Source organism: Peromyscus eremicus, chromosome 14 (assembly GCF_949786415.1).
Source record: "Peromyscus eremicus chromosome 14, PerEre_H2_v1, whole genome shotgun sequence".
NCBI classification, from domain to species: Eukaryota; Metazoa; Chordata; class Mammalia; order Rodentia; family Cricetidae; genus Peromyscus; species Peromyscus eremicus.
In genome coordinates, this window is record NC_081430.1 from 62,170,129 (window position 1) to 62,242,217 (window position 72,089).

General features: G+C 41.3%; 1 pseudogene and 4 gene segments (V, D, J or C); all 5 read right to left on the minus strand.

The window, feature by feature from the left end:
- Nucleotides 1–1,995: 1,995 nt before the first annotated feature.
- Nucleotides 1,996–2,576, minus strand: LOC131923954 (immunoglobulin heavy variable 1-3-like). The segment is given in 2 exon segments: nt 1,996–2,381; nt 2,465–2,576. Coding segments are annotated over 2 exon segments (432 nt in total).
- A 12,674-nt stretch (nt 2,577–15,250) lies between these two features.
- On the minus strand, nt 15,251–15,820 carry LOC131923955 (immunoglobulin heavy variable 3-74-like; annotated as a pseudogene).
- Nucleotides 15,821–23,265: 7,445 nt separating this feature from the next.
- Nucleotides 23,266–23,741, minus strand: LOC131923956 (Ig heavy chain V region 441-like). The segment is given in 2 exon segments: nt 23,266–23,591; nt 23,696–23,741. Coding segments are annotated over 2 exon segments (372 nt in total).
- Nucleotides 23,742–28,087: 4,346 nt separating this feature from the next.
- On the minus strand, nt 28,088–28,600 carry LOC131923905 (immunoglobulin heavy variable 3-72-like). The segment is given in 2 exon segments: nt 28,088–28,422; nt 28,525–28,600. Coding segments are annotated over 2 exon segments (408 nt in total).
- A 26,122-nt stretch (nt 28,601–54,722) lies between these two features.
- On the minus strand, nt 54,723–55,181 carry LOC131923903 (immunoglobulin heavy variable 3-23-like). The segment is given in 2 exon segments: nt 54,723–55,036; nt 55,136–55,181. Coding segments are annotated over 2 exon segments (360 nt in total).
- Nucleotides 55,182–72,089: the final 16,908 nt, after the last annotated feature.

A 72,089-nucleotide genomic window follows, 5' to 3' on the forward strand; every position in this document is an offset into this window, starting at 1 on the left:
CACCCTTGATGGCCTCTCTGCACCTGCTCCTCAGGTTTTGCACAAATAATTATTTGGTTTTCCTTTCTGCTGTCCCATGGTAATAAAATATTTAGCAGTTTTATTGATCATATGAATGTGATGTCATTTGAAAATCATAATATCCAATATTGGACTATGTCCCTCTGTGTTTACTTTGACAGGACATGATCTCCAACTGATTAATCTCATTCTCATGTAGAGATTGCTCTGAAATCTTTGTAGACTGTTTTATGCCCTCTCAACAATCCCGTACAGGTCAGAAAGGTTGTCCTAGGAATTTTCTGTTACTGTGATCCATCAGGGCAGCAAAAAAAATGGAGTTCTGTGGGGGATGGAGGCTTTGGCTCTCCTTGAGAAGTCCAGCCTGTCCCCACAGAAGTCAGCTCTATGAACCTTGCATGGGTTCAGTCAGTTCACATCTAACAACAACCCAACATTCATACCAAGTTCAATATTTCTGTTGATGGTTCTCCAGAATTCACAGATAAGGGAGCCCCTCTTTCCTTTCTGTTCTGGCTCTGTGGTTTATAGTTGGAAAAGAAAATTCACGATGGTGTTGACACTTTATGTTGCAAAGGGGACAGCAGGAGGACACAAGGCCTTGGAGGACGAGGAATTTCTTTTCACCTTTACCTGTTGTAGGAGACACATCCTGAGTCTCATGTGATCTGCTGGGAAAATCTCAGAGGATAACGAAGGATGATGAACTGTGAGAATAAATTCCAGGAGGAAAATAAACATACTGATAGGAAGACAGGCATCCCAACTCTCAACCTGAGGATGCTCACGTATGTTCTCAGAGGAGCCAGTCAGATAGGAAACAAATTGGATTTTCTAGTCACAGGGTCTTGTTTATACAACTTGTTCACTTGATCTGAGTTAAAAAATGTTTAAACCAGAGAATCTCACTTTGTCATTGTTCTTGTTCTTGTTGTTTTAATAAAAATAGTCAGATTGTAGCCAAGCTATCAATGACAGTATTATTTCTGTTCCTGATATTCAGCATTTGTACAGTTAAGGTGTATGTGCACTCTCCTAATTAAAAGAAAACAAAAACAGAAGAGGATTCTTAGACAGAAATGATTGGATTCAGACATGTCAAAGTTAAAATAGAGCAAAGAATCAAGAGAAGTCTTAAGTGGTCCTTGCTGCCTCTAAAAACAGAAAAATTGTGTGTGGAGCAGGGAGGGGATTGGGTACCATGCACTTATGTCCAGTCAATGTCAATCAATGTCAATCTAGAACTTGTGTCAAAGGCAATCCAATTGCAGTAAACAGGAGAATGAGTACACAGGGCTCCTGATGACATGAACAGGCCTCTTATATTTCCAGTTTGAAATCCTACTGCTCCAGCCCCAATATTATCTGAGCAGGAGCCCAAAGTAGCAAACTCCACACCCTGAGTACTCCAGTGTGACATTCAGCTCCATCCATAACACTACAATAATAAGAAATTTGATTACTACTACCCAAAGCAATTCAATTAGAATTACCTATAAATAAGTATAGAAAATTAGCTTTATTAAGAAAGGTACAGTGACTCCCCACAAATCTACGGGGACAACTTCCAACAAAGTTATTTGGTGTGGTGTTGGGTACATCAAACTGAGTTTTGGAAGGGGTTTTTGTTTGCCCTGATATTGTTTATTGTATTTTACTGTCCAAATTCATATAATAGTTTATTCCCGGCTACACCAGCAAAAGTTCCAGTCTCTTAGATTTCGAAGATATTTATTTTATAATGTATTGACATGACTTTTCTTTATTTTTGTTTCATTAAAGAAGCATGTCAAAGGAGGTGATCACTGATAAAGATCCAGTCAAGGTATGGTGTATTGCAGGGGACATCTTGAATCGACATCACTTAATTCTCAGAAAAGTTGACAAAGGCACTACAGGACTGTGAGGAAAAGGCAGGCAAAGGAACACTGAGATTGATTGTTTCTGAGTAAGTCTGCAGCCTAATTTTCTCTGTCATCTCAGTCCCAGGGCAGTTTCCTGCTCCCCCAGGGTTTCTGATACACTCAGGATGTGGGTTGCAACACTGTGTCCTTGTCTTGCACAGTAATAGACTGCAGAGTCCTCAGAGGTCAGGCTCCTGAGCTCCATGTAGGCTGTGCTGGAGGATTTGTCTACAGTCAGTTTGGCCTTGCCCTGGAACTTCTGATTGTACTTAGTATCACCAATTCCACCACCAATCCATCCAATCCACTCCAGGCCCTGTCCAGGCCTCTGCTTCACCCAGTGCATATAGTAGCTGGTGAAGGTGTAGCCTGAAGCCTTGCAGGAGAGCTTCACTGAGGCTTCAGGCCTCCGCAACTCAGCCCCAGACTGCTGCAGCTGGACCTGGGAGTGGACACCTGTGGAAAGAAAGGCAGAGTGGATGTCTCTGTCATAGAAGTGTATGGTCCCTCCTCAAGTCTTGAATTTGGGAGCCCCTTACATGTAGCTGCTGCCACCAGAAAGAGGATGATCCACCTCTGATCCATAGTGAGGACCTTGTGTGCTCAGTGACTGTGGAGTTGACACTGATTATATGCTGCTGTTTGATGTGGACATCCCCGTTTTACCAGTATAGACTCACATGATTTAAATATTCATGAGGCAGGGTGCTTCTTAGATAAGGACCTAGTCCATTTAGAGAAGAAAGAGGTAGAGGAATCCTAGTTCAGACAGCAGGATGCTGAGGTCTCAATTCTCATCCTGTCTGAGGAAGTATCCCTCCCTGAGAACTATGATTCTGTGGATATAACATTAAGGCCTATTCACTCAATTTAAAATTCGAATCCCAACCTGAGATATTTGGTCCTCTTGATGACAAAATTGGTTCACAGGTCATGGTAATAATTAAGCCGGAAGTTTCAAAAACTCCTAAAATAGGAGTACTTGCAATTTCTTTCATATGCAAGCGATTGATATTTGCTTTTCCAGCAGGTTAGCTGTGTGTGTGTGTGTTATCCTTTTCTTTTTTTGTCTATTTTTTTTGTTGTCTCTATAATGTTTGTGTAGTTGAGTGGTAAGGATATAGGAAGGATCAGGAAGGATTTGAGCAGTGAAACCATGATCTGAAAACATTATCTGAAAAAAAATTAAATATCCAAAATAAATAAATCTTAATAAAACAAATAAGAAAATAGAAATGTGTGCAATATTTAACAAAGATTTTTTTTACTGTGTTTGAAAATTGGAGGCTTACAAAGGAACTGCAAAAGGTGCTGTTGTGGTAATAGACTTTTATTTTTTATCATTTATGAATAGTTTTTTTCATTTTTCTTTATTAAAAAATTTTCTACTCACTCCACATACACCCACAGATCCACTCTCTTCCCACCCCCCAGCCTTCTCTCCCAAGCCACCCTGCATCCCCACATCCCCCAAATCAAGGTCTCCAGAGTCAGCAGAGCCCAGCACACTGAGCCTAGGCAGGTCCAAGCCCCTTTCCACTGCATCAAGGCTGTGCAAGGCGTCACACCACAGGCACTGGATTCCCAGAAGCCTGCTCATGCACCAGGGACAGATTCTGATCCCCCTGCCTGGATGCCCCCCAAACAGTTCGAGCCAAACAACTGTCTTCTGTATCCAGAGGGCCTAGTCCAGTCCCATGGGGGCTCCACAGCCACCAATTCACAGTTCATGGGCTTCCACTAGTGTGGCCAGTCATCTCTGCACATCCTCCCATCATGGTCTCCACGTCCCCTGCCCGCAGAATCCCTCCTCTCTCTCATCAATTGGATTCCCGGAGCTCAGCCTGGTGCCTGGCCGTGGATCTCTGCATCTGCCTCCATCAGTCACTGGACAAAGGCCCAATGATGACAGCTAGGTTATTCGCTAGACCAGAGTAGACCAGTCCAGGGATGGTATGGCCAGACTGCAACCCATACCTCCAGAGAGGCTAGCTAACAGGGAAAGACCCTAGGAGGGACACATGGTAATACACTTTTAAAAGGAGTCCACAGAGGCTGATGAGTCCCCTAAGCTCCTCATCTCATTTCTCTCCTGCTGATTTTTGGCTCCATTGTGCCCCCCGCTGATCCTGAGATCCCCTACAAGTTGGTGTGTCATGACTTACACTCAAGTTTCACTGTCTATTGTGAGCAGTAATACATCCATGCTACTTCAGTCCTCGCAGAGCTCAGCTGAAGAGGAAAATGGCTCTTGTTTTTCTGGAGATACTGAACATATGTGTCAGAGATTGATTTGAGGTTATGCCTCTATTGTTACTAATACTCCTCTCAATACCAGGGTGCTGTGGGATGGTCTGTATGTCAAGTGTGTTGCTGATTGGTCAGTAAATAAATCACTGATTGGCCATTGGCTAGGCAGGAAGTATAGGCGGGACAAGGAAAAGAATTCTGGGAAGTGGAAGGCTGAGAGGGAGACACTGCCAGCCGCCATCAGGACAAGGAAGATGTAAAGTACCGGTAAGCCACAAGCCACGTGGCAAAGTAAAGATTAATAGAAATGGGCTAAATATAAGCGTAAGAGCTAGACAATAACAGGCCTGAGCTAATGACCAAGCAGTTTAAATAATGTAAAAGTCTGTGTGTTTATTTTATAAGTGGGCTCTGGGACTGGCGGGACTTGGTGGCGGGAGCTGGAGAGAAATTCTCAAGCAACACTAGGGTCTTCCCTGGTGGCGGTTGGATCCAGCTCTTTCACTACCCACTGTTATTACAGAGTAGCTACAAAGAATTATGGTATGCTAAATCACTATCTAGGAAAATCTAGGAAATATCTAGGAAAAGTAAACATCTTGTTTTTGCTAGATCAATTGCATTTTGGAGGGAATCATGGAGCTGGTCTGGTCTAGCTACCTTGAGAAGCACACATGATAGCTTTTCAGGTTTGAGTTCGTGGCTCCTGAGGCTCTGTGTGCTTTTCAGTTCCTGAGAAACTGAGGCACTCCCTCAGGCAGTGGACTTTCAGTATACCTTTGTTTCTCTGTGTTCCCTAGAAGTCTACAAGCATATAAAAGCATGGCAGGATAATTGGTCTTTTAAACCCTGTATAACTTGCAAATGTCACTGTATCCTGGCAACTACCATTGTATTGATCTGGGCAACTGACATTTTATTCTTTTTGATAAGAGTATAAAAGTCTGATTGCTCACAATAAACTTGTCTCAGCATCAATCTTGCTGTGGCTCCTCCATCCTGGCCTGGTTAAGTTTCTGTTCTCACCTACCATAATAAAGTAACCCTGATTCAGTAAGTAAACACTGGTGCTTACAAGGTTGTATCAACTAGATTCATAACTTTGTTAAAGATTTGTTTCTCAAATCAGAACAAGCTCATTTCACATTCATTAATCATTGTTCATATATTTATCTTTTTTTTTTTCAGTATACCTGGGAGACACTGAGAAATAATCCAGAGACTCCTGGTGTCCAGAGTATGCCCAACCTGCAGGTTCACTGTGGTCATCATAGGTCACTCACAGCTATGTGGGCTGACCCTCACCCTGTTGTTAGGTACAGACAGTGGATCCCTTGGTTTTTGCCTTAACACTGTGCTGTTCAATGAGTTGTGTTTGTCTTGATCTCACTAATCTAGTACTCTATCATCATTTAGTTCTCCAAAATTTCTTCACACATAGCTGAGTTCACTATAATAATATCTAGAGAAGGCTCAGACCTGAACCAGTAGATTCTCTTTTCCTTTTACAGATGCCTGAAATTGGTGATCCTTAACACTGAAACAACACCAACCATCACTTCTCCCACTGATGCTTCTTTAACTCATGGGTAAAATAATCAAGCTTTCCTACCTTGAGCAGCAACAGAGAGTTCCATTGTTCTGTTGTAAGTATGGAGTCAGTGTTAATAAGAAAATACCACCAAATCAGAAAACTGTGATGATGGATGGAACTGTTGCCAGTGGGAGGGGCAATAAAACAGAGACTGTAGATGACATAAGCTGGCATGTGCACAATGATCACTCAGACTTTTCCCCAAATTGAGGGTATAAGAAACACTGCAAAAAGAACCTTACATAGGATATTGGGTTGCAAATTAATCTTTACAGGATGCAAATCTCAAAAGCGTATTGTGTGAAAAATGATAATCATCTGTACACTATTACAGACATTCAAATATTGGAAGCCTGAAATTGTAGACAGCTTGTTTTCCCATCTATCTGTGGAAAATAATATTAATTCATGAAGATCTGGCTCCTCCTCCACATGTAAGACTATAATGAGAATGATTTTCAGATGATTTACATTTCCCTGAGATTTCCAACTGAACTAATAATCATCACCAACTCTTAGAATTACAGATATTGGCTGAAAAACATATTAAAGATTATTCTTATGTTTATTACATTGGAAATAATGGTATGTTTATTAGAAAGCAAACAAATAGTAACTGTCATAGAATATGGCATAGCAAAAGGTTTGCTTTAACAGGAAGGGGAAAGCACATGTTCTAACATTTAAAAAGTCATAACTCTTATAGTTGGAGCCTAGAAGACATGCTGTGTGTGTTTCAGTGAGTGGAGCCAGAGAAGTGACCCAAGCCCTCTGTAGAAGTCCATAAGGTCAAGAGTGTATCCTAGACATTAGGCAGTTGAGTCAAGCCTGTAAGCAATAAATCTCTATGGCCTCTTCATCTTCTCCTACCTCCAGGTGCCTAACATGTTTGTGCTCCTGTTCTGACTTCCTTTGATAATGAACTGTGATGTTCAAGTATAAGATGAATGAACCCTCTCCTTTCCAACTTGGTTTTTGGTCATGGCATTTCATCACAGCGCTAATAATCCTAACTAAGATACCCTTCTTTTCATTGAAGTTGTTAGAGCTACTGAACTTGTTTCATTGAACATGTTAGTCAGAGTCCACCAACACACAGAAATGCCTGTTACATTTCTGACAAGGCTATTGTGTGGTGATATTGTGTCCCCCAATATATTGTGCACCTTAATAAATTTATCTAGGGTCAGAGAACAGAACAGCTGCTAGATAGACAGAGAGGCCAGAAAACGGTGGCACACACACCTTTAATCCTAGCATTCTGGAGGAAGAGATCCATCCAGATCTCTGTGAGTTCAAAGCCACACTGGAAACAGCCAGGCATGGTGACACACTCCTTTAATCCCAGGAAGTGATGGCAGGAAGCAGAAAGGTATATAAGGCATGAAAACCAGGAACTAGGTCTGTTAAGCTTTTAGGCTTTTAGCAGCAGTTCAGCTGAGATTCATTCTGGATGAGGACTCAGAGGCTTCCAGTTTGAGGAAACAGGACCAGCTGAGGAATTGGCAAGGTGAGGTTAGCTGTGGCCTGTTCTGTTTCTCTGATCTTTCAGAGTTCACTCCAATACCTGGCTCTAGGTTTGTTTTTATTAATAAGACCTTTTAAATTTCATGTTACACTGTTGTTTTAAGATTTCTAATTTCTGATGAAAGCATTGATGATCCCTATTCTCCAAATATATATTTTTTCTTTAATTATAAACAGGAAAAATAAAGTATTTCAAAGATAATCTATACAGTGAAAATACAGACCAAGAAGAGATTTTTAGTGTCCATAATGAGTTTAGTTCAAGATGACATCATCAAAGAAAACCAGTATCAAACAATATAAGCAAGTTTGTGAGGAAGCACATGGGTTGGTCCTTAGCTTCTTATGATCTGGGATGTCTATTAGTTCTGAGCAGTGTCAGGATTTCTTAATTGGCTTTCTTGGTCCTGAGTGCCTCTGCAGGGAGGCAATTGTTTAGTCCAGGTTCTGAAGGACTCCCAGAAAATACATGGTGTGCCACCCTATTTGTGATACTTTGAGAGTTTCAAGGATATGTTTCAGACATTATGTCTTATTTTACAGATAGTAAAACGTAAGGTGGGAAAAACTGTCAAATGGATCACTAACAAATGGAATCAAATGTGTCCTAATCTTAAGACTGTAAACATGCTGCCTATTCTGATCGGCTGACCCTTGGTTAAACTCTTTTGTGAAATGTGAAGTTCTGCTTTGGTGTTTTTGTGAATGTTTGTCCTGGTTGACTTTTGGTTGAATCCAGGATTTCTGTATCCCTATAAATTGTCTGTGTGTCCCAATATTGCCTTACCTCTTCTATTCCAGTAGGGGGTGAGTAGGCCTTGGCACCATGATAAAGAGTTTTACTTTACATTATTAACGCCTCTAAGAGTTCTTTGATCTAAAGTTGGAGAATACAACATCTGCAGGTCCCGCCGAGATTGTGAGTGGCCTTGTGGAACAAGAACAATCAGAGGACCTTCTCTGGAGGACATCACTCAGTCCTGGTCTTCCTGCCCACTCCAGATGCTCAGTCTCACCAGAGTTGCAAGGTAAGAGAGTCTCTGTCTGTTTTGTCTGGGTACTCATTCTGTTCTGGGCCCAACAAACACTGGAGGAGAAAGGTGCATTCACCTTCTATTTCTTCTATATTTCTTCTAGATGGCCTTTGAAAAAGACATCCCTGATGCCATCTGGTTACTGAGTTCAGGAGCTGTGGAAGAATTGGGAATCCTAACTCAGTAATGTTTTGTTTTGTCTGTTTGTGTCTGTTTTGTTCTCAGTGTGGCCATTGTTCTAACTCATGTCACGAACCAATCTTCTTCTAAGTCTTGATCCCTACTCAACTATATGATGGACAACATCTCTGATGTCAGGAAATGAGCTGCAGGGTTTGGCTTCCAATTAAAACCCTCAAAGCTTTGCATCCTGTGTGAGCTCCCATGAATTTCCTTCTCAGGAATCAACTGGCCCTCAGAGGGATCTTTCAACTTTAACTCTGCTTATTCTTTCCACAGAGTCTGTAACAGTGATCATCTGAATCAGCTCCCTTATATTGTTACATGAGTAGACCTCCTTAATACTTCTCCTTCTTGGGTTAAGAAATGTCACCCCTATAACTTTAAGAAACCATCTTCTCCAAACCCAGATTCTTCCCTTCAATCTTCTCATTTCAGGAGCCAAGCATCTAAATCTCATTATTCAGACCCCTGAAGATGAAGAAGAACCTTGCACATATTCTGGCACTCTGATTCTCTCTCTCACTTCAGACTCACTGCTCAGGCCTCCAGCTAGGACGTTGTGCCCAGCATGTCCACCTCCTAACACTTCACTCCATACCCAAGCTGGCACTCACTGTAGGGAAGAATCCTCCCCCAATACTTTGTTGAGCTACCCCTGATCCTCCTGCTCTCCTGCCCCTCTATGAAGTCACTCCCTCCTTACAGAATAAAGCAAAGGAGTAGTAGGAAGCAGGAAGAGAACAAGGGTACTGGGGACAATCTCTTTTTATGCATCTTTTTCAACCACTGACCTTTATAGTTGGAAAATTCAGAATCCCCCATTCTCTGAGGATCCACAGAATCTAATAAATACCTTTAGTACTATCTTTGTAACCCACAACCACACATGGGAGGACTGCCATCAACTCTTACAGGTTATCTTTATTTCTGAGGAATAAGCCTATATCCTCTAGGAAGATGCATGTTCCATCCTAGGTCAAGATAAGTTGCTTTCTCAAAATACTGCCATAATTGAAGCTGTTTTCCATTCTGCTCCACTCCAGTGGGACCACAGCACAGATGATGATCAAGACCACCTGACCAGATATTGATAGACTCTGCTATAGGGACTGTGAGCACCTTCTAGAAAGCCCACAGAACTTTCTAAAGTAATTTAGACTGTTCAAAGGTCTGAGGGACCTCTAGCTGCTTTTCTGGGGAGGCTGTACCAAGCCTACTGCCTCTATTCACCTATTGATCTAGAGGCACCTGAGAATCAAAGGATCCTAATCACTGCCTTCATTTCTCAGTCATCTCCAGATATAACAAGGGATTTACAAAAACTAGAGGCATTGGAAGGAAAGTTAGAATTAGTAGAGATATCTCAGAATGTGTTTTTAGGAAGGGAAACCCCAGCCCATGCCCAAGGGAGCAAATGGAAAGATAATGATAACAATTATAGGAGGAAATGTCAACAACCCTTACTACTGAAGGAAGGGTATAAATCCATCTCTGGGGCTAAAGAAAGACCAAGATTAGAGAAGAACCAATCTAGCTATTGTAGGGAAAATGAACATTTGAAGAGTTTCTGTCCTCATCAGAATGAAAGAGAAGTGGCCTAGCCTTGGCTGTTGCTGAGGCATGATGAAGCCATGATGACAAAGCCATGAATTTTCCCTGGATCCCTGGGAGCTGATGCTGACTCTTAAAGTTGAAGGGAAAGAAACCATTTTTTTTTGGTAGACACCAGGGCTACTATCTTAGTTCTAAAGGAGTATTTTGTGATGTATAACTGACAATAAGACCTGCATCCAGGGGATAACAGGGAAGATCCAAGGATTTCCCTCAAACTCAGGCCTGGACATGGACCTAACCAATAGAACTGTAACCCATTCCTTTCTTCTGATACCCTACTGTCCATATCCTCTTGTGTGAATAGACTTCTTACATAAGTTAAAATCCAAAGATCACCTTTCCTGGGGACTCAATAAACCTAACTGTTCAATGCCTGCAATTTTGATAACCTCTCTCTCAGAAGAATATCAAATTTGGAGAATCCCAGAAGTTAAGCCACTAACTTAGTCTCCACATTGCTAGAGCAATAGAAAGTTGAGATCACAACAATTTGGGCTGAGACTCACCCACCAGTGCTGGGAAAAACAACAAGTGATTCAGTTAATCAGCTCTGCTTTATCTTTAAGAGTAAGGCAGTATCCTATAAGCCTCTAGGCCAGACAGAGGATTACCAAACACTTCAATCTCCTTCAAGATGCAGGTTTGCTTTTTCCCTGTTTTTCTTGATGAAACATGTCCCTGTTATTGTTCCCGAAGCCTAGTTCTTCTGACCAAGACCTGAAGGAAGTTAACAAATGAGTTGAGTTCCCTCATCCTACAATGCCTAATCCATACTGTCTTCTCAGGGCATTGGGACCAGATCTGAAGGTCTATTGTGTCTTTTATCTAAAAGACTCCTGTGGTAATTTGAATGTGATCGACCTCCATAAGCTCATAAGGAGTGACACTATTAGGAGGTGTGGCTTTGTTGGAGTATGTATGGCCTTGGAGGAAATGTGTCACTGTGGGGGGTGGGCTTTGAGGTTTCCTATGCTTGAGATACCACCCAGTGTAAGAGCTCTTTCTCCTGTTGTGTGCAAGATGTAGGACTCTCAGCTTCTTCTCCAGCACTATGTCTGCCTACATGCTGCCCATGCTCCCCACCGTGATGGTAATGGACTATATCTCTGAAACAGTTAGTGAGCCACTCCAATGAAATATTTTCCTTTATAATAGTTGCCATGGTCATGGTGTCTTTATACAGAAATAGAAATCCTATCTAATATAATGCTTTTTTCTCATTGCCTATGCCGAGGTGAATGAACCTATCTTTGCCTTTGAATGGTCTATCCCAGGTGGGTCCTACAATGGACAATTGACCTGGAAATTGCTGCCACAAGGATTCTTGAACTCACCCACTTTATTTGATAAAGCCCCAAGAAAGACCTGCTTGGCTTTCAGGAGGAGGATACTGAGGCAATATTATTGCTCTATGTTGATAATCCACTTCTTGCAACAGATACCTTGGAAGAATATACACAAATCTCAAAGGCATTGCTGGAGGAGCTCAACCTAGGGGTATAAAGCCTCTGCCAAGAAGGCTGCAATCTATTTGGACACTGATACCTACCTCAGGTATAAAATACATGATGGTAAGTGCTTGCTTGGGACTGAACAAATCCAAGCCCTCCTAAGTATCCTTCCACCTACTACCAGGAGGAAAATCTGGGAGTTCCTGGGCACTGCCGGATATTATAGATGCTGAATCGTGGGGTTTGCAGTCATTGCTAAACTACTCTATGCAGCTGTTAAAGGTGAGGACTCTGAATTTACCTGAGGGGCGAAGGAGTACTCAGTTGATAGATCTGGGCAGAGAGAGGAAGTGATAAGGCAGGGTGGAGAGAGGAGCTCGCTCTCTTGAGGCTGAGGATTTTGTAGAGGTAAGAATGTGGCTGGCTTGTCCTGTTTCTGTGCTCATTCAGCTTTCATCCCAATATCTGGCTCTGGGTTTTTTTTAATTAATAATATTGTTTAGCAATTTGTGTTATACTCAGCATTTAGACAACTCAACGGAGCCCTGTCTGAGGCTCCCACTCTGACTCTGCCAGATGTCTCCAAGCTCTTCCAGTTGTTCATTCATGAGTTAAAATGGATTGCCAAGGGAGTTCTGACCAAAAATTTAGGGCCCTGGAGGAGACTAGTGGCATATTTATCTAAAAGACTGAACACAGTTGCTTCAGCATGGCCTACTTGCTTAAGGCCCATACCTTCCACTGCAATCTCAGTCAAAGCAGCTTCAAAATTGACTCTGGGCCATGACATCCATCTTATCAGGTAACACTTGATGAAGCCTTTGCTTCTCTTATCACCCAACCAATTGCTCCTCTCATCGTCTGACCAGTTGGTGTCAAATACAATGATCACCCAGTATCAAGTATTATTGCTGGACCTTCCAACAAAAGCCCTGAACCTGGCTACTTTCCTTCCCAATAAGAGTTTGGGATCAGTCAAACACTACTGCCTTGACACCATGGGTACCCTTACTGGGATGTGGGAGGACATCAATGATTGTCCTCTTACAAATGCAGATGCTAGATTATTTACAGATGGGAGTAGTTATATTGAAGATGGAGTTAGATATGCTGGAGTTGTGATGGTAACACCAAATCGGGTAATATGGGCACAAGCTTTGGGACACTTGTCATTGGCCCCAAAATGTGAACTCATAGTTCTACCACAAGCCCTCCAATGGGCAAAAGGAAAAATTATCAAAATTCTACTGACAGCTTCTATGCCTTTGCTGTGGGCTGATGGAGGAATGTCTTTTTGTATGCTGTGAAAATATGTTGCTCTGATTGGTTGATAAATAAAGCTGTTTGGCCAATGGTGAGGCAGAATAGGGTTAGGTGGGACATTCTAACTAGAGAGAAGGAAGCTGAAAGGCAGAACGAAGAGGGCGCTGCCAGTGGCACACATGAGAAGCGAGATGTAAAGATACCAGTAAGCCACAAGCCACGTGGCAAAGTATAGATTTATAGAAATGGGTTAATTTAAGATGTAAGATCTAGCTAGTGAGAAGCCTGAGCCAATAGGCCATACAGTTTGTAATTAATATAAGCCTCTATGTGTTCATTTGGGTCTGAGCGGCTGCGGGACCACAAGGACACAGGAGCTGGGTGGACACAGGAAAAAATTCAGTTACAGCGGGCCACGTTCTTGGGGTGCTACATAGAGGATTTTTAAGATTAAACAGAAAGGATATTAAATTAAAGAGGAGTTCCTGGCCCTACTAGAGGTGCTGTGGCTACCCAATGCATTAGCAATTCTTTGTTGCCAAAGACACCAAAGAGATGGTTCCTTTCAAACTAAAGATAATGACGTTGATGATTACACTGCCCATAAGGTAGCATAAGAAGGCATAGAGCTACTAAAAGTACTGCATGAACTAAGATTCCATTTTGTCCCTTTGAAACCCATTTATAGACTAAAGGAGTTATAGTTAACAATAGGACTAAAAGCAAAGAAAGATGATCATGAATGGTTCTGGATGGAGGATGTGAGAACTGTCCTATCCCAGCAAGCAAAACTTGGAAGTCATGTGATTCTGGCTTTAGAGTCAAATATATATGTATATATATATATATATATATATATATATATATATATATATATATATATATATATGGACTATGAAATCTTCAGCTGTTATTAAAGAAAGCCAGCGGGACGAGGCATGTTTCAGGGGTTTCCCTGAATAGAGGCCTAGAGAAGCTGTTGTGTGAAGCTGTGGAGGTGAAGCCTGGATTGCCTTGGAGACGCCAAGATATTGGAGATGCCAGACCTATGGGATGATACCTTCCAAGGAAGTTGATAACAGGGAGTGGAACCAGTCCAAGAGAAGAAAGAAGTATGTTGTTGTCAACAAAGCTGAAAAGAGATGGAGATATGAAGAGCATCTTGACATCAGACATGGAGATGAAGAGTTTGCCATGCTCATTTTTGGTCTTGCTTTGGTCCAGTATTTCCTCACTATGGTCAGTTCCATACCCTTTAGAATGGTAATGTATATCATGTGCCATTATATGTTGGAATTATGTGATCTCCTTTTTTTATTATGATTATATAGGGGTTTAGAGTTACATTGCATGAATCTAAGAAGAGATTTTGAAGTTAATATTTTTAAATTTCTTTGAAACTGTTATAGACTATGGGAACTTTAAAAGTTTGACTAAACTAACTAATATAGATGGTATATTTGAATATTTGGTCCTCACTTGGTGGAACGGTCTGAAAAGGATTAGGAGGTGTGGCCTTGTTGGGGAAGGTGTGTCACTGGGGGAAGGCTTTGAAGATTCTAAAGGTATTTCAGAGACCTCTGCTTCTCACCTGTTGATCAAGCTGTGAGCCCTCCGATTCTGTTCCATTCACCAATATCACAGCAATAGAAAAGTAACTAAGACAGATATCCTTAGTATTTTGCACAGTGAGGAGAACATGTCAGAGACTGAAGTTGGAATTTCTGAGGCTCTTAGAGAACTGAGCTGACTCTGTCAGTGATAATATGTAAACCAATAGATCCAGTGTGATCCATGATGGCAAAGTGTGTGTGTGTGTGTGTGTGTGTGTGTGTGTGTGTGTGTGTGTGTGTTTCCTGGTGAGTTTATCTCATTTAATCTAATTTCTCACGAAGTTTTTCTAATGGGATCAGTTTATACAATTTTCAATGAGGAACAAATAAAAGTCATGAAATAATAATCTGAATTAGCTAAAAGCAGAGCTGGGCAGATCTGAACCTGAAGTGCACAGTCTTTAGGGAGAAGAGGGGAGAGAAGGGTCCAGACCTGCTAGAAGTTATTATATAACAACCTTGGCTCCAACTTTCTCCTGGTTTTCCCTTAAACATACATACCATAAACATTCTAATCAAGAAATCTGGCCAGGGCTCTGCCTAGACTATTAGAAGACTCAGAAATGTTCATGAAATTCCTTATCATGTGATTCCAGTGACCAAATCAGGGTCCTATACATCCTTGAAAGGTGTCATTTCACATTTTGTTAATGGGAGACTGTAATTCCTATTTTAAAACAATACAAGAAAGACATAATGTTTTGAAGATGTTAGATTGTTTTAGAACATACATTTAGAAAGAATTTCTATGGGACTGTAAGAAAAAATGCAGCCTAGACACCAGAGAGGATCATGTCTACATAATCTCCTTGGCTGAATCTGTTTTCTGTGTGCTGTGCGCCCCCTGGTGGCCCTGAGAAGCCTCACAGTGAGGTTTATGTCTGAGTTCACCTTGAGGTCCCCTCACTGTGCCTTTTGTACAGTAATAAGTAGCAGTGTCCTCAGATCTCACACTGTTCATTTGCAGGTGCAGAGTTTGTTTGGCATTGTCTCTGGAGATAGTTAATCGATCCTTCAAGGATGGTGCATAGTCTGTGGTACCACCATTTGGTGAAATTCGTCCAATCCACTCCAGCCCCTTCCCTGGAGCCTGTCAGACCCAGTATATCCAGTAGTCACTGAAAGTGAATCCAGAGGCTGCACATGAGAGCCTCAGGGCTGCCCCAGGCTGCAGCAGGCCACCCCCTGTCTCCACAAGCTGCACCTCATATTGAACACCTGTAAAAACAGAGAATCCTGTTAGTAAATTGCTGCAAGTGCTCACTATCTTTCCTGCTCATGCCCACTCACACACTGTATCTATTCTTCTCCATGAATTACCTTCTAAAAGAGCAACAATGAAAACCCAAATCACTCCCAAACCCATGGCGAGAGTTCTGTGGTCAGTGCTGGTCACTGAATGGGAAGACCTGGGAATCCAGGACTGATCTTTGCTTGAGCTTCAGCGTTGGTACTGTGCTGGTTTTCTTGAGAAGAGAGAGGCCTTATTTGCATGTCTTACTGCTATATAACAAACTCTGTAGTTGGATCTTAGAGATGATATATTCTAGTTTGTAAATGTACTGGGGGAATCTCGCAAAAAAGATAATGGTCGGAAAATTTTGTATTTTAAGTCATTTTTTCTTGGTACACACTAAGTATCAAGGAAATTCAACCCTAATCTCCATATCCTGCATTATAGAGTGCAGCAGAGATTGCTTTGTTACATGCTCTGGAGGTCCTCTCTTTTGCTGTATGGGCTTCAGCCCTAATGGACCTGTCAATCCCCAATGCAGCTGCCTCCTAAGGTTGGAAACTCCCTTTCTGTATTGAGATCATGCCACATGCCTGCATTCCATTTTTCAGCTAGGAAACTGGAAATCTTGTCCATACAAGTGTGTGCCCAAGAGTGTGAAATTATTCTGTTATTATCCAATTCAGTTCTTGTTTCACTGCACAATTCCCTCTTTGTTCAGTAGAAATGGGGAGTGACTGGTACTAGAACTTCAGTGTGTATCTCAGCATTTGACTTCTACACGTCCTTCACATATGTGAGCACAGGCCTTCCGGAAGGATGGCCTCACTCCCAACACTCTTTCCCTTGACCTTTTTTACTCAATCTACTTAATACACTATCTCAGGCAGTTACCTCTTCTGATCTTACCTGGAATGCCTAATCTGGTTTTTACTTTATAGAGGTTATGACTGTTGGTATTAAGGGTGGACTTCTGTCTGACTTCTCACTCAACACAGTTCACCATGAATGACACCAGGTTGCACTATTTCCATTCTTCACTGCTTCTTTGGTGACTGTAGAGAGCTGAGGGAAGCTGCACTCTAAAGATGGAGCTGGCTCCCGCCCCCCGCCCTCCTGGTGGCGAGTGCTCTTTGTTTCAAGCAACACTTTATTTGGCTTGGTTTCAAATTTTGGCTTGCTAAGGCATACGTGTACCTATCCAGGAATCCCATGTGGCGCATGGGGGCTGGTGGACTGAGACCTATATAAGGCTGGGGCGGGCTCTCCCCAGGGGAAGAAGAACAAAGAAACAGATTAAGGGTCCTGAATAAACACAGCTTGAAGAAGAGCTCTGCGTCGTGTCTTTCTTGCTGGTCGAGTTAAACGCGACAGGTGACTTACAGGCTGACAGGACAATTGAACAAAAGGGTTTTATCTGTTAATTTAGTGATTTAAATTGAAAGGGCTCCAGTTTCCAGCACTGCAGATAAACCAGCTGAGCTATGGGATGTCACTGGAGAACAGTTTGTTCTTCACTCTTAAGCAACATGAGCTCATCTAATTCTTCACAGGACAGAAACTTAGGAGTAATGGTGATATTGGGAAGTTCCAACTTACAAAATTCAGAAACTCAGATCAAGTTTGAAATGATGCAGCATAAAGTGCCTGAACCTGTTAGAAGCAAATTGTGCTGCAAGAAAGATTTAAAGGGAAGAATCAGGAAGATTTTATCCACAGAAGGCGGCATTGCTCACCATTAGCACATGGTTCCCTGCAATGAAGAGCAGCAAACTTAAAATGTAATTTAAAAAATGGAAAAAAGAGAGAAGAGACATGAGATCATAGAGGCAACATGGGAAGTCAGAGTTGCTGCATTGCGACTCCAAAATCTAAATGAGAATAATGGGTATATGAACATTTCAGCAATAAACATCTGGAAAGGAATCAACTTGATGACCTGATGCTAAGCATCTAACCTCACTTCTAAAAATCCAAGAAAAAACAAAGCAGATGTCTCTCTCTGTCTCTCTGTCTCTGTATCTCTGTCTGTGTCTCTCTCTCTCTCACACACACACATACACATACACATCTATACACAGGTAGCCCTTTTTCCCTTAAAATTGAGGAGATTCTCAGCCCTGAAGGTCCCCTTGGGTAGACATATGATGTTCTCTTGACACAAAACAGGAAAATTTTCACAGTAATTGACAGTGAGATCGAACAGACCAGCAGGTGACAAGAGCATATCACGAATCTTCAGAATGTGGGATAAAGTTCATTGTCCTTGAGCAATCCTCTTTCAGAGACTCAGATACTCAGGGATTTAGCACCAGAACCTACATTTCTCAGAACATGGTGAAGGAAGGTGATCGTGGCATGCTGGATCTGATCAGAATCTCAAGAAAAACCTAGAGACAAGGAGGTACTTTAATGTCTTCATATTTGTAATTGTTTTAAAGTATAGCTACTGTCAGTAAACTAAAATTACTGAACAGGTAAAAATACATTCTACACAAATCTGCCAACATGATTTCTGTCCTGAAATCTATATAAAAATGAATCTTCCCTGTCTCGAAAAACCAAAAAAAAAAAAAATGAATCTTGTGGTAACAAGTATATGTAATCCCAGCATGCCTTCACAAATAGTTGTTGTGTGATATTTTGATCATGTTCTGACAAATAAAGCTTGCTTGGAGTTAGAGGATGGACTTAGCCATTAACTAACTAAAATTAACCACAGAGGTTTTGGATGACTGAGGACAGAGAAGACAGAAAGTACTAAGTCTGCACAGAGAGGGATCTAGGTCCTTTTGGAGGAAGGAATGGAGCAGGTAGGAGAGGACTGCCTGGATGCTGCCATGCTCCTCACCATGATGATAATGGACTGAATCTAGGAAACAGTGAGTCCCTCAAATGAAATGTTTTCCTTTGTAATTGTTGCTGTGGACACGATGTTTTTCACAGCAATAGAAATTCTAAGACAATGACTTTTCTCATTGCTTATACCCAAGGTGAACCAAAATATCTTTGGCTTTGAATGGTCTGATCCAGGTGGGTCCAACAATGGAAAATTGACCTGGAAATGGCTGCCACAAGGATTTCAGAACTCCTCAACTTTGATAAAGCCCCAAGGAGAGGCCTGCTCCTCTTTCAGGAGGAGAACAGAGAAGTGAAATTATTGCAATATGTTGACGATCTACTTCTCACAGCAGATACTTTAGAAGAATGTAGACAAGCCTCAAAGGCTTTACTGGAGGAGCTTAACCTAGGAGTATAAAGCCTCTGCCAAGAAGGCTCAAATCTTTATTGTCGCTGTCATCTACCTAAGGTATAAAATACATGATGGCCAATGCTTGCTTGGTTCTGAACATAAGCAAACATTCCTAATTATTTTTCTACCTACTAGCAGAAGGCAAGTCCAGCAGTTCCTGGGTATGGCCAGATGCTGCAGATTCTGTATTACAGGGAATTTCCTGTTGGCCAGAGGAAGACTTAATTTTAGAACAAGGGAATCCGTGGCTGATATGTAAAATTAAATTAAATTATAAAATTAAAAAAATATCTTTGTCCGATGCTCCTGCACTGGCTCTCCCAGATGTCTCGAAGCCCTTCAAATTGTTCATTCATGAATCAAATGGGGTTTCCAAGGAATTCCTAACCATTCTAAGCCAGATTTTAGGGCCCTGGAATAGACCAGTGACATATTTATCTAAGAGACTTGACCCAGTTGCTTCAGGATCGCCTACTTGCCTAAGGGCCATAGCTGCCACTGCAATCCCAGTCAAAGTCACTTCAAAATTGACTTTGGGTCAAGAAATCCATGCTATCAGGCAACACCTAATGAAGTCTTTGCTCCTCTTATCACTGGACCAGTGTGTGTCAAATATGAGGATCACCCAGTATCAAATATTTTTGCTGGACCCTCCCAAGAGTAACATTCCAGAAGATAGAAGCCCTGAACCTGGCTACCTTTCTACCCAATGAGAGCTTGGGATCAGTCAAGTACTACTCCCTTGAGACTGTGCATACACTTACTGGGATTAGGTAGGACTTAAAGGATTGTCCTCTCCCAAAGGTAGGTTCTGAATTACAGATGGGAGTAGTTATATTGATGATGGAGTTAGATATGCTGGAGTTGTGGTGGTAACACCAAATCACATAATATAGGCACAAGCCTTGGACATGGTCATTGGCTCAAAAATCTGAACTCATAGCTCTAACACAAGCCATTGAATTGGCAACAGGAAAAATTATAGACACTTATACTAACAGCTGTTATGTCTTTGCTATGGCCCACATGCTTGGGGTATTATATTGAGAGAGAGGACTTTTAACATCAAAGAGAAAGGATATTAAAATAAAGAAGAGATCCTGGCCATACTACAGGCACCATGGCTGCCCAATGCATTATGTAGCTATAGTTCTTTATTGCCAAAGGCACCAAAGGGATGGTTCCTTTCAAACTAAAAGTAATGACTGCTGATTACACTGCCATAAGGTGTCAGAAGAAGGGAGAGTGTAATAAAACTCCTGCCTATATTACGATCCCATTTTCTTCCTTTGAAACCTTTTTGTTGTTGTTGTTGTTTTGAGACAGGGTTTTTCTGTGTAGATTTGTGCCTTTCCTGGAACTCACTTTGGAGACCAGGCTGGCCTCAAACTAACAGAGATCCACCTGCCTCTGCCTCCCAAGTGCTGGGATAAAAGGCATGCACCGCCGCCGCCACCGCCACCACCACCACCACCCGGCTTCTATTGAAACCTTTTTGTACATAACAGAAGACAAAGTTAATAAGAGGTTTAAAAACAAAGAAAGACAAACATGGGTGGTCTGGATGGAGGATGGGAGAACTCTCCTACCCCAGCAAACAGCAGAACTTGGAAGCCTTGTGAATCTGGCTTTAGAGTCAAGGATAAAAGAAAAGCACTATAGTATCTTCCTCTGTGACTAAAGTAAGACACTGGGATCAGGCATGTGTCAGGGGTGTCCCTGAATAGAGGCTTAGAGAGGCCATTGTGCGAAGCTGTGAAGGTGAAGCCTGGATTGCCTTGGATACCCCAAGATATTGAAGATGACAAAGCCATAGGATGATACCTGACAAGGATAATTGAAAACAGGGAGTGGAACCAGTTCAAGAGAAAGAAGTATGTTGCAGTCAACAAAGCTGAAAGGAGTTGGAGATCTGAAGAGCATCTTAGCATCACATATAACAATGCAGAGCTTGAAGTTTGACCTGATGCTTTTTTGTCTTGCTTTGGTCCAGTATTTCCTATGCTCACTTCTCTACCTTTTGGAATGGTAATGCATATCATGTTCTATTATATGCTGGAAGTAAGAGATCTGCTCTTTTTAGTTTGATTATACAAGGGATTAGAATTAAGAGACTTCATGAATCTCAGAAGAGATTTTGAAAGTTAATACTTTTAAATTACTTTGAGACTGTATGACTACCAGGACTTTTGAAGCTGGGTGAACTAAGTAAGACAGCTCATATATTTGAATACTTGGTCCTCACTTGGTGGAACTATTTGGAAACGCTTAGGAGGTTTGGCCTTGTTGGAGAAAGAGTGTCACTGTGGAAAGGCTTTGATGATTCTAAGACTCATGGTATTTCAGAGACCTCTGTTTCTCTCCTGTGGATCAAGCTGTGAACCCCCAGTTTCTGTTCCAGTCACCACCAAGACTTTACTAGGCAATCGTCTGCTCTAAGGCTCTCTAGGTGTAATCCCAATGAAATATGTTCGTTTTAAGATGCCTAGATTATGATGTTTTGTCACAGCAATAGAAAAATTTGGAAAACTTGGTGGAGACTGAAGTTGGAATTTCTGTGTCTCTTAGAGAAATGAGCTAGCTGTCAGTGATAATATGCAACCTGATAGACCTGATAGATCTGCTGTGATGAATGACAGCAAGTGTGTGTACATGTGTGTGTGTGTGTGTATGTGTGTGTGCGTGTGTGCATGTGCATGTGCGTGTACATGTGTGTGTGTGTGTGTGTGTGTGTGTGTGTGTGTGTGTGTGAGAGAGAGAGAGAGAGAGAGAGAGAGAGAGAGAGAGAGAGAGAGAGAGCTTTTAAGTGAGTATATCTCACTTAGTCTAATTTCTCATTAAGTTTTACTGATGGGATCAGTTTATACAATTTTCAATGATGAACAGAGATGAAGGTTATGCAGTAATATCCTGAATTAGCTAAAAGCAGAGCTTGGAATATCTGTGCCTGAAGTGCACAGTCTTTTGGTGAGGATATGGTAATGTATTGTGTACCCTAATAAACTTGCCTGAGGATCAGAGAACAGAGCCTGCCACTAGATTAGACATACAGTTCAGGCAGTGTTGGCACACACGTTTAATCCATCACTCAAGTGTGGTGGTATTGTGTTCCCCAAAATATTGTGCACCCTAATAAACTTATCTGGGGTCACAGAACAGAACAGCCACAATATTAAACATAGAGGATAGGCAGTGGTAGCACATGACTTTAATCCTAGCATTCTGAAGGCAGATATCCATCTGGATCTCTGTAAGTTCAAGGCCACCCTGGAAACAGCCAGGCATGGCGACTCACACCTTTAATCCCAGGGAGTGATGGCAGAAAGCAGAAAAGTATATAAGGCATGAAGAACAGAAACTAGAAGATTTTGGCCTGGTTAAGCTTTTAGGCTTTGAGCAGCACAGTTCAGCTGAGAGGCATCCAGTCTGAGGAAACAGGATCACCTGAGGAATTGGCGAGGTGAGGAAGCTGTGGCTTGTTCTGTCTCTCTGATCTTCCAGCGTTCACCCCAATACCCAGCCTGGATTTGTTTTTATTAATAAGACCTGTTAAGGTTCCTGCAACACTTAAGAGGCAGAGATCTGTCTGAATTCCTGTGAGTTCGAGGCCACACTGGTCTACATGAGATTGATCCATTATAGGAGAGAAACCAAACTATACAGTGGTGGCACACACAACTTTAATCCCAGCACTTCAGATAATATGGCAGGGTACAGAAAGGTATATAAGGTGTGAGGAAACAGAAACTCTCTCTCTTTAGGCTGAGGACTTTGTAGCGGTAAGAACTAGTGGCTGGCTCTTCTGATTTTTTGATCCTCAGGCAAGTTTAGTAGGGTACACACTATATCACCGCATGAAGAGTTTCCAGACCTGCTTGAATTTACGGTCTAAAGATCTTGGCTCTACCTTCCTCTTGGTTTCTCCGTAATCATACATCTTGTAAACAATCTAATCAAGAGATCTGACCAAGGCTCTGCCTAGAATATAAAAAGACTGAGGAATGTCCATGAACTTCCTTATCACGAGGTTCCAGTGACCAAGGCAGGGTAATTTATGTCCCTGTCAGTTTGCGTTTTGTTAACGGGGACTGCACCTCATATTTTTAAAATAGTACAAGAAGAACATCTAGTGTTTTGAGGATGGTGGATCATTTCAGAACATTTAGAGAGAATGCTCATGAAACTGTAAAATAACAAAATGCAGACCAGACACCTAAGAGGATCATGTCTGCGTTATCTCCTGGGCCGAATCTGTGTTCTGGGTGCTGTGCGCCCCCTGGTGGCCCCGAGTGGCCTCACAGTGAGGTTTATGTCTGGGTTTATACTAAAGTCCATTCATTGTGCCTGTAGCACAGTAATAAGTGGCGGTGTCCTCAGATCTCACACTGCTCATTTGCAGGTACAGAGTGTTCTTGGCGTTGTCTCTGGAGATGGTGAATCGGTCCTTCACGGATGGTGCATAGTTGATGGTACTGCTATCTTTATTAATTTCTCCAACCCACTCCAGCCCTTTTCCTGGAGCTTGGCGGACCCATTCCATCCAGTTATTACTAAAAGTAAATCCAGAGGCTGAACAGGAGAGTCTCAGGGACCCCCCAGGCTGCACCAGGTGACCCCCAGACTCCACAAGCTGCACCTCACACTGGACACCTGCAAACACAGAAAATCCTGTCAGTAAATTGCCATACAAGCTCAGTATCTGTGTCAATCATTTCCACTAACACACTCAGTATCTATTCTTCTCTATAAATTACCTTCTAAAAGAGCAACAAGGAAAACCCAAATTAGCCCGAAACCCATGGTATGATCTGTGTTCAGTGTTGATCACTGAATGAGGAGACCTGGGATAGTGCTGATTTCCTTTGCCTGAGCATCAGGGTCAGTGCTTTGCTTGTTTTGTGGACAGGAGAGAGGCCTTATTTGCATGTCTTCTTGCTATATAACAAGCTCTTAGAACTTAGAGATGGCATGTTCTAATTTATTTGTAAAGGTGCTGCTGGAGTCTGGCAATAAAGAGAATGGTTGAAAAATGTTGCATCATAATAAGTTATTTTTCTTTGTTACATACTGTCATTTCTTTCATTTTATATTTGCAAACAAAATATGCCTTTTAGTATTAATTTCAACCCTAATCTCCATATCGTGCATTACAGAAGGCAGTAGGCATTGTTTTGGTACATATTCTGGGAGCTCTTCTTTCTCACTGTGAGGGCTTCTGCCCTGATGGACATAACAATCGCCAAGTGCAGCTTCCTCCTAAGCTTGGAAACTTCCTTTCTGTGTTGAGATCATGATATGCCTGCATTCCAGAGTTCAGCTAGGAAACTAGAGAAGCCTTGTCCGTGTGTGTGTGTGTGTGTGTGTGTGTGTGTGTGTGTGTGTGTGTGTACCCAGGAGTGTGAAATTCCTGTTGTTGTTTAATTTAGTCCTCCTTTCACTGCATGTTTATCTCTGTGTCCAGTAGAAATAGGGAGTGGCTGATACTTGAATTTCAGTGTCCAGCTCAGCATTTGAGATCAGCATTTCCTCCACATAGGCCTTCCAGCATAGGCCCCCAGAAGGCCCCCCAGAAGGACAGCCTCACTCTCAACATACCTCCCCGTCACTTTTCTTACTCTGTCTCTTTCATGCTCTATTCCAGGCAGTTACTTCTCCTGATCTTACCTGGAGTCCCTAAGCTTGTTTTCACTTTCTAGAGATCATGAGGATGGACAGTAAGGATGGACTTCGATCTGACTTCTTACTCAACACGATTCATCCTGAATGACACCAGAGTGCTTTTTATCCAGCCATCCCTGCTTCTATGGTGACTGACATGCTAACAGGGCAATGAATAAAACATTTTTTTATCTGTTAAATTGGTTATTCAAATCAAATTGGCTCCAGTTTCCAGCATTGTAGATAAACTAGCTGAGCTTTGGGATGTCATTAGAGAACAGTGTTGGTCTCATTCTTTAGCAACATGAGCAAAGCAGACTAGAATGTGAGTCAGCTCATGGAATTCTGCACAGGACAGAAGCTGAGGATTAATGGTATTACTGGGAAGCTCCAACTTAACAAGATTCAGATACTCAGATTATTGTATAAATGTTGTAGCATAAAGTGGCTGAACCTGTTGGAAGCAAATTCTGCTGCAAGAGAGAGTCAAAGGGAAGAATCTGGAAGATTTCATCCACAGAAGGCAGCATTGCTCACCGTTAGTCCAAGGTCCCCTGCAATAAAGAGCAGCAAACTTAAAATGTAATTTTGAAAAAAGAGAGAAGAGAGGCAACATGGGAAGTCAGAGTTTCTGCCTTGGGACCCCAAAATGTAAATGAGAAAAACAGGAGTATATGAACATTTCAGCAATAAACATCTGAAAAAGAATTAACTTGATGATAAGTACCTAACCACACTTCTAGGAATCTAAGACAAACCCAAGCAAGTCTCTCTCTCTCTCTCTCTCTCTCTCTCTCTCTCTCTCTCTCTCTCTCTCTCTCTCTCTCTCTGCTGCCCTGGCCTTGGGTTTTCCCTCACTCAATTACCAGGACTATGAGCTTAAAAGTTTCAAATGTACACCCAGATAAAATTTTACCCTAAACTCCTTATTTTACTTTTTCTCCCTGTTCTACCTGTCCCACGAGATTTCAAATAAACTGCAGACTGTGCCCTCAACTAGTCAGTTCCAGGTGTTCCCTCAAAATCTGCATCCTGGGTCAACTTCAAAGTGACTATCTCCAGGTGGTCCTGCCTTACAAATTGCTCCAGCTGGTTCCTATATGTCCCTAGACGTTTCCTTACAGCCTGGTCAGGTAATAAAAAAGCCTGCTGGGCTGGGCCATCATTCCAGCCTCTTTTGGCCCTACCCAACAATAATGCCTCAATGTCAACAGGAAGTAGTCATAGAGAAGATTGCACATAAATGATTGCTCCTTATCATTTATTTATTATCAACAAAAAGGCTGGGATGTTAAGTTTCAAACCTGTGACGAATGGCTGACATGCCTATTTAAAATATTAAAGCAGAAACTGGCCACCAGGTTCTTCCTACATCCCTCAGTCCACACCTGTTACAGGGCTCTCCTGGCTGGCACTCAAAGCCTGGGCTTCTCTCCCCCAGCTGCTCTTCTGTATATAATCCAACTGTTTTATTATTTTATCATACTTTATTTTGTTTATTTAAATGGTTTTTTTTTTCATTTTACATACCAACAACAGTTCCCCCTACCTCCCCTCTTCTTGTTTACCCCACCTTCCCTCATCCTCCATCCACTCCTCAGAGAGGGTAAGACCTCCCATGGGGAGTCAACAAAGTCTGGCATATCAAGTCCAGACAGGACCAAGCCCCTCTCCCCTATATCTAGCCTGAGCAAGTTATCCCTCCATAGGGGTGCTCTAGTGATAAGTTGTGGTCCTGCTGCCAGGGGCCCCACCAACTGCCCAAGCCACAGAACTGTCACCCACATTCAGAGGGCCTCGTTCGGTCCCATGCAGGTTCCCCAGTGGTCAGTCCTTGTGTCAGCTGTCTGTAGGCTTTCCCATCATGGTCTTGACCCCTTTGCTCATATACTCCCTCTTCCCTCTCTTTGATTGGACTCTAGGAACTCTACTCAGTGCTTGGCTGTAGATCTCTGCATCTGCTTCCATCAGTTACTGGATGACGGTTCTATGATGACAATTAAGGTAGTCATCAATCTGATTAGAGGGGAAGGCCAGTTCAGGGACCCTCTCCACTATTGGTTGGAGTCTTAGCTGGGGTCATCCTTGTGGATTTCTGAGGATTTCCCTAGCACCAGGTTTCTCCTTAACCACATAATGGCCCCCTCTATACAGATACCTCTTTCCTTTCTCTCCTTCTCTGTCCCTTCCCCAACTCAACCATCCTGTTCCCTCATGTTCCCTTGCCACCTCCTCTTACCAACTCTTCCTAACCCACACACTCCCGATTTACTCAGGAGAACTTATCCATTTCTCCTTTCTCAGGGGTCCCATGCATGCCTTTCTTAGGACCCTCCTTGTGACCTAGCTTCTCTGTGTTTGTGGACTGTAGCCTGGTTATCTTTTGCTTTATGTTTAATATCCTTTTATGAATGAGTATCTACTATGTTTGTCTTTCTGGATCTGGGTTATCTCACTCAGGAATTTTTTTTTCTGGTTCCATCCATTTGCCTGCAAATTTCATGATGTCATTATATTTTACAGTTGAGTGATTCTCCGCTTTGTAAATGTACCACATTAATCCAACCATTTTAGTTACCTGGTCCTTTTCATCTCTCTTTTGGGCCTCTTGGCTGCTTCATCTTTTTCCACCCTCTCCTCTCTCCTTCTCCCTCCCCCTAATCCTCAAGTGAGTCCATTTTGGACTCTCCCAGAAGCTCCTGACTCTGGCTATGCTCTCCCACATATTTATAATAAACTTTCTCCTCCACCTTAACTGGGACCAGTCATGTCCCTTTAATTTTTGTTTCTTCTTTTTTTTTTATTCACTAACAACCTTCCCCAAGTCCCCACAGAGTTAGAGCCTAGGCCTCAGCTGAGTTAAAGTAAGTGGCTCACGTCTGTTTAGAACAAAGCCTGGAAGTTAGATGAACGAAGTGGAATGGGAGGTGTGATGATGAAAGTTATAAGTAACTGAATCAGCTAGAAATACAATCGGGTCATATCTGTGCATAGTTCTCGGGGAAAGCAGAAAGACGTGAGACCTGTTAGGGATGTGGGTCACTGAGTGTGGACTCACCTCCCTCATGATACCACTAATTCCAAACACTCTCATAATCGAAATACCAGTGAGGCTTTGCCCTGAATCTCTTGAGGGAAAAATCATCAAAAACACTGCAGCTCTTCCTTAGTATTTGGTCCTTTGATCTCACCAGAGTAATTTCTGCTATTAGAGTTGATTTTATTTTACATCATAATACATGTTAGACTGTGTAGTGTATATATTTTATATTGAGGTAAAACAGGAATCTGTTATCATAGAATTCACATTTCATATAAATGGAGAACATTCTAAGGAGTCAGGATATGGGGTGACAGCTGTGACCACAAAAACCAGAATTCAATTATATCTGAACCTGTTTGTTCCTGCAAGGTCCCTTTTCTTCATGTGCTCTCTGCTCCCCCTGCTGGTTCTGAGCACTGCTGCAGGGAGGTTTGTGTCAGGGTTCTCACTGAAGGTCTCTCACTGTGTCTATAGTACAGTAATAAATGGCGGTGTCTTCGACTTTTAAGCTGTTCATTTGCAGGTAGAGGCTGCTTTTGGAATCGTCTCTTGAGATGGTGAATCTGCCTTTCACAGACTCCGCATAGAATGTTGCATAGTTATCTGGTTTGTGTTTAATTACACCAACCCACTCCAAGCCCTTCCCTGGAGCCTGGCGGAACCAGTCCATCCAGTAGTTACTAAAAGTGAATCCAGAAGCTGCACAGGAGAGTTTTAGGGAACTTCCAGGCTGCACCAAGCCTCCCCCAGACTCCACCAGCTGCACCTCACACTGGACACCTGCAAACAGAGAATCACGTCAGTAAACCCTCACAAATGTCCACTGTTCCTCTCACTCACATCCACTCACACACACAGTGTCTCTCCTTATCTATAAATTACCATTTAAAAGGGCAATAAGTAAAACCCAGATCAGTCCCAACTCCATGTTGGATGTTCTGTGTTCAGTAATCATCACTGAATTGGAGGACCTGTGAGTACAGAGCTGGGTGCCTCTGTTAGAGCTTGAGGGTCAGGGTTGCTTTTCATGAGCAGAGGGGAACATAATTTGCATATCTTCCTGCTATATCATGAGCTCAGGGGCAGGAGCCTTAGTGAAGACAAATCATGATGCAGATGTCTGAGATGAAATAAAGAACAGAATGGCATGTATAGCATCGAAGTATCATTTATTGTCCTGGGACACAGCTTAGTTGACAGAGTATTATTTTGCATTCCTGAAGCTCTATGTTCATTCCCAATATTGAATAATATGCAAGGAGAATCAATGATTTGAGTTATGCTTGGTCTATATGTAACTGTTTGTAAAAAGAATAGAGATGAAAGAAGGAATGAAAAAAAGAGAAAATTTGCTTAGTATGAATTTATGTTTTAACATAGAAATGTAAGTTTTCAGCCTTACTGTCTTATGCTCTGTATTTGTAAACTCTTCTCCTGTCTTTGCTTAAATTATTAAATAATTTCATAGGAAATTCAGATAAGGAAAACTAAAATATAATCATTTAAGAACTGTTGTACAAGGCTCAGTGAATAATGACTCTATAGCTTAAATTCAATTAGCAAAATGTGGCCAACACCATAGCTCAGTAGTAGTGTATATCAGACATAAAGTTCTCTGATTGATCCCTCCCAGATAAGAGAACTACTATACTATCTGAGATTATTTGAACAATGATAAAAACACATTCTGAAGACCTGTATTTACCATTTAGCTCCTCAAGGGCTGATCTAGCCCACCTAGAATATAGACCTGCTCTTCCCCATCACAAAGTACACCCAGTGAGCCTGTTTTCTCCCATGACATATCCTTCTGCTCTCTGGACCCTCAAGGACTTGCCTTTGTCTCACTACCAACTGAGCTCAACATTACACACAGACACACACTACAGAGACACAAAGAGAGGGGGGAAAGAGAGAAAAAATAGAGAGAAAATGACTGGAAAAGTATTAATCAAAGTGGAAGAAGTCAAGAATTTGAAAAGTGAGTGAGAGTGGATATGGGAAGAATTTGAGTGGAGATATTGATGGGTACAGTACTCTGGTTAAGAAATTCTCAAAAAAATAAAAATAAAAAATTTAAAACAACAAGGAAATCTCCTCTCACATGCAACTTCTTGGTGAGTGGTTCTCATCCAGTGCTATCACTGAGTGAGAAAACCTTAGAATCTATAGCTGGGCTCCTCAGCAAGAGCTGCAGGGTTAGAGATGGACTGGTTTTCATGAGCAAAGGGAGGCCTTGTATGCATTTCCTGCTATTGTATAATGAGTTTTCTGGTGTAAATATTAGACATATGAGTGTCTAGAACAAATGAAAGAGATAAAATTGAATAATGGGGAAAGAATTGAAAAACTACCTATTATTATGTATTTCTTTTATTAAAATTTATTTTTTATTTTTTATTATGTATTTCTGAAATAATTCAAGTATTATTTTATTGTTTTTTGCCACAGATGCCAGTATAATACAATTTTGATAATTTTAGAAGAATTAGCAAAGTTTTATAAATGTTGAATATAGATATTAAGTTGAAAAAATTGATTTCAAGTTTGTAGCTTATTGTTGATTCATGCAAAGTGACTGGTGTGTGATACCCAGAATTGAAAGCAATGATATGTAAATTCTATTCACTATTATTTTTCTGTAAATATCTTCTAAAAATTTGAACATTTATGTTTGTATTAATTATTAGTCTGGTGAGGACTGTGTTTCTTGTAGTATTCCTATACAGCAAGTCACTAGTTTTATACATTTTGAAAGTAATAAAGGAACCAAGTCTGTGAATAGCAAAAGGTGGAGAGAAATCTAGAGCCTCCACTCTAGGGACCTGCTCTGATGTCCTTCCATCTCTCCAGTCCTGCCCCCGCCAGGACATGACACTATATTGATGGCGGTGAGTTGGGTCCTAGTTTTCCAGTAGAGGAATTCATTCTATTATGAGATAAACTGTCTTCAGGGTGATTGGGAGGGCCTTTGAACTGGGTCATTTCTGTGACTGCACCATCCCCAGGAGAGTGACATAGATTTTAGGAACTAACAGAACTTCTCCATGTCAGATCATGTATCCTTTTAAGGTAGGCTTCTAACTGTCATAGGAAATTGTCTCCTGAGCCTTGTATGTGGTTAAATGAGAGGAAGAATCTCTAAATAGAGTCAAAAAACACCCTTGCTGGCCTCTGTGCACCTGTTCCTCAGGATCTGCATAACTAATTTATTTTGGTTTTACTTTTGTTGTCTAATGGCAAAAATATTTAGCAATATTATTCATCATATGAACATGATATCATTTGGAAACAATATCAGACTCTGACCCTTTGTGTTTACTTTGACAGAATGTGGTATCCAATTGAATAATCTAACTCCCATGTAGGGATTGCTCTGAAATGTCTGTAGACAGTTTTATACTCTCTCAACATTTCTGTACAGGTCAGGAAGGTTGTCCCAGGTATCTTGTGTTCCTGTGATGCATCAGGGCAGGCATAAAATGAAATTCTGTGAAAGATGGAAGCTTTCATTCTCTTTGTGAAATACAGGCTGCCCCAAATGAAGTCAGCACTATGAACCTTGCGTGGGTCCAGTCAGTTCAAATCTAACAACTACCCAACATTCATATCATTTTTAGTCTTTCTGTTGATGGTTCCCCTGAATTCGCAGATAACAGAACCACTCTTCCCTTTCTATTCTGACTCTATGGTTTATATTTGAACAAGAGAGTTCATGATGGTGTTGACACTTTATGTTTCATAGAGGACAGTGGGAGGACACCAGGCCTTGGAGCACAAGAAATTTCTGTCCACCCTTACCTGGTGCAGGAGACATTTCCTGCTTCCCTAGTGATCTTTTGGAAAGGCTCAGAGGATAAGTAAGGATAATGATGAACAGTGACAATAAATCCCAGGAGGAAAATAAATGTACTGACAGGAAAATAAACATCCCAATCAGCTCTCAACCTGAGGGTGCTCTTGTATGTGAGAGGAGCCATGTCAGATGGGAAACTGTCAGAGCTGGAGAAATCTGCTTTGCAGTGCATATAGGTAACAGACTGTGAGACAGAGATCTCTCAGGAGGCCATCAGTAAGTATATTCCCATAAACCTTGGTGACATCATATATGCATGACTCTCAACTAATGCAGTAGAACAATGGGTCAGCAAGCCTGCTGTCTATACAGAGAGCTGTGGATGGTCTTGGCTAGGAGACAGAATATAACTTGGACCTGGTAACTCTCAGTAAAATATGGAGTACAATAAAGACAGAGACACTGACCAAAATATAGGTAATATGCTCTATGTGCACTTATTGAGATGGAAACATGAAGGGAAACTTCGGGATTTCATGTGAAAAGATGTTTCTCTTCCATGTCTGCACACATGAAATTATTCAAAGCTAATCTTGAACAACAATAAAAGCATATGATAATGTGAAATAGAGATCTGGAAAAGTTAGTGAAATCCAAATTAGGAATACTTATATTGTTAGATGTTATAAAGTGACCCTTCGGGCTTAAAGACCTCACAATGAGAAGGACATCATTCCTGGCCAACTACCCAGTGTTAGTTCAGTCATAGATCGTGGAGGAGAACTTATAATTACCACCTATAATTTATTTATAGTTATAATTACAAATAAATAAATAATTATTATAATTTAAATAAATTACAGGTGGCTCATAATAGAAATCCCATATGCACTTGTTCATCACTGTGCTGTTAATTATGCATCAGTTATAAAGCCTGGCATGCTGTCAGTCAACTGATGGATAGTGAAAGAGAATTGGATCAATATGCATGATGAAAATTATATACTATAAAGTACAATAAAATCTTAGCAGTTCTCCAATAGTGTTTCAATTGGGGAATTTACATTTTAAAAAGTGGATCTCTGAAGGACAGTATTACAGTTACACATTTTGATATGTACTTTTAGACCATGTAAGCATTATCTATCCCTAGTACTCTTCTTCTTGTCCTCTCTCTTCCACCCTGTACTGTAATAATAACAAACACTGTACTAATCACAAAATTCCTATGAGGCTCTTCCTTTAGTCACTTGAATGATTAGTCTGCCCATGATCCTTGTGTTTCTTCACATCTTACCCCAGTGACCATGAAAGACACATTTCTTTCCTAATATGTGTGAGTAAGTTATTTTATGCTCTTTTATCTTGTGGTAAACATTCAAATTAAAACAAGTATCACAATCAAACCAGTACACTTCATGTTCAGTGACAACACAGATCTTACAGACTGAAAACTCTGAAGTGGATCTCTGGGGAACATCGAATTGGGAATCCTGCCCTTACAACAGAGAGGAAATTGAGGATGACTGTACCATCTTTTGGCAAACCTTGTCCTCTGTAAGTGTTGATATCTCCCTGTAGATCTTGGGCATACATCAGGAAGGTTTGTTTTGGACTCACACTGAAGTCTTCTCACTGTGTCTTCCATCACAGCAGGTGGTCATATCTCACCATTATCTAGTCTCTCTGGGGATATGAGACTTCCTCAGTGTTTGTGGATTGAGTTTCACTATAAAGAGTTGACATATCTTTGGTCCCTTCCTCAAGTAAAGATTGTTTCTTGATTTTTTTTTAATTTATTTTTTTTACTAAGAAAATTTTTTCATTTATTTTACACACCAATCAAAGATCCCCTTCTTCCCTCCTCCTGCCTTGCCCAGCCTCCCCCTCCCAACCCAAGCCCACTCCCACTCACAAGAAGGCAAGGCCTCCTGCCTCAAGGCTGCATGAGGTTCCATCATAGGGAGTGGGCTCCAAAAGTCCACTCATGAACCAGGGATGAATTCTGATCCTACCACCAGGGGGCCCCCAAGCAGATCAAACTACACTATTGTCTTGCCATGCAAAGGGCCTAGTCCAGTCCCATGTAGGCTCCACAGCCATTGATCTAACTTTCATGTGTTCCCTCTAGTTTGGTTTGGTCATCTCTGCAGTTTCCCCCATCATGATCCTAATGCACTTGCTCATAAAATCCCTCTTCTTTCTCTTTGACTGGACTCCTTGAGCTCTGTCTAGTGATGTGGCTGTGGATCTCTGCATCTGCTTCCATCAGTCATTGGAGAAAAGTACTGTGATGAGGAGGGGTGGGCAATGGAGGGTAGGGGATAAGGAATGAGAACATAAGGGAATGGGATGGTTGAGCTGGAACAGGGAGGAAGGGCGAAAGCAATGAAAGAGATACCATGATAGAGAGTGATATCATGGTGGTAGAGAGAAACCCAGTACTAGGGAAGTTGCCAGGAATCCCCAAGGATGACCCCAGCCTGGACTACTAGCTAAAGCCAGAGATCAGACTGATGAATACCCTGTTTCTTAATTTTTCAATTGAGGAATTTATTATACTATGAGAGGAAAAGTCTTTTTGGAGAACTAAATAGTTATGTAGACTGTGGCATTTCTGTTTCTGCGGAATTCTCAAGAGAGGGACTTAGGTTTCAGAAAATATCTAAAGTGATCCATAGTTACTTTTGCTTTGGGTCCTCCAGGGAAAACATTACAACTCATTAGGGTGTAGCTAGAGTTTTCCTGCCTGGCCCACAGTCAGGACAAAGCTCTGTCACCGGCCAGTCCCACAGCCGCTCAGACCCAACCAAGTAAACACAGAGACTTATATTGCTTACAAACTGTATGGCCATGGCAGGCTTCTTGCTAACTGTTCTTAAATTAACCCATTTCTATAAATCTATACCTTGCCACGTTGCTCGTGGCTTACCGGCATCTTTACATGCTGCTTGTCGGGGCAGCGGCTGGCAGTGTCTCTCTGCCTTCCTGTTCTTTCTTTTCTCCTCTCTGTTAGTTCCGCCTATACTTCCTGCCTGCTCACTGGCCAATCAGTGTTTTATTTATTGACCAGAGCAATTTGACATACAGACTATCCCACAGCATTAGGGTATGGTTTCTCTTAGGGTTTCATTTGGTTAACTGGGTTAAATGTAGTTTATTGAGAGAAAGGAATCCTGATGGAGTCTGGAAACTCTTGCTGGGCCCTCTCTGCATCTACTCCTCAAGTATCTGCCAGGGTGTGCTGTGAGCCCCACCTGGTGACCCATGGGTACCTCCTGCAGCAGAGTTGCTCTTGTAGGGGACTTTGCTTCTAATATGTCACTCCAGAGTCAGTCTGCCTGCTGAATGGTACAAATAAAGGACACACACCTTGAATTTCCTCTATATAGCCAGCCTCCTTTGAGATATAGTCTCCTGAGCACATGATGATGGGACTAGTAGAGTGGTTTTCTCTTCATAGAAATTACTGGAGTTGGTACAAACTTGCATGTACTCTGATCATGTTACTCAATAATGGTTCTCTCAGGTATGTACTAGACTGACCTGAGAATATGTTTACAAAAATGGACATGCATGTTTTCTGTAGTTTCAATCTCATTTCTTAGGAATGGGATACACTAAAATATTATATCATTTTAGTGTTATCTAGGAGAAATCAATATGTGGGGAAACTAAATTATCACACTTTCCTGTAAATGAACCTAAATATTACAAGATCACACATTCAAAAATTGCATAATTAATATTCTCCTCTATTCACTGCAATGTCATTGAGAAAATGGGAAAATTTAACACCATGTCCTTGCAACTCTCATAACTCTTTCCATTCCTAAGACTCTTGCCATGAAATAAACAATAAAAGCAGCATGAAGGAAATGTTTAGATTAAGTTGCAAGAAGATTGAGAACTGTGGGAATTTACAATATATAGTGATAATGTGATTCTTCAATACACATTAAAAATTCTTGTCATTAATGGCCATAGTATGATGTCACTGGTTATGGATCCTGATAAATGAAACATTTCACCATGGTAGCAGTGACCCTTGAACTGTGGGCAGCAAGAGTGCTTCCAGTCTACCCAGTCATTCCTGTGCCCTGGTTATTTACACAGGACAAGTATTTTCCTTGCTGTCTGTTGGAGGGAATGGCAGTGGTACTGAGGACAACTGGGTTTTTCTGAGAGATCACGTGAGAGACATGTTCTCTACTCATCTCCTAAAACTGGATCTTTGTCCTGAGAACTACTATTAAACCATTTCCATTGATCTGGATACCTAACAAGATATATATTAATAAGTTTATTTCTGAAAGGTTTCAGTGAACCCACAGTTCATTGTTAACCCCCAGACCTGGTTTCTGGTCACTTTGTTCTATCTAAATCGTCTATACCATGTATATTTGAATGCTATATTCTAGAGTTGAAGCAACAGAATGCCCTCTTCTGAATTCCGAGGGTGTATGTAAACATGCAATGCATTGGCTGTGGGATATGATTATGTGTTAGTGTAGGTAGATATTCCGTGTTTTTACCTCATTTCTATTGCTGTGAAAAAGCAGTAACAGAAAGAAATCTAGGGAAGAATGTTTATTTTATGATTCCATGAAACTGTGCATGAATGTGAACGTCAAGGCAGAAACAAGAAGGACCTAGTCGGAGACACAGTCACAAGGTGAGAGAGAATGAATATATGAATGCTTATTTGTGCTCAGCCCTTCTCTACCCTTACACAGTCAATGTCCCCAAGCTCAGTACATGATGCTGCCTTTTTGTGGTGGGCCTTCTAACATCAATAAATATAATCAAGAAAGTCCTTCACAGGACAGCTTGATATATTCAAGTCCTAGTTTTCACTCAAGATAATAATTAGAGCTGTTACATTCTGTAACAAGCTTTTGATTTCTGGGAGAATGTTAGAGTCATGAAGCCTATAAATAAGGATAATTGAACAATTGTGAATCTCTGAAACGATTCTTACGAACATAAATTATACCTATGGTTCTAATTTACATTATAATTCAATAGCAATCTTGGCTCTCTCATGGGAATTGCACCTTGATTTAATATGTAGTGAAACACTTCTGATCACTATCACTGATTCAATTTTGATAGAAACATATGCTAGCATTAACTCTAACATATATGTGTTTGGTACAGCTTTATTAACTGGGAACTCTGAATTCTGCATCTTGCATGTTAAGTGACTGGGAAAATTACTCATGAATGGAGAGTGAATTTATTGATTTTTGTTCTTTTCCTTAATGACGTAACCTCAGTTTTGCAGAAAGTCATCAGTTTAACTGTCTCTGCCATTTCAGACCCAGAGAAGCTTCCTGCTCCTTCAGGTTTTCTGGCACATCCAGAATATGCATTGCCGCACTGTGCCTTGCACATTAATAGACACCTGAATCCTCAAATGTCAGGCTGCTGAGTTCCATGTAGGCTGTGGTGGAGTATGTGTTCCTGGTCATGGAGATGCATCCTTGGAACTTCTGTGCCTAGCTTGTGTTCCATTGAGAGAATTGATAGCCCCCATCTACTCATGCCCCATCCTTGCCTCTGCTTCAAGCAGCTCATATAATACGCAGTGAGAAACTATAGCCAAAAGTTTCACAGGACACCTTCACTGAGGAACCAGACCTCACCGTCTCAGCCTAGAGTGATACAATTAGATCTTACAATGGACAACGATGAAGGGAAGCAACCTGGATGGTACTGTCACCTGAGTCTCTAGCCTATCCTCAGATTTGGGACTGAGTAGTCCCAGTTACTGCTGCTACCAGGAAGAAGTTCCAGCTCCAGCACACAGTGAGGATATCTGTTCTCAGGAACTGTGGAGATGAGGATAGTCCTGGTTTGCTGGGTGTTATGGATAATGCTGTATTAGCCCACACAAATTCAAGTTATTTGCATATTCATGAGATGGCACAGTGTTCTTATCAAGACCTGATCCAGAGTAAAAGACTCTGAGTCAAACAGCAGAGCACTGAGTTCCAAGTCCTAACACTATCTAAGGAAATGCATCTCAGATCCTTTCCCTGAGCTTTGTGAAGACTGGCTTCTTCTCATTGAGATTCAGGTCTCTACCACCAGGCTGTTCAGCATGAAGCACATTGAATGGTCCACGACCTACATGACTCTCCTCATGGTAAGAAGTGTTTTTGATTCTGAAAATGTTTGTTGAGTACATAGAGTCCATCCTGGCTACATTAGGCTTGAGCAGAGATCACTAGAGACTATTGTGCAACTCACATCAGTGACCAGTAGGACCCATGGGACACCTCTGATATTAGCTGGACATACCTGAGACATTTCTCAAGTATGAGTCTCAGGGTTGTGAACTGCTGATTATTCAATGAAAGTACCATTGTTATTGCCATGGACACTTAGTAAATGATCCATGCTTGTGTTTCTTACCCAGAGACAACTAAAGCCAAAAGAAGGTCTTGATAAATTCAGTTTCCCAACCCCCAAAATTTGTTTCTAGTAAATTTTTTATTCCCCTTGAAGAGGAACTCTTCAGTATCATAGACTTATATGTCTTATCCACTATTTCTCAACCTTGTCCATGGATACTGATCTACTGTTCCATATACTCTGATGTAACAACACTCAACCTCACATCTATCACAATTAGTACAATTAAGACCAGGGCTAAATATCTCAATGGTAGCACCAGGGTCTCTATCAGAATTCTGTCCCTTGTGACTAATCAATGGATTCTTGCCTTCTCACCTCATATATCTAAGTTGCCCAAATCTATTAGAAATCCAAAATTCTGGCTATAATGGATAATAATGGCTGCCAGCTTGACACACCTTGGAATATAGAACTTCAACTGAAGAACTGTCTCCATTGTATTGGCTTTTACACATTGTGGGGGCACTTTCTTAAGTGATATTTAGGGTCAGGGATCCAGCTTATTGTGGGTGTTCCCATCCCAATGAAGGCGGTCTTGAGCTATGTAAGAAAGCTGTCTGAGTAAGATGGTAATCAGTGTTCATTTATGGTCTCTATTTCAGTCCTTGTCTTCAGACTCCTGCCTTAGGTTTTGGCTTCCCTCGATGATGGACTATAACTCGTAAGATAAAATATACATTTTTCCCTCAAGATGTATTTGGCCATGATATTTGTCACAATAACAGAAGCTAAACTGGATCAATAACCAAATATAATGGTTAACCAAATATCAATGGCTCTGCAGTCTTCCTAGTGTACAGAAAGGAAGGAAAGAAGAAAGGAAGGAAAAAAGGAAGGAAAGAAGGAAGGAAGGAAGGAAGGAAGGAAGGAAGGAAGGAAGGAAGATAATTCAGACAGAAAAGAATCCCCCTGTTCTGCCTGCTGTAGAGTATAAGAAGGAGGAAGGAACGGAAGAGGAAGGAAGTGAAAGAGAGAGAAAAAAAGGAAGGAAGGAAGATGATTTATACCCTGGGAAGAAGCCCTGTCTAGTGTGTAGTCAAATTGACACAATCTAGAAACATCTAAGAGAAAAGAAATTTCAATTAAAAATGTCTCCTTAAGATCATTCTGTAGATAATAAAATACAATCTTATAATGTATTTTATTGATTAATGATGGATCTGTGGGAGTCCAGTCAATTGTGGGTGGAGCAATCTCTGGGTATGTTGTTATGGAGTTTGTAAGAAAACAGGCTGAGCAAGCCATAGGAACCAAACCCTTTAGCTCCATTTCTGCAGGGTTTCCAGTTTAACACCTACTTCAAGATTCTGCCTTTTCTTCCTTCAGTGATGGCACATGACCTGAAAGTTGTAAGTAGAAATAAAATATTTTCTCTCCAAGTTGCTTTAGTTATGTTATTTTATGATAGCAATATAAACCTAACTAAAAGTACCCCTCCCGCTTAGCATCCACACCTGGTAATCTGACTTCAGTTGTGCCTAGTGAGTCCCAAGGTCTCTGCAGTCCAGTCTGGTGATCAGAGATGCTCTTGTCTGGACTCTAAGGGAATTTGGTCACAATTGTCTAGGAAATTATAACATGGTTGTGCCCTGGTCTTGGAGAGCAGCACACAAGCTTCTTACTGAAACCTTGTCTTAGACAGTGACTTGCTTGGGCTAACCTGAAGTTCAATGCAGAGGCTCATCAAGCGAGGGCAGTAGGAAATCCAGAGATCAACAACCCTGTTACCTGTCTACCTTCTAACACTTTAGCCTCATGCTGAAGCTCTGGCAACTTGGCCAGAATCTTTTGGGATCATTTGGACAATGGTCACTGTAGAGAGCATATGATAGCAAGACTTCACTCTAATGCACAACAATCTTTCGTATAATACACACACACATACACACAGACATAACTAAAACTGGGTTAAAGGTGTTAGAGGAATTTATCTGCCTTATCTATTATTAGCTCTGTCTAGTACTTGCATTGTCCCAACTGGTCTCAAATTTATATCGTAATTTGATTTTTATGAGACTAGTGTAGAAATCACACAAGCAGGGACCTAGGCAGTGACTCAAAGTGGGTATCAGTGTTCTTTCAACCCCTGAAAAACCTATAGTTGCTCTGAATAGGATCCTGGTTACCCTACAGTATATCTCCTCCTTCTGGGTCTTGCTGCACCCCTGGAGTCAACTTATACCATAGTGTACCATGGAATCAACACTGTACCAGGGAGTGTTACACTTGCTCCATATATCAGCTGCCAATATTCTCAGATTTCACAAGTGAACTGAGGACCCAGCCTCAGGGATTTTCAGTAAAAGAAGTAGGTACTCATTTAGGATTGAGAAACAGGCTGGCAGCATACTTTATGAAACTGTGCATGTAGAACCTCAGCCCAGACCTTCTTTAGGAATGCATATTTATCTCTGGGTTGTTCTGTACCTCCTCTGTGATTTGTGCTTGAACATAGGACTAATTGTTCTTTGTTAACTTTAAAGAGTATGCAATAGTGAAAATTCTGGGAAAGACCCACAGCCAAGGTACCTGAATATACTTTCTTATCAGGTCAATGAAGTTGTCTATTGTGTGAAGCATAAGAATGACACATGATATTCCCAGAACAGCGTGGGCATTACGTGGCCTCAGGAGGACTCCCCCAACTGTAACAGGCCTGGGTTCATCTCCTCAGAGCTTGGCACATACAGTAGGCTTTACCAGCATCTTCTATATTGGCTGTGTCCTCCTCTGTCCCATACCTATGCTGGGATGTAAAGATGCTAAAATAAGGACACACAAAAACAAGACTCCAGGCTCCAGATACAAAAGGATGACTTTGGTGTGTATTTAAGGATAAGGAAAGAAATGTTAAGTCTTTACTTACTGCTTGTGGTACCATGAAGACCCCTTCTGCCTAAATGAGAGCATCATAATGCTCAGATGATGCAGAGGATGCCACCCACAGCCTCATCGGGTGGCAGGACAGCAATGCCTAGGTAATTTATTTGTTCTCTATGAGGACACCAAGGTTTGTTTGGCTTCTTGTACCTTGGACAACAAATTGTGCTCTCCTGGTGGCTCCAGGAAGCTGCTCATCTTACTGTACTCCCTGCCTGCATAATGGACCTTAGACTCATGGCAGACATAGAAGCAGATTCAAAACTTTTTTAAGCCCAAATGAGCATACCAGTGCCCTGAATGAAATGCACACAAGTGTACCACACGGTCCATTTGCCTACTCCTAAGGCCTGCCAAGAGGTAGCCCCTGACCATGGCACCAGGAGAGAAGCAGCAAAGATGATGGGGCCCATGAAAGTGGAGTAAAGTGAGTGTCCAGTGCAAGAAGTCAGAAGATGAAAAGGCACTCGTCTCCAAAACTTTTCCTCATCTGTTGTCTATTGCTGTCCTATGATTTGGTCCACATATAAGCATGTTCAGATTCAATCCACTCTGTCACATTAGTGTGGTTCAAATACTGTGGATCATTTGGTGTTATCTTTATGGAATCTCTCTCATCTTGTGTCCCTGTGACCTTCATATGGAATGTCTTACCCTGTATCTCATTATCTAGAGTTCTTTCCATCCACCCTGGGTTATAGTTTATACTTTTAATATCATGCAGAATATTATTCTCCTTATGAAACCACAAAATCTACTGCTCCTCCAAAAGTTTTTCAGATGCAGAATAATGCAGAGTGGTATTAGTTTTTAAATATTATATAATCTAAAAGGGGGCTTTGGATTACTGTATTTCACTACTTTGAGAGCTGGACCCTGGTAGTAAGCCCTAGGTGGAGTGATTGGTCAAATAAGAGAACAGACCTTGAGGGCTAGCTTCAGGAATGCAATATAACTGATTTTGCAAGGCAGAGGGAATTGGGGAGAAGGACAAGGCCTGCCAGAGCCACATGTTCCATATTTGAGTGGCCTAGTGTCCCTTCATGTTTTTTTTAAATGTTGAGATAAAGATTAGAATGTAGATTTGCTGCATATCCTCTGGATAGATACCAAAAATAGGATGGCTGGATCATAGATTAATGCTAATTTTGGTTTGTTAGAAGCCCCTTAAGGATTTTTGTGCTAATTTTCCTGAGATGTGGTTAAAAATGTCTATTTAGCTGGGAGGTGTTGGCACATGCCTTTAATCTCAGCACTTGGGAGGCAGAGGCAGGTAGATCTCTGTGAGTTGACACCAGCCTGGTCTACAGAGATAGTTGCAGGACAGCCAAGACTCCAGTGAGGAACCCTGTCTTAAAAAGCCAAAATAAAAAAAAAAAGTCTATTTGCCCCACATAAGGAATCAATATAAGATTAATGCAATGACTTCATCCTACTCAGAGTTTTTGAGCTAATGAGTTCATTGAACCATTTTAAAAAGAAGAAAAGGGACCCAGAAACAGATGTATCACCAGAACAACCTTCCCTATATCATGACAACTTCATGAAAAGTGCACAAATGGTGTTTCCTCAGTTCGTACTCTACATTCTCAGCCTTTCCTGGGACAAGGATATCTATATCCTGACAGACAGGATAATGTGCATGTGGCTGGAATATGAGTGGGAGTCCTGACAATCCACCCACATCCTTCTCTGAGGACTGGTAACAGGTTCCACCTTGGGAGGGTTTTATGCAATAATCACTGCTACTCTGATTTCAAAATGGTAACCCTGAAAGAAAGCATTCCACAACAGTGCTTTACTGAAAATTGCTGTGGGATGGTCTGTATATCAAGTGTGTTGCTGATTGGTCAATAAATAAATCACTGATTGGCCAGTGGCTAGGCAGGAAGTATAGGTGGGACAAGGAGGAGAATAAAGCTGGGAAGTGGAAGGCTGAGTCAGAGACACTGCCAGCCGCCACGATGACAAACAGCATGTGAAGATGCCGGTAAGCCATGAGACACATGGCAAGGTATAGATTAATAGAAATGGATTAATTTAAGCTGTAAGAAAAGTTAGCAAGAAGCCTGCCACGGCCATACAGTTTGTAACCAATATAAGTCTCTGTTTACTTGGTCGGGTCTGAGCAGCTGTGGGACTGGCAGGTGAGAGAGATTTGTCCTGACTGTGGGCCAGGCAGGAAAACTCTAGCTACAGAAAATATCCCTCTGAGTTTACTTCCTCCCTGACAGAACTCAAAGCTTGACTCTTCTCAGGGTCCTTGCCCATGGTTCTTCCTTTTCCTGGTTTCGGTGATGGTGAGTGCAACAGGTGTACCATGAACTCTCATTGTGACTTTCACATTTCTTCAGTGAAGTGAACCTCAACATCTTATATCCATTCCTATGTCATTTGCATGGCATCTTTGAAACTATCCAGTCTTGTATTCAGCTTATTTAGAAAGGTTCATTTTTGTTTTTATTTGTGTGTGTGTGTTTATGAATATTTCATATGTATGTGTGTGCATGCCTGTTGAAATCAAAAGAGGGTACTGAATTGCGAGTTTCCGGTGACTGTGAGTCACATATGTGGATACTGAGAACCAATCTCCTAAAGTGTCTCATGTGCTTTAATTTACTGAATCATATTTCTCAATTTTTCAGCTTGCTTTAACAGGATTATCTAATTTTTTTTGTTATTGACCACTGTGGAGATTAATACCCTGGATAGTTACCTATTATCTGAAATTTGGTTTATGAACATTCATATTTGTTGTTTACTTTATCCACCATTGATTTACTTTCTTTTTTTTCGTTTTTTTATTAAGAAATTTTCTACTCACCCTACCTACCAACCACAGATATTGATTTACTTTCTAAAGGCCTTTTTTAGGTTATGTTCAATACACCTTAGTGTTTTCCTCTTGTTTGGAGGTAGGACTCTAAATATTCCTGTCCATCTTGCTTTCTCACAAGCTTTCTTTGGTATCTTATTATAGTTTTCTAATTCCATAGCATTTACATTATTAATTGACTCACATACTGCTTGATAGAAGCATTAATTTCAATTATTTGTCTGTTTTCATGTGGTATCCAGTTTCCCCAAATTATTACATCATGTTAGGTAAATATGCAAGCTTAAATCTCAAAAATGTGGTCATTTAAGCAACAGCTGAATAATGAAAACATCTGGTGACATGCCAGCAAAGAAGAGGCAATTTTTACAGGGTGCTGCTACCTCCAGATAAAGAATTGTAGCCAAGTAATGGGTGCTTGTAGAGCAGGAATCAATTTTCTTAGAGAATGTGGCCTTCACAACTTCTCCTGTCCTAAGTGGTTATCCTTAATTGCATACACCTGAGAGCAGCACTAAATGGACTCAGCAGGTTTATTTTATGTGTGTCTGTGCTTAATAATAATCATTAGCAAGGAAAAGGCCCATGAATTTGAGAGGATATTGGACTTACAAGGAAAGAGTTGGTAGACAGAGAACAAGAAATAAGAACAAGCCAGGCAGTGGTGGCTCATGCCTTTAATCCCAGCACTCAGGTGGCAGAGCCAGGCTGATCTCTGTGAGTTTGAGGCCAGCCTGGTCTACAGAGCCACATCCAGGACAGGCACCAAAACTGCACAGAGAAACTCTGTCCCCCCCCAAAAAAAAAACTGAGAAAGAGAGGGGAGGGGGAGAACAATTTGCATACTGTACATATTAAAGAATTCTCAAAAAATTGAAAACAATTAAAAATACATACATTTGTTGTTTTCCATTTTCAATTTGACTATGTGCCTGCTTTTTGTGTTACTACAATGTTTATTACCTGTATCCTAATTTTCATGGGCTGTGTTTTCCTGTTATATATAAATCATACTTCAGTGACTGACTATGAGAAAAATTCTGCTCTATTGAAATGTATGCCTCTGTCCTTCTACCAATACTACACTGCCCAGGATACTATGCCAAAAGTTACTGTAATCTTCTCTGTATATAAATAAGAAGAGAAATAATTGAGTACATTAGATGAAAATCCATTTGAAGATGGTTATAGGAATTGATTTTGGTGTTCTCTGAGCACCCCCTGATGGTCAAAAGATGCCTTTAGGGTAATCTGAGTATTCTTTCACTTCAGCATGGCACAACCCATGTTTTTAACACAACAGAACAAAACTGGGTCCTGTATGATCAGATAGGCCAACCACAGATTGATTCACTTCATTCTTGTTTTGAGTTTAATTGATGACATATCAAAAGTAGCTGTTGAAGTGAAACCAGAAGCTACACAGAGAGGATCGGTAATCTCCCAAAATGCTCCAAACTGCCTTTAGACTTCACCAGTTGCACAACACATTGGGAAAGGCTAGTACCCAGGGCAGAATTCAGTTTTCTGAGAGCAGTTAGGTAGTGATCATGTTATTAAAACAATGTGACATTTTACTTATGACTGATGACACATTCCTGTTTCCCACCTTACTCAGGCAATTGAGGTTTGAAAACAATGAATCCAAGTTAACTTAGGAAAGTAATTCATAGCTTTAATGAAGCCTGAGTAGAAAGTTTTTGAAGCCTACAAAAGACATAATATGTCCTGGACCTTCACCTTACCTCACCACAGACTCTCTGAATCATACAATCTATGTCAGTTCTTATCAGAGTGAGCACATCCATGCATCTTTGTAGGGTTCATTTTGGAAATTCAATAATGATTCAATATACTGTAATCAGATTAACATTTGAGCGTTTCCTCATTTCCAACATAGATTTCTATGTGTTGTGAATTTTCTGGTCTTGTTTCTGGTTACCTTAAAGTATAACTTAGATTATTTTAACTCTCAGTTATCCTAATGTACTAAAGAATAATAGCAATATTTCCTCTGTTCTGTGTTCTTTTCCTCATACTTGACATGTTTCTGTCCTCAGTCTGCCTTATCAGGGTAACAACTCCTTCAGTCCATTCTTCTGCAGGTATGACATACTAATTTCTCTAAAAGACTAAGGGAATGTAGCAACTTTGTCTTTGTGTCTGGCTTATTTCAGTGAACACTGTGAAATTCAGTCTCATGGTGTCTGCATATGTTAGAATTGTTTTTTTTCTTCTCAATGATTGATGGTATTGCACTCTTTATGTATGCCATCCTTTTTCTTCATGACATCTGTGTCAATTCTATATTTCTATCTATGTACACATGTTAAATATTGAATACTTCACATGTTCATAAGGATTAAATGGGATGTCTTTACCAATCACCTCCTTTCATGGCTCAGAGATTTTCACAAAGAGGAGGTAGAAAGATTGTAAGTGCTAGATGTTTTGGATGACTCCGAGCAAACCATATTTTCCAAACACAATTGAACTAATATGTGTATGAACTCACAGTTACTGTGACATAAGATTTGCACAAGTTCAAATCAAACAAAATCCTGCACTAAGAAGAGGAAGTTGACATAAATTTTCACGCCTAATCAAGAAACTATTTACAATTGCTGCCTGCTGGGACAGGGAAATTACTTTTCTCTAAAGGTGGATAACTGAGTATATCAACTATACTACTCAGCAGGCCCTATACTCAGCAGTATTTAGCCAAACACAAAACGGACTCTGTAGTTTGGGGGCACATTTTGTTTTATTTTGGTTTGGTTTTGTTTCACTATGTTTTATCTTTTTGTCGTTGTTTTTGTGTGTTTGTTTTCAGTTTTTCAAGTTTTTTGGTATTTTTTTCTGATAGAAAGAGAGATGGAAAGAGAGAGGGAGAGAGTAGAAGAGAGAGCATGAAATTAGGTCAGGAGGAAGGTGCAAATGTAACAAAGACTATTGTGGTCCTGTCCATTGATAGTCTTTTCCCAGTGTCCGTGGGAGAATCTACAACAAGCTGATGATCTAATCTTAGATGATATCAAATAAATCTACATACATGAAACTATTTAGTCCATTTGCTTTGTTCTTCTGAGTCAGTTCTCTCTGTATACAGATTTTTTTCTGCTTTCATACTTAGCTCCTTTCTTGGCTGATTTTTCTCTATACTTTTCTGCTGTTCTCTTTTAGTTCTATCTTAATTCTCCCATCAAGTTCTTCCCCATTTAGTTTTTTTCTCATCTAGTTCTTCCCCATCTAGCTCTTTCTCATCTTCCATCTTGTTCTTCTAGTTCCTTTACAAGTCTCTGAGGTTTTCAGTTATAGACCCATACAAAGCAGCAATTCTCCTGCTAAGACAAGGTGACCAGGCTTGAATTGTTTCAGGGTCAAACAGAGAGGTGATAAGATCCACCACAAAAGCAATAATTGTCAGCTATTGTTTACAACACAAAAAGGAAGTGACTAAAGGGGAATATAATCAACTGAGGGCTAAATATATCTAAAAATATCTAAGAAAGGGAGTATATGAGCTCAAACTATATTCTTAGACGTGGTTAGTTAAAATGTTAAGAGGCTACCAGTCACATGTGAAAATAAACTGCCTTTTTTTCCCCCATTGGCCCCAAATCTATGTTGGCTGTGCCATTTTCTGGCAGGATGGAGGAAGTGCACATGGTAGCTAGGCAACCTGAGTCACAGCTTGACGTACCTGGTAAGTAGAAACCCTTTAGTTCTGAGTTAATTGTTAAAGAGATATCTAGAGTTAGACATAAGACTTGGAAAGGGGATGGTTAAGCTTAATTAGCACATCTACCTGGCTTTCTGTAACAGATAGTCTGGATGCTTATAGATCTGTGATCTGTTCTTAGAAAGTCTGGGAAGTATCTCAGATAAGATATTTTCATCTGGAGATCATCCTGGCTGGATGTTGCTAATGATGATAATAACAGAAAGGCCTGAAGTTAGGGGTCTGGCTGTGTGACTGCTGTTAGCACAGTTGGGAGATGTATCCAAAGACCTTAATTGTGTAGGGGAAATTATTCCCAATGAATGATCAAACACACTATTCTAGGAATGGAAAAGCTACAATAGCAAGCAAGAAATTAATTGCAGCAAATGGCTAATATTCAAAAGCCAGTATCACCAATACTCCTTAAGTCTTGGCTTTGTCCTCTGGAAAGGCCCTTGGCTTCTTCCAGGTATAGCTTTGTCATAGTCAGATGAATTCCTACTATATATTTCTGTGTTCTGCAGCAGGAATGGAGAATTTGGCGGAGGCAAATGAACATGTTCAGAATATCTTGCATAAAAATAGATAGTAAATTAGTTAATTTTGAGAAAGTAATGGTAGTAAAACATGTTCAAAGTATGCAATATTTGTGTATGAAAATGTCATAATGAAAGACATTGATTGTACCAATAATACATACAAATATCTATAAAAATAGAAAGTGATAATTCATAAATTTGGATGAAAAATTCTCCAGACTGTTCTAGAAAAAAGTTCATAAATTAATCAACTATATTTTTCACCACAGTCATCTGAGAGCCACCTTAGATTGACAGATATGATTAAACATGAAAATCAACAACGTGATGGGATAAAAAGCTAAAATATGCCGGGCGGTGGTGGCGCACGCCTTTAATCCCGGTACTCGGGAGGCAGAGCCAGGCAGATCTCTATGAGTTCGAGGCCAGCCTGGTCTACAGAGTGAGATCCATGACAGGCACCAAAACTACACAGAGAAACCCTGTCTCGAAAAAACCAAACCAAACCAAAACAAAAAGGTAAAATATAAGTTGATATATATGTTCAAGAATGTAGAACATGTAAAATAAAATACTTCCATTATAAAAACTATGAATGCAAAAGGATGAAAGAAAAGATCCTTAAAATACACTAAGGGAGATAGTTGGCAGTAGTAGTTGTGCAAGTGTCGGATCCTAAGTTATGTACCCAGAACTCACACAAGGATTCACGCGGTGCTGTGTATGTGAGACCCCCATGCTCTTATGTTGAGAAGGCAGGTGAAGGTAGGAGAATCTTCAGATATACACCAGCCAAGTAACCTGACATATCCTGTGATGGACAACAAGTGACCTTGTATCAAAGAAGGTGGAAGGTTGTCTGGCCTCAACATGTGCAGTATAGACTGGTTCCTACATTTCTGCCCTTCTCTCCCTCTGTCTCTCTGTCTCTCCATGTCTCTCTCTGTCTCTGTCTCTCTGTCTCTCTGTCTCTGTCTCTCTCTCTCTCTCTCACACACACACAAACAACCATACACATAGACACTAACTCACACACACACAAATAAATATGGTTAAAATAACTCCAAGTAGAAATGACAACAGGCTACAAAATAACTAACAACATAACAACAAAGGAATACCTAAAAGAATTTTTTTCTTTAATCTAGGACAATGTAATGTTTCCGCTTGAGCCAAAAAGCCTTGTAAGCATTATAGTTCAGATGGAAGATATCCTGGCAGCCGTGAGCCAAGGAATACCACAAAGTCACACCACACAACAAACCTCACACAAGACATTTCCTGGGAGGGAAAGAAGCAGGAGAATGGCTGCCTCTGATCCAGCAAGAAACAGTAGCAAACTGAATAGAATGTAGGGATTATATAGAGCTTGTTTGGAAGGAGGTGGAACTTTTCAGGGTGGAGCTTTGAAGATCAGCTGGATTTGGGCTTTGTAGGGTGGAAGCAGTGTCCAGAAGTTAGGTCAGTTGGAGTATTCTGTGGGTATAACCTGGCAGTTAGAGGTCCTAAGGATAGTGGCCTGGCCACTCATGTGGCTTGAGGGACTTACAAGCCTGATCATCAGTCATGAAACAGAAGAAACAGTTGTCCAAATTATAAAATTATACTCAGATGACCTGAGTTTGTCATACAGATGGAATAAATTTATATACAAAAATAATGTGATTCTCAGATGAATCATTATTTAATAAAAATGCTTGTTATTTGTTGATAATTAAGAGATCAGAAGAAAACATACTAATTTTTCTTCACAAGAAGGAAGGAGGGCTTTGTGAGATCAGTTTTAGGGGGTAGATACTGCCATTCCAAGGGCTCTGGGACAGAAAAATGGGTGGTTTGAGTGAGAATGTCTCTTATAAGTTCAGGCCTTTGAATACTTGGCCCCAGTTGGTGGCGATGGTTGGGAAGGTTTAGGAGATGTGGCCTAGCTGCTGAACTACATCACCGAGGGTGGGCTTTGAGAGTTCATAGCCTCATTCAACTCTACCTTGTGCTTGTGATCTCTCAACTTCCTTATCCTGTCACCATGTCCACCACTTGCTGCTATTCTTCTCTGTGTAATGGCTTCTGTCTTTCTGAAGTCACAACCTAGAATAAAAATTATTTTTCTTAAATGGCTTTTGGTCACAGTGTTCTATAAAAGCAAAAGAAAAGTAGCATATGCACATATGCCTTGGGAAGGCTTCTACTCAAGCAGAACTCAGTTATAGAGTGCTAGTGATCACAAAAGGACATGAGCTCATAAGTCAGAGATGTCTGCATGCTGTACCCAAGACCAGGCATTACAGTCTTGTATCTCTTTGCAGCAACAGAAACTGGAAGACACATGCCAATTCCAATTCTTTTCTTTTTTGTAAGATTTATTTATTATGTATAGAATGTTCTACCTGCATGCATGGCTATGCATCAGAAGAGGGCATCAGATCCAATTACACATGGTGGTTGTGAGCCACAATATGGTTGCTGGGAATTGAACTCAGGACCACCAGAAGAGCAGGCAGGCAGTATGTTTAACCCCTGAGCCACCTCTCCAGCCCCAATTCCAAATTTTGAATCTGGTAATACTCACTTTCAAATCTGCCTGCTTCCAACCCTCTTGCTTTTGTTCACTTCCCTTCCATATTCACAGACTCACACTTGTTTCTTTCTCTCTGAGCTCCAACACACCACCTGCTTTCATTCCTTGTTCTCAGTTCTGTGATCTCATACTGTATATAATGACGTTTTCTTGTTTTCAACAGACTTTTATGTCCTCAGACCTTTTTCTGCCATTTACACAAACAGCTTCCTAGAATTCCATATGGTTGGTGAGAGGGCCAGGAAAATATGACAGACCCCTAATAACTCAGTAGAAGTAGACCCTTGGACAAACCCCTCCTCCAAACAGGTGATAGCCAAATAAGGACAAGGCTTGGGGACTTACTTGTCCAGGCCTGCCCCAAAATGGAAAAGCTTTAAGCCTAACCAGCCCCTGACTAACCCTAGAAAATTAGAATGTACTAATATGATTGCCCCTTGCTTAAGCCAATCATATCAAATGACCTAGCTACCTCGGGAACTTCCCTGGGCTATGCTTAAAGGGAGCTCACACATCCCTTTCAAGGTCATCACCATTTTGTACAGGTGAGCAATACCACATGCATGTGGTTTAATAAAGTTCTTGCTGATTGCATCATGACTGGTGGTCTTTTGAGGACTTCTTGCAGACCCTAATATATGGTCCATTGGTAGGGAAGTCCCCTCAAGACTCCTGACATGTAAGCAAAAATCCCAGCCTGCAGGGAAGTGTAACAGTGAGTGCTCTTAGTCTTGGTCAGTCATTTCGTGTCATTTTGTTCTGTCTGTCACTCTTCTGTTCCATGTTCTGTGTTTCTTTCTCTGAGAAGCTCCAGCTGACTGAATCTGGAGGCTGGGTTTTGTTTGACAGTTGCTCTAGAAGCAACCCTGCTGCATGGGCCCAAGAGACATCTGTTACTCACCTGGAAGCAACTGGTTCCCTTTGGTTGAACTGTGACTGAGGGTCCCCCTGGTTGAACTGGGATTCACAGGTTGCTCCTGTCAGATAGGCTGTCTGATAGATGGAGCTCACTGGGAGTAAGATATGCCATCTTCCCTGATCTGAGGTGTGGATATCTGGTTGTCTGTGTCATTGTTATCTGTTTCTGTGTTTCTGTTTACTAACCTCCTTTATTTTCCTGGAAGGGATGAAGCGAACTACCTCTACCCCCCTAGAGCATTTCATTGAAAAGAGTCAGCTTCCCTCCATCACTCTCCAACCCACAGAGCAGGCAGCATGGGCAGGTGGGGCTGGGCTTGCCCCTTGCATGCTGAAGTGACAGGGGCAGAGATGGGGCTGTGGAAAGGCCTGCTCATGCAGGCAAGCAGGAAGGGAGTCACTTTCTGTCCATCCGAGGCTCCCACAAGGGTCCTAGAGTGACTGCCTGTGTCAGAGAACCTGCCTGCCCAGCTCTGCGGTGCTCTGCTCCCTTGCTTGTTGTTGAATGGGGCTCCCATGGCCCATCCCAGGTGCTGCCCACCATAAGAACATCACTTCTATCTGGGCCTGGCCGAGGTTTGGCCCTGTGGGTCAAGAGCAGTGGTGGTGGGGATTGTGCAACACTGAGAAGTTTTGGAAAAATTCCATGACCAGTGAGATGGGCTTGGAGAGCTGCACTCTCTCAGTACTAAAAGGTTGATACAATTTACAACTTAGAGGGGTTGGTTACAAATTGTTATTGGTTATAGTAAGAAAAAAAATTATTGCTAGTCTCAGATGCTTCACGTTGATATAGGTTTTTATGTTGATGCAAATTTAGAGCTATTTTTGTTATGGCAAATATATACTTCTGTTCTTGTTTAAAATATTGTAGCACTGTGATATTCTAGACTACTGAGGGAAACCCTTGTGTTGTCTGGAAAGCAAGAGAGAAGGAAGGATACTGGAATAATGAAGAGAAGGGAAGGGAAATAGGAATTTGTCTAAAATAAAAGTGTCTGGCCAAATCAGAGGAATGGAGATAGAAAAAAAACCTGACCTGATGATATGTAGAAAGTTATAAAAGTCCAGAGGGTATGTGAAGTATATTTGCTTTGAGTCTTCATACCTGTAAATACTGAATTTGAAAAGAAACCATAAAATATGTAGGAAATTTAACCATATTAGGTTAATTCTGGTTGGTTTTCTTCATTTAAAGAAAAGCTGATGATTCTTTGTAAGACAATTGGTAAACGGTCTTATTAATAAAAAACCAGGACCCAGATATTGGGGTAAAAACTGAGAGATCAGAAAAGCAGAAAGAAGCCAGCCATATTCTTACCAATTCGAAATCCTCAGCCAAAGAGACCTTCTTCCTGTATACCCACACCTATATGCCTTTCTCTTCTGCATCTCATTTCCCCTCTCTGTCCAGCTACATCACTTCCTGTCTGTCTGTATAGACCTCTAAACATCTATGGTTAGTGCTGGGATTAAAGGTGTGTCACCATGCCTGACTCTGCTCCCCAGTGTGGCCTTGAACTCATAGAGATCCAGATAGATCTCTGCCTCTCAAATACTAGGATTAAAGGTGTGTGCTACCATTGCCTGACTTCTATGTTTAATATAGTGGCTAGCTTTTTCCTTTGATCCTCAGATAAGCTTTATTAGGGTACACAATATTTTGGGGGACACAATATAGCACCACAATTCTTCACTGCAAAATGTTTATGTTAGAAATGGGTCTATGCTATTTAAAGGAGAGAGGAAAACTGAGGTCCCATTTCAGACTTATTTAAAAATATAATGTATGCTGGGTGGTGGTGGCACACACCTTTAATCCCAGCACTCGGGAGGCAGAGGCAGGTGGATCTCTGTGAGTTTAAGGCTAGCCTGGTCTACAAAGCGAGTTCCAGGAAAGGTACAAAGCTACACAGAGAAACCCTGTCTCTAAAAACCTATAATATATATAGTATAATTAAAAAATACAGGTTAATAATTAATCATCATGTTACAGCCCTCTGGGTTACAGGATTCTATATGACTGACCGTCTATGAAGGCAGGATTAAAGCTCTTAGCTATTAAGAGTTTCATAGAAAAGTCCAAACCTCTTTCTTAGAAGTTATTGACATCACATCTATGGTGTCTGTAAATGAAAACTACAGAATAACAGCTCCTGCACTCTCTGAGGATATACATGTATCTATGGATAGGGAAATATTCCTCTGAGATTAAAGCAAAACAAATGCAGAAATCTGGCCTGCAAACTACAGTAGTTCTAAAAAAGCCATTTCAGAAAAATATGACTCTAACTTTACATTAGGTATAAGGAATGATTGTCATCAGACCTAGAACAAATAGCACTGGTATAGACTGTGATATAATGATAGAAATGTAAGGTTAGATTTGTTACACCATACTATATATGTTATTCAACTCTGGTTTAGAGTATACTCTATATGGTGATTTAAAAATATTAAGGTTATAAAGGTCTATTCAGATTTTAAAAAGCTACTTAGAGATTTATGCCTAAGTATTTATGTCTTTGCTAAATGTCCAAGACCAAGCTTCTAGAAATTTAGATAAGTGGGAACAAATGTTTGATGAATATGATTTAAAAGATTTATTTTGATACTAGAAGAGCTTCAATTTAGAATCATTATCTTTATGACTAAACTGACAGGGAGGGAATGTAAAGTTCTAGTCTTATAAAAGCTGCTAAGTTACTGGTGGACTGTAGCTAGAGTTTTCCTGCCTGGTCCAGTCAGGACAAATCTCTCTCACCTGCCAGTCCCACAGCCACTCAGACCCAACCAAGTAAACACAGAGACTTATATTGGTTACAAACTGTATGGCCGTGGCAGGCTTCTTGCTAACTGTTCTTACAGCTTAAATTAATCTATTTCCATTAATCTATACCTTGCCACATGACTTGTGGCTTACCGGCATCTTCATATGCTATTTCTCATCATGGCAGCTGGCAGTGTCTCTCTGACTCAGCCTTCCACTTCCCAGCTTTATTCTCCTCCTTGTCCCGCCTATACTTCCTGCCTAGCCAATGGCCAATCAGTGTTTTATTTATTGACAAATCAGCAACACATTTGCCATACAGAACATCCCACAGCAGTGGACTGTTAAGGAATTTGTGAGATAAAAATGTATTATATCATTAAAATAAAATTTATAAATGCCAAAACTAGAGAGCAACTCAAAATATTCAATCCATGATCTACTGGGTAGATCTGGTATGTGAAGGGGAAACCCCAGACCCTCACAGGAAGCCATCCCTTAACCTTGCTCTGCACCTGCTCTGAGCTGGTAGTCAGCTCTATGTGCGCTACATGTCCCCTCTTGGTCCTGAGTGCTTTGCAGAGAAGATTTTGTCTGGGTTCTTATTGAATTGTACTCATTGTGCTTCTTTCACACAGTAATACATGGCATTGTCCTCAGATTTCAGGTTGTTCATTTGAAGGTACAGGGAGTTCTTAGAATTGTCTCGAGAGATGGTGAATCTACCCTTCACAGATTCTGCATAATATTGACCATTACCAATATCAATCCCTGATACCCATTCTAGCCCCTTCCCAGGAGCCTGGCGCACCCAGTCCATGTCATAGCTACTGAAAGTAAATCCAGAGCCTGCACAGGAGAGTGTCAAAGAACCTCCAAGATGCACTAAGCCTCCCCCAGACTCCATCAGCTGCATCTCACACCAAAAACCTGTGAACACAAAAAAACCTGTTCAGAAATCTGTCACACAAGGCCACTGTCCTTTGCATTCATGTCCACTCACACTATACACATCTCTCCATAAATTACCTTTTAGACCTGCAAGAAAGAAAACCCAGCTGAGCCTGAACTCCATGTTATATATTCTTTGTTCACTCAGTGCTAATCACTGATGGGAAAACCTAGGAATCCCGGTATGGGCTATGTCAGAGCTGAGGGCAGGACTAGGCTCCTTTTCATGGGTAGAGGGAAGCCCTATTTGCATAACCTACTTTTATAATCATGCTCTGAGTTGAAAGCTTTACAGAAGGTCTTATCCAGTGCATGAGTGTGTTTTCTGGGGACACATTAACAGTGCTTTAAAAACGACATTTAACCATGAATGGTGAAATATTCTTATATTCTTACTTAGTCAAGATTTTGAAAACAAAACAAAATAAAAGTCATGAAATAAAGTTAATTCAGGAAAGTATTTCTTAGCTTTACTAGAGCATCAGTGCAGAATTTATTAATCCTATATAAAGTACAACAATGTCATGATCTTCACATGGCTTCATGTCATACTATCTGAAATATCCAATCACATTTATTGCTCAGTAGAGTGAGGACATGTCTGTGCTTCTTTATGAACTCCAATAAATAAATTCAGGAATATTCACAATGTACTACAATCAAATTAACTAATGAACATTTAAACTCCTCAAATATTAGGTAGGCTTGGTGACACAAAACTTTAATTGCAGAATTCAGGAGCAGAGACAAATGTGTCTGTGAATTCAAGTCCAACCTGGTCTACAGAACAAGTTCCTGGACATCAAGCATTATATAGAAAAATCCAATCTCAAAAAACACATAACACTAAAAAGAAACTCTTCAAATATTAATCAAATCTATGTATTGATAATTTTATATTCTTATTGTCTGTTTACTCTGAGATGTGTGTTAGAATGTTTTATTTTATAGTTGCCTTAATGTACTAAAAATATCAGCCATCTTTTTCACTGACTGGGACCTGTTGTCCCTTATTGAATGTTCTGCTAATTCTCTCCTGCCCTTCTTAGTCTACAGTGAATTATTTTACTTCATTCTTCTGTAAAATAATCATTCCCCACATGACTCTGAAGATGTGGTATTTACTTTATATGTGTCAGGCTTATTTCATTTAATCCAGGACATACAGCCTTATCTGCAATTCTGTCCCATTTCTGTGCATGTCAAAAATTCTTTACTTTCAATGGATGAATGATGTTCTAATCTGTGTATATGTCCCATTTATTCTCCACCAATCTGGCTAAAAGTAACTGGATTCATTCTAAATTTTAGTCCTTGAGATTATTTTCTTCAATGAAATCTTCGTACATAAAAACATTCTTCGGATGTACTATGTCTGTCTGTTTTCTGTGGGTAGATTCAGCTAGAGGAGGGTCATTGTCTTCAGCTGTGTATCCATGAGTAACTGCTGCTCTGGACAGTTCAAATGCAATGGTCACACAGATTGGGCCAATTAAGCTAAAAAGATGATGAAACTAAACCAAAATTCATGTTTCTAGGACAGGACAGGCAGGAAGAGGAATGGGGGTTGGTGAGAGAGAGGTAGAGAATGTGTAGGCACAGAGTAACCAGATTACATTTTATGTGTATATACAATTATCAAGGAACTGACTTAGTGAAAAGAAATGAATGACATATTTCTAAGAGAGCACATCCTCCGCCCCCCCAGAGAGGCTCTCCCTTATGTTAGACCAATCCATCTCTCGCATTAGATATCTTGGGAAATTTCAATTCTATAGAGTCCAGTGTTTCAACAGTCTAGTAGCTGAGCAGGGGCTACAGGTGGCTCTTTAGAATAGCTTCATTCCTGTCAGGATATATTTCTCAACTTGTTGTTTTCATACCTTAATCTTGATGTGAAATGTGTCTCTTTTTGAAACAAAATAAACATAATGTACATGTAAACACAGGTTAAATCTCTTTAATCTACTTACAGATAATGCATATGTCTTCAGTAGGTCCTCTACATACATACTTTGGTTGTTTCCCTTGGAGATTTTGTGAGACTTCTAACAGTGGGAGTAGAGGTATCTCTGATTCTTTGTCTTCTCTTGAGACCACCATTTTTCTCACTGGATTGCCTCGTCCAGCCTTGGTATGAGGGTATGTGCCTAGTCTTATTGCATATCTCTATGTACTATTCAGTTGAAATCCCTGGGAGGCCTTCTCTTTTCTGAAGGGAAATGGAAAGTAGTGGATCAGGGGAAGAGAACAGGAGGATGGTGGGCGGAGTGGGGTTAAGGGAGGCTAAATTCAGGATTTCCCATTTTATTCAACCTAGTCACACAGAGGATGTTATAGGATCAACCTCGCTTTGATCAGTTCCTCATCAGATAACCTCTATGAAATTGTTTCCATAGGTTCACTATAAAATAATTATGCTGATAAGTTCCCAAGATATGTTTACTGAGGAACTAGCTGTGAAAGTAGGATTCCCCATACATTCCACTCACCACCTCCCACACATACCATTTCTGATCCAAACAAATTTTTTTTCCTAGTGTGATCTAAGGTCTGGGGATGACATATACCATTAATTATGGTACAGATGGAAGAGAAGAGCAATGCAATGCAAGAGTAAAATCCATTAGAATAGATGGTAAATGATTTCCAACAGATATTGCTACTGTCTACTCATTTATACAGAAGTATCTCCTGCAATATGAAAGAACTGATGGAAATTGAGCCATGGGAAGGTGAGGCATTGGGAGCTCATCCATAGACAGGAAGTTCAAGTGGAACTCCAGTTGCCTGCCTCAGATTCTCTAGTTGGTTTCTGCTGGGTCTTCTGAGCACCTGATTTGATAAAATTTGATAATGCTCTTTGTCTGGTGTCATTTGTTTTTTAATAATTATTTTACTTATATTGCTAGCTAAAAGGATACTTTGCCCTCTACAGGACTCTGTCAGTGTAGGAACTTCATCCGATAGAAAATGGCTTATCCAGTCAGCTTCTTTTTTTTTTATTTATTTTTTATTTTTTTATTTTTTTAAAATTTTTATTTTGCAATACAATTAAGTTCTACATATCAGCCACAGATTCCCTTGTTCTCCCCCCTCCCGCCTCCCTCACCTTCCCCCCAGCCCGCCCCCCATTCCAATCTCCTCCAGGGCAAAGCCTTCCCCACAGACTGAGATCAACCTGGTGGACTCAGTCCAGGTAGGTCCAGTCCCCTCCTCCCAGGCCGAGCCAAGGGACCCTGCATAGGCCCCAGGTTTCAAACAGCCGACTCATGCAATGAGCACAGGACCTGGTGCCACTGCCTGGATGCCTCCCAAACAGATCAGGCCAATCAACTGTCTCACCCACTCAGAGGGCCTGATCCAGTTGGTGATCCCTCAGCCATTGGTTCATATTTCATGTGTTTCCGTTTGTTTGGCTATTTGTCTCTGTGCTTTATCCGACCTTGGTCTCAACAATTCTCGCTCATATAAACCCTCCTCATTCTCGCTAATTGGACTCCCAGAGATCCACCTGGGGCCTAGTCATGGATCTCTGCATCCAGATCCCTCAGTAGTTGGATGAGGTTTCTAGCACGACAATTAGGGTGTTTGGCCATCCCATCACCAGAGTAGGTCAATTCGGACTGTCTCTCGACCATTGCCAGCAGTCTGTTGTGGGGGTATCTTTGTGGATTTCTGTGGGCCTCTCTAGCACTTTGTTTCTTCCTATTCTCATGTGGTCTTCATTTACCATGGTCTCCTATTCCTTGTTCTCCCTCTCTGTTGTTGATCCAGCTGGGATCTCCCACTCACCCAAGCTCTCTTTCCCTCGACCTTCGCCCTTCACTACCCCCACTCATGTCCAGGCTGTTCATGTAGATCTCATTCCATTTCTCTGTCATTGGGCGATCCCTGTGTCTTTCTTGGGGTCCTGTTTTCCAGGTAGCCTGCCTGGTGATGTGAGTAGCAGTCCAGTCATCCTTGTTCCACATCTAGTATCCTGTTATGAGTGAGTACATACCATGTTTGTCTTTCTGAGTCTGGGATACCTCACTCAGGATGATTTTTTTCTAGATCCATCCATTTGTCTGCAAACCTCATGATGTCATTGTTTTTCTCTGCTGAGTAGTATTCCATTGTGTATATGTACCACATTTTGTTTATCCATTCTTCAGTTGAAGGGCATCTAGGTTGTTTCCATGTTCTGGCTATTACAAACAATGCTGATATGAACATAGCTGAACAAGTGCTCTTGTGGTGTGGTTGAGTATTCCTTGGGTATATGCCCAAGAGTGGTATAGCTGGATCTTGGGGGAGATGGATTCCCAATTTTCTAAGAAAGCGCCATATTGATTTCCAAAGTGGTTGTACAAGCTTGCATTCCCACCAGCAGTGGAGGAGAGTTCCCCTAGCTCCACATCCTCTCCAGCATAAGGTGTCTTCAGTGTTTTTGATCTTAGCCATTCTGACAGGTGTAAGGTGGTATCTCAGAGTTGTTTTGATTTGCATTTCCCTGATGATTAGGGATGTTGAGCAATTCCTTAAATGTCTTTCAGCCATTTGAGTTTCCTCTGTTGAGAATTCTCTGTTTAGTTCTATAGCCCATTTCTTAATTGGACTGTTGGGCATTTTGATGTCTAATTTCTTGAGTTCCTTATATATTCTGGATATCAGTCCTCTGTCAGATGTGGGGTTGGTGAAGATCTTTTCCCATTCTGTAGGCTGTCGCTTTGCTTTGTTGACCGTATCCTTTGCCCTACAAAAGCTTCTCAGTTTCAAGAGGTCCCATTGATTGATTGTTTCTCTCGGTGTCTGTGCTACTGGTGTTCTATTTAGAAAGTGGTCTCCTATGCCAATGCGTTCAAGACTACTTCCTACTTTCTCTTCTAGCAGGTTCAGAGTAGCTGGGTTTATGTTGAGGTCCTTGATCCACTTGGACTTAAGTTTTGTGCACGGTGATAGATATGGATCTATTTGCAGCCTTCTACATGTTGATATCCAGTTTTGCCAGCACCATTTGTTGAAGATGCTTTCTTTTTTCCATTGTGCACTTTTGGCTTCTTTGTCAAAAACTATTTGTTCATAGGTGTGCGGATTAATGTCAGGGTCTTCAATTCAATTCCATTGGTCCACATGTCGGTTTTTATGCCAGTACCAAGCTGTTTTTATTACTGTAGCTCTATAGTACAGCTTGAAGTCAGGGATCGTGATGCCTCCAGAGGTTGTTTTATTGTACAGGATTCTTTTGGCTATCCTGGGTTTTTTGTTTTTCCATATGAAGTTGAGTATTATTCTTTCCAGGTCTGTGAAGAATTGTGTTGGTATTTTGATGGGGATTGCAATGAATCTGTAAATTGCTTTTGGTAAGATTGCCATTTTTACTATGTTAGTTCTGCCTATCCATGAGCATGGGAGATCTTTCCATTTTCTGACATCTTCTTCAATTTCTTTTTTCAGGGACTTAAAGTTCTTGTCATATAGGTCCTTCACTTGCTTGGTTAGTGTTATCCCAAGGTATTTTATGTCATTTGTGGCTATAGTAAAGGGTGATGTATCTCTGATTTCCTTCTCCACTTTTTTGTCCATTGTATATAGGAGGGCTACTGATTTTTGAGTTGATCTTGTATCCTGCTATGTTGCTGAAGATGTTTATAAGTTGTATCAGTTCCTTGGTGGAATCTTTGGGGTTGCTCAAGTATACTATCATGTCATCTGCAAATAGGGAAAGCTTGACTTCTTCCTTTCCAATTTGTATCCCCTTAATCTCCTTATGTTGTCTTATTGCTCTGGCTAGAACTTCAAGTACTATATAGAATAAGTATGGGGAGAGCGGACAGCCTTGCCTCGTTCCTGATTTTAGTGGAATTGCTTTGAGTTTCTCTCCATTTAATTTGATGTTGGCTGTTGGCTTGCTGTAAATTGCCTTTATTATGTTTAGGTATGTTCCCTGTATTCCTGATCGCTCCAAGACCTTTATCATGAAGGGGTGTTGGATTTTGTCAAATGCCTTTTCAGCATCTAGTGAGATGATCATGTGGTTTTTTTCTTTGAGTTTGTTTATATGGTGTATCACATTGACAGACTTTCGTATGTTGAACCATCCTTGCATCCCTGGAATGAATCCTACTTGATCATGGTGGATAATTGTTTTGATGTGTTCTTGGAGTCTGTTTGCCAGTATTTTATTGAGTATTTTTGCATCAATGTTCATGAGGGAGATCGGTCTGTAGTTCTCTTTCTTTGTTGTATCTTTGTTTGGTTTGGGAATCAGGGTAATTGTAGCCTCATAGAAGGAGTTTGGTAATGTTCCTTCTGTTTCTATTGTATGGAACAATTTAGAGAGTATTGGTATTAACTCTTCTTTGAAGATCTGGTAGAATTCTGCACTGAAACCATCTGGTCCTGGGCTTTTTTTGGTTGGGAGACTTTTAATGACTGTTTCTATTTCATTAGGGGTTATTGGACTATTTAAATAGTTTATCTGGTCTTGATTTAATTTAGGTATGTGGTACCTATCCAGAAAATGATCCATTTCTTTTAGGTTTTCCAGTTTTGTGGAATAGAGGTTTTTGAAGTATGACCTGATGATTCTCTGGATTTCCTCAATGTCTGTTGTTATGTTCCCCTTTTCATTTCTGATTTTGTTGATTTGGATGCTCTTTCTCTGTCTTTTGGTTAGTTTGGATAAGGGCTTGTCTATCTTGTTGATTTTCTCAAAGAACCAACTCTTTGTTTCATTATTTTTTTGTATTGTTCTCTTTGTTTCTATTTTATTGATTTCAGCTCTCACTTTGATAATTTACTGGCATCTATTTTTCCTGGGAGACTTTGCTTCTTCCTGTTCTAGAACTTTCAGGTGTGCTGTTAAGTCACTAGTGTGAGATTTCTCCAGCTTATTTATGTGGGCGTTTAGTGCTATGAATTTCCCTCTTAGTACTGCTTTCATAGTGTCCCATAGGTTTGGATAGGTGGTGTCTTCATTTTCGTTGATCTCTAGGAAGTCTTTAATTTCTTTCTTTATTTCTTCCTTAACCCATTGGTGATTCAGTTGGGTATTGTTCAGTTTCCATGAGATTGTAGGTTTTCTGTAGTTTTTGTTGTTGTTGAAATCCAACTTTAGACCATGGTGGTCTGATAGAACACAGGAGGTTATTCCAATTGTTTTGTATCTGTTTAGATTTGTTTTGTGACCAAGTATGTGGTCGATTTTAGAGAAGGTTCCATGGAGTGCTGAGAAGAAGGTATATTCTTTTTTGTTAGGATGGAATGTTCTGTAGATGTCGATTAAGTCCATTTGAGTCATGACATCAGTTAAGTCCTTTATTTCTCTGTTAAGTTTCGATTTGGGGGATCTGTCCAGTGGTGAAAGTGGGGTGTTGAGGTCTCCCACTATTAATGTGTGGGGTTTTATATGTGATTTAAGCTTTAATAATGTTTCTTTTACATATGTGGGTGCCCTTGTGTTTGGGGCATAAATGTTCAGAATTGAGACTTCATCTTGGTGGATCTTTCCTGTGATGAGTATGTAATGCCCTTCTTGATCTCTTTTGATTGATTTTAGTTTGAAGTCTATTTTGCTGGATATCAGGATGGCTACACCCGCTTGTTTCTTAAGACCGTTTGATTGGAAAGTCTTTTCCCAGCCTTTTATTTTTAGGTAGTGTCTATCTTTGAATTTGAGATGTGTTTCTTGTATGCAGCAGAAAGATGGGTCCTGCTTTCGTATCCATTCTGTAAGCCTATGTCTTTTTATAGGTGAATTAAGTCCATTGATATTGAGGGATATTAATGTCCAGTGATTGTTCATTCCTGTTATTTTTTGGTGGTGATGTGTGTGTACTTTTCTTCGTTGGGGTTTACTGCTGTGGCTTTATTGCCTGTGTTTTCGAGGGTGTATCTGACTTCCTTAGGTTGGAATTTTCCTTCTAGTGCTTTCTGTAGGGCTGGGTTTGTGGATAAATATTGTTTAAATCTGGCTTTGTCATGGAATGTCTTGTTCACTCCATCTATGATGATTGAAAGTTTTGCTGGGTATATTAGTCTAGGCTGACATCCATGGTCTCTTAGTGTCTGCATTACATCTGTCCAGGACCTTCTGGCTTTCAAAGTCTCCATTGAGAAATTGGGTGTTATTCTGATAGGTTTGCCTTTATATGTCACTTGGCCTTTTTCCTTTGCTGCTCTTAATATTCTTTCTTTATTCTGTACGTTTAATTGTTTAATTATTATGTGGCGAGGGGACTTTTTTTGGGGGTCTAGTCTGTTTGGTGTTCTATAGGCTTCCTGTATCTTCATAGGCATTTCCTTCTTTAAGTTGGGAAAGTTTTCTTCTATGATCTTGTTGAATATATTTTCTGTGCCCTTGAATTGGTATTCTTCTCCTTCTTCTACCCCTATTATTCGTAGGTTTGGTCTTTTCATGGTGTCCCAAATTTCTTGGACATTTTGGTTCATGACTTTGTTGACTTTAGTGTTTTCTTTGACTGATGAATCTATTTCTTCTATTGTATCTTCAACGCTAGAGATTCTCTCTTCCATCTCTTGCATTCTGTTGATTATACTTGCATCTGAAGTTCCCAATCGTTTTCTCAGATTTTCTATTTCCAGCATTCCCTCTGTTTGTGTCTTCTTCATTTTTTCTATTTCCCTTTTCAGGTCTTGGACTGTTTCCTTCATTTGTTTCATTGATTTTTCTTGATTTTTTTCAGTACTTTATTGTTCTCTTCCAGGACTTTTTTGATTTCTTCTAATTTGTTTGCCCTTTCCTCTAGTTGTTTACAGCGTTCTTCACATTTTTTTGTCTTTTCCTCTACACGAGCCTCTAGCTTCTTCATGATGACATTCATAAGGCTATTTTCTTCTGCTTCTTCCAATTTCTGATGTTCAGGTCTAGGTGTTGGAGGAGGGCTAGGGCCTGGTGATGGTGTATTGCTATTCATTTTGTTGTATGTGTTTCTGCCTTGACGTCTGCCCATCTCCTTGTGGTTCGTTCTTCGCCTTATCCGCACACTTGGTTCAGACAGAGCTGACAGATTCAGGAAGTCTCTCTCTCTTGTCCAGATGGGAGCTCTCTTGTCCAAATTGGAAGTCCGATGCAGGATGGGAGCTCTTGTTCAGAAGGGAAGTCCGGGGGAGGATGGGTGCTCTCCTCTCTCTCTCTCTCTCTCTCTCTCTCTCTCTCTCTCTCTCTCTCTCTCTCTCTTCTCTCTCTCTCTCTCTCTCTCTCTCTCTCTCTCTCTCTCTCTCTCCTCCAGATGGGGAATCCGGGGCAAGATGGGAGCTGGGGGCCAGCCTCTAAGTTTCAAGAAGAGGCTTGGGGCTCGGGCAGATGGGCGTGGGGTCAGGGCTTGGAGACTGCAGGGTCTGCCAGGGGTCTTAGAGAAGGGGGATCCTTCCCGGTGGGGCTAGAAGGGAACTTGCCCGGTGACCAGAACCTGGGGCCAAGTTGGACAGGTCTTCCCGAGTGGCTGGTGCCCAGGGATGGGGTTGGGGGCAAGTTAGGGGACTCACCTGTGCTTCAGAAGGGAAGTCCGGGGCAAGATGGGAGCTGGGAGCTAGGGGCCGGCCTCTAAGTCTGTGCTTCAGAAGGGAAGTCTGGGGCAAGATAGGAGCTGGGGGCCGGCCTCTAAGTCTCAGGAAGAGGCTTGGGGCTCAGGCGGATGGGCGTGGGGGCAGGGCATGGAGACTGCAGGGTCTGCCAGGGGTCTTGGAGAAGGGTGATCTTTCCTGGTGGGGCTAGAAGGGAACCTGCCCGGTGACCAGAACTTGGGGCCAAGTTGGGCAGGTCTTCCCCGGAGTGGCTGGTGCCCAGGTATGGGGTCGGGGGCAAGCTAGGGCACTCACCTGTGCTTCAGAAGGGAAGTCCTGGGCAAGACGGGAGCTGGGGGCCGGCCTCTAAGTTTCAGGAAGAGGCTTGGGGCTCAGGCAGATGGCGTGGGGGCAGGGCGTGGAGACTGCAGGGTCTGCCAGGGGTCTTAGAGAAGGGGATCTTTCCTGGTGGGGCTAGAAGGGAACCTGCCCTGTGACCAGAACCTGGGGCCAAGTTGGGCAGGTCTTCCCTGGAGTGGCTGGTGCCCAGGGATGGGGTCGGGGGCAAGCTAGGGCACTCACCTGTGCTTCAGAAGGGAAGTATGGGGCAAGATGGGAGCTGGGGGCTGGCCTCTAAGTCTCAGGAAGAGGCTTGGGGCTCAGGCGGATGGGGGTGGGGGCAGGGCGTGGAGACTGCAGGGTCTGCCAGGGGTCTTGGAGAAGGGGATCCTTCCCGGTGGGGCTAGAAGGGAACCTGCCCGGTGACCAGAACCTGGGGCCAAGTTGGACAGGTCTTCCCCAGAGTGGCTGGTGCCCAGGGATGGGGTCAGGGGCAAGTTAGGGGACTCACCTGTGCTTCAGAAGGGAAGTCCTGGGCAAGATAGGAGCTGGGGGCCGGCCTCTAAGTCTCAGGAAGAGGCTGGGGGCTCAGGCAGATGGGCGTGGGGGCAGGGCGTGGAGACTGCAGGGTCTGCCAGGGGTCTTAGAGAAGGGGATCCTTCCCGGTGGGGCTAGAATGAACCTGCCCTGTGACCAGAACCTGGGGCCAAGTTGGGCAGGTCTTCCCCGGAGTGGCTGGTGCCCAGGGATGGGGTCAGGGGCAAGTTAGGGGACTCACCTGTGCTTCAGAAGGGAAGTCCGGGGCAAGATCTCCAGTCAGCTTCTATTGGATGATTTGAATAACCTATTTTATGATCTCTCTTGGTCTCTGCCTCTATCTGTCTCTCACTCTCTTCAAATTCATTATGTCATAAACTCATTCAAAATAGGAAATATGGATATCAAAAATTATTCTTCTAACCAATAAAAGATTCACAAAGCAATGTTTCTCCTATCTGACTGTATCTCGGCCAATTGAACATGAAGGTCAACCTTTTTATGTCTACCTTTTCTCAACTTGAGAATGACAATATCACTTTCAAGTTTTAATATTGCATCTATGTTTCTCAAAGGTTCTGGTGTGCCATGATGCAAAATGTTTTGTTTAGAATATCCCAAATATTTAAAATATTTCTTTTTATTATGTGTGCCTGGGCACTTCTGTGTGTATGTGCACATGAGTGCATGTGGCTGTGGATACCAGAAGTAGGTGACAGATACTCTGTGTTATAAGTTGCAGAGAGCTATAAATTACCTGTTTAGGTTCAGTGGATTGAACTCAGGTCCTTTGAAAGAGCAGAAAGTGCTCTTTACCACTGAGCTATAAGAATCCCCCAAATATTAACTATATTAATGCTTTTGTATGTCCCAACATTTAACAACTAAGAATAATCAGTGACTTATAATGCCTGTTAAATAAATAGTTACACCCTCCATTATACTTTGGCACAAAGTAAACATTACATTCCAATACCCTCCAATGGATTCAAAACAAGGAGAATTTGGTCTATAGCAGCATCTCTATGCCTTAGGTAGTAACAATGTTGCAATAAATCTCTAATGTTATTCTCTTATTTTTATTGTTGTCTCCCATATGGGTATATCCAGAAGCATACAGACTTTGATTATCTTGGGGTATACTGTATTATTCTGTTTATTATTCTAATCATTGCTGACTTACAACCCATGGGAGTGTGCCATCTACATGAAATGTGAATCTTCTTTCCTCAGGTACACCTCTGTGGAAACACCCTTTTACTCTTTAACTGTGTCTTTCATATGGTTTTAAATAAAATCAAGCTAACAATGTATAGTAATTACAACAAGTACAACTCTGTAAAATTAACAGAGTAGTGCATTCATTTTGATTAAAAAGAAGAGCATATGATTTTGCACAAAGTCACTGAAAAGCAATAAAATGATTAAGAGATAATTTAATCAATAGTCATATTTGTAAATATATTTATCAACATTAAAAATGTGTACTGTGATCTTATATTAATTAACAAATTCAAAGCTGGGTGGTTATGGCACACACTTTTGTGGCACATACCTTTAATCTCAGAGCTCAGGAGGCAGAGGCAGATGGATCTATATGAGTTTGAGGCCAGCCTTATATGCAGAGCATGTGCCAGGGCTAGCTTCAGAGAAAACTTGTTTCAAACAACCCAAAATAAATAAATAAACAATAGATAATTAAATAAACAAACTTTAACTCAACTCTAATGAAAAGATTATAAGCAACTAAGGAGCTGATATTGGGAGAAATAGCCATAGAGACAAGAGTACACCAATAGGTTTTCCAATATTATATAGCCCTAAAAACATACTTACAAATAATATTATAAATACTGGGATGGTTGAGTATATTTAGGAACACACACACACACACACACACACACACAGCGAGAGACAGAGAGAGAGAGAGAGAGAGAGAGAGAGGAGGTGTGACTTTGTTGGAGTAGGTATAGCCTTGTTGGAGGAAAGGTGTTACTGTGAGGATGTGCTTTGAGGTTTCCTATGCTTGAAATACCATCAAGTTTGAGAGACGTTTTGCTATTGCCTGCAAGATGTCAAACTCTCAGCTACTTATCCAGCATCAGGTCTGCCTGGATGCTGCCATGCTCCCCACCATGATGATAATGGACTGAATCTAGGAAACAGTGAGTCCCTCAAATGAAATGTTTTCCTTTATAATTGTTGCTGTGGACATGATGTTTTTCACAGCAATAAAAACCCTAAGAGAATGGCTTTTTCTTGTTGCTTATACCCAAGTTTAATCAAAATATCTTTGGCTTTGAATGGCCTGACCCATGTTAGTCCTACAATGGAAAATTGACCTGGAAATGGCTGCCACAAGGATTCCAGAACCCACCTGCTTTATTTGATAAAGCCCTGAGGATAGACCTGCTCCCCTTTCTGGGGGAGCACACAGAGCTAAAAATATCGCGATATGTTGATCTACTTCTCACAGCAGATACTTTGGAAGAATGTAGACAAGCCTCAAAGGCTTTACTGGAGGAGCTTAACCTATGAGTATAAAGTCTCTGCCAAGAAGGCTCAAATCTTTATTGACACTGTCATCTATCTCAGGTATAAAATACATAATGGCCAATGCTTGCTTGGGTCTGAACAAATGGAAACCTTCCTAAATATCTTTCTACCTACTAGCAGAAGACAAGTCCAGCAGTTCCTGGGCACTGCCGAATGCTGTAGACACTGTATCCCAGGGATTGCACACATCTAAACCACTCTATGCAGCTGTTGGAGGAAAGGTTTAGTGGTACTTTATTTGTACTGAAATGTGATTTTATTTGTATGTTAATAAATAAAGTTGTCTGGGTGTCAGAGCTAATAGCAAGCCATAGTAGAAGCTGGACACTCAGAGCCTGCTTGCATCCAGGCTAGTCCTGCCAGCCTTGAGCCAGAGTGTAGCGGGGACAGCCCAGAGTAACAGGCACCTGAAAGACTCAGGAAAAGGCACTGCAGGCAGAATAGTGACGGTAAAGAAGCAGTGTGGAGAATGACTCTCATGTGCTGCATTTCCCCTGAGGCCTCTGTTCTCATGGTTTTGCAGAATGGAGACATTCAGATGTTGCTGTAAATACACATGCCAGCAGAAGATCTTCATCCTCTTCTTAATGCTGTGGCTGCTCTCCTTGTTAAAGCTTCTAAATGTGGACTGGCTTCTCTTCCCTCAAAGGGACATTTACTTAGTTGAATATTCCCTAAGTGCCTCCCCTTTTGTGAGAAACAGGTTCCCGCCTACCAAGGATGAAGTCAGGTATGAAGTTAACTGCTCAGGGATCTATGAACAGGAGCCTTTAGAAATCGGCAAGAGCCTGGCAATCAGAAGGCAGAACATTCTCGACTTGGAGGAGCCGGTTGTGGTGGCGCATGCCAGTAGGATTTGCTGAAGGAGGTAGAGGCAGGATGATCCTGAGTTCGAGGCCAGCCTGGTCTACAGAGCAAGATCCAGGACAGGCACCAAAACTACACAGAGAAACCCTGTCTCGAAAAACAAAACAAAACAAAACAAAAAAAAGAAAGAAAAGGTCAAAGCTGTCTCTGTCTGTCTGCTCTTGCAAGACTCCTGAAAGTTGCTTGCATCCTTCTCCCATCTCTCAGGTAATATTATATCCTTCTGATGTCTTTGATATAGTTGAAGCTAGATAGTTAACTTAGTTATGATAAAAGATAAATAGATATAAAACCTTAGATTCACAAATATAGGATAGATAGGATATCTTCTTTAATTTTGCCAAATACAAATAGACTAGATATTATAAACAGACTAAATATATTGTAACTGTCATTCTTGTTTGATGACTGTTTTGTTATATGTAATTTTACTATATGAAAGTTAAAACCTTCCTTTAAAAAAAAAGAAAAGGGGAAGTGCTGTGGATATCACTCTGTATAAATAAAATGCTGATTGGTCAGTAGTCAGGCAGGAAGTATAGGCAGGACAATCAGAGAAGAGAATTGTGGGAAGTGGAAGGCTGAGGCAGAGTGACGCTGTCAGCTGCTGTGATGAGAAGCAACATGTTAAGATACCGGTAAGCCACGAGCCATTGGCAACTTATAGATTAATAGAAATGGGTTAATTTAAGATATAAGAACAGTTAGCAAGAAGCCTGCCATGGCCATACAGTTTGTAAGCAATATAAGTCTCTGTGTGTTTATTTGGTTGGGTCTGAGTGGCTGCAGGACTGGTGGGTGAGAGAGATTTGTCCTGACCCTGGGCAGGCAGGAAAACTCGAGCTACAGAAAGGACTCTGAGTTTTACCTGGGTGGGCAGAAGATGACTCAATTTTAGACAACTCAAAGGATCCCTGTCTGAGGCTCCTGCTCTGGCTCTCTCAGATGTCTCCAAGCCCTTGAAGTTGTTCATTCATGAATCAAATGGGATTTCCAAGACAGTCCTAACCCAGAATTTAGGGCCCTGGAATAGATCAGTGACATATTTATCTAAGAGACTTGACCCAGTTGCTTCAGGATGGCCTACTTGCCTAAGGGCCATAGCTGCCACTGCAATCCCAGTCAAAGCCACTTCAAAATTGTTTGGGGGTCAAGAAATCCATGTTATCAGGCAACACTTGGTGAAACCTTTGCTCCTCTGGTCACTTGACCAGTGGGTGTTAAAAATTCAAGAATCACCCAATATCAAATATTGTTGCTGATGTCAAGATTGACATTCCAGAGGACAGAAAGGAGTAGTTGTACTGAAGATGGAGTTATATATGCTGGAGTTGTAGTAAATCAGGTAATACGGGCACAAGCCTTGGGACATGGGCCATTGGTCCCAAGTTCTGAATTCATAGTTCTAACACAAGCCCTCTCTTTCATGGGCAAAAGGAAAAATTATCAACGTTTATACTGACAGCCACTATGACTTTGCTACAGCTCATATGCTTAGGGTATTACACTGAGAGAGAAGACTTTTTTGTTTGGTTTTTCAAGACAGGGTTTCTCTGTGTAGTTTGGGTGCCTGTCCTGGATCTCGCTCTGTAGACCAAGCTGGTCTCAAACTCACAGAGATCCACCTGGCTCTGCCTCCCAAGTGCTGGGATTAAAGGCGTGTGCCCACCACTGCCTGGCCAAAAGAGAAGACTTTTAATGTCAAAGGAAAGGTCATTAAAATAAAGAAGAAATCCTGGCCCTATTAGAGGCCCTGTGGCTACCCAATGCATTAGCAATTTTTTATTGCCAAGGACACCAAAGGGATGGTTCCTTTCAAACTAAAGGTAATGACTTTGCTGATTACACTGCCCGGAAGGTAGCAGAAGAAGCCATAGTTCTACTTTATAACTGAATTAAGATCCCATTTTCTCCCTTTGAAACCCTTTTATATAAAACACAAGTTAAAGATAATAAGAATCTTAAAAGAAAAGAAAGATGACCACAGATGGTTCTGGATGGAGGCTGGGAGAACTTGGAAGCCATATGATGCTGTGGGATGTCCTGTATGCTGCAATATATGTTGCTAAGATTGATTGTTAAATAAAATGCTAATTGGCCAGTAGCCAATCAGGAAGGATAGGGTAGGCAGGACAAGGAGGAGAAGAATGCTGGAAGGTGGAAGGCTGGGGCAGAGAGACGCTGCCAGCCGCCACCATGACAAGCGAGATATAAGGTACCAGCAAGCCACAAGCCACGTGGCAACTTACAGACTAATAGATATGGGTTAATTTGAGATATAGGAACTAGATAGCAAGAAGCCTGAGCCATTAGGCCACACAGTTTAAATAATGTAAGCGACTGTGTGTTTATTTTATAAGTGGGCTGCAGGACTGCCGGGGATTGGCAGGAGCAGGAGAGAAATTCTCTAGCTACAAATGGCGCCAGAACATGGGGCAAGAGTTTCCACCTAAAACCTGAGAAAGAAGATTCTAAAATGGAGATAAAAACAGCTTCCTAGTTGTCTCTCTGAAGATAGCTGGGGCTAGCTTCTCTCTGAACTCTCTGAAGACTGCTGGGGCTTGGCGGGAGCTAGAGACAAAGTCTCCAGCTACAATCTGATTCTGGCTTTAGAGTCAAGGATAGAAGAAAGGGGCTATGGAATCTTCCTCTGTGACTAAAGAAAGCCACTGAGACCTGGCATGTGTCGGGGGTGTTTCTAAATGGAGGCCTTGAGAGGCCGTTGTGTGAAGCTGTGAAAACTGAAGCCTGAATTTCCTTGGAGACTCCAGTGGAGATGCCAGAGTCATGGGATACCTGCTGAGGAGAGTTGCTAACAGTGAGTGGAACCAGCCTAAGAGAGAGAGGAGTGTTGCCCTCAATAAAGATGAAAGGCTTTGGAGATCGGAAGAGCATCTTGACATCAGACACAGAGATGCAGAGTTTGGAGTTTGCCATGCTGATTTTGGTCTTGCTTTGGACCAGTATTTTCTCACTGGGATTAAAGTCTGCTGTAGGTGGAATTTTCCTGCCTGGCCCACAGTCAGGACAAATCTCTCTCACCCACCAGTCCCACAGCCTCTCAGACCCAACCAAGTAAACACACAGAGACTTATATTGCTTACAAACTGTATGGCCATGGCAGGCTTCTTGCTAACTGTTCTTATATCTTAAATCAACCCATTTCTATTAATCTATAAGTTGCCACGTGGCTCGTGGCTTACCGGTATCTTAACATCTTCTC